The 65476-nt window shown below is 33.1% G+C and overlaps 1 protein-coding gene and 1 pseudogene across 1 annotated transcript; both read right to left on the reverse strand.

The window, feature by feature from the left end:
• Nucleotides 1-34877: 34877 nt before the first annotated feature.
• Nucleotides 34878-37642, reverse strand: LOC128241312 (uncharacterized; annotated as a pseudogene).
• An 18038-nt stretch (nt 37643-55680) lies between these two features.
• LOC128240212 (uncharacterized) lies at nt 55681-59369 on the reverse strand. Its single transcript, XM_052956730.1, has 6 exons — nt 58842-59369; nt 58325-58410; nt 57915-57983; nt 57399-57510; nt 57045-57163; nt 55681-56583 (listed from the first exon to the last, which is right to left on the reverse strand). The coding sequence occupies exons 1-6, from the start codon at nt 58876-58878 to the stop codon at nt 56155-56157; spliced, it is 852 nt and encodes a 283-aa protein (XP_052812690.1). The 5' UTR covers nt 58879-59369; the 3' UTR covers nt 55681-56154.
• Nucleotides 59370-65476: the final 6107 nt, after the last annotated feature.

Genomic DNA, 65476 nt, shown 5'->3' on the forward strand with positions numbered 1-65476 from the left:
GTCTAATTCCACTGAATCGTCCGAGTAAATTATCTTATCTTTATTTCTAAGGAATCATCGATTCATTATAAGTAATTAAGTTGCATATCCAGTTCGTGACTAACAAAAATATGTCATTGTCCCGTCTATGGAGCTATCAGTTTCCAAAAACAAAAACATTCCTCATTTTATCGTCATATCTGACTTTTCGACAAGTGTCACCTCAAACAACATCGCAATAAGGCTGCACAATATAATTTGGAATCTTACTGCGAAAATGATGTTGACATTACTCTTTTTGGTAATAACAGAAATCTCGAAAAATGGAATACCGAACAGACTAGATTTCAGTTTATGCCATATTTTGCCATAGTCCGTGGTAATGCTGACTAATGATGTTACCTTTTCAGAATTGTCCAATCCATGTTTCACTTGCAGTAGCTCTTGTTCGACCCCCTTCCTAATCTGAAGGCGTATAGAATAAAATCCAAAATAAGATTTACCACAATAAACAATATTGTTTTAATATTCCAAAACAGATGAATACATGTCGAAAACAACGGTTCTTATGAAGGAGACCGGGTTTAATTTAAAAGAAATATCATAAAACACGACGATATTTCAACATTATAAGAATATAGTAGACCACAGTAAATCTGTAAGCATTCACCAAGCATTTAATATTTTTGCGCTTTCCGCTATTAAATACAAGGTTACAATCATTTTATCAGTTATTAATATTTTCCATGAATGCATTATTTAGAAAGTAATTAAAGGTTTATCACTGAAAATTGATATTTGTTGTACACAAGTATGTACAGTATAGATTTTGGATAAGAGTGTCATTTTAAAGTTGTTGTTTTAATGTACTTATTGATACATTTTGGAGTATATACAAGGTTATTCGATTATAGACTAGTTTAACCCCCCAGTAAAATCGTGTTTCAGTGAACCCGTGTAACACGGACCGTTCCAAGGCAGTCGACACATCATTCATTGACACAACTATGTTGATGCGTGTGTGGTCTCTTTGTGATGTTTATGTATCTCATTCAGTTTTGTTTGGACCCTTACATTGTTCCTCTAACTATGTCATATATATTTGAGTCTTTTCATAATGGGTCTGTCTCCATTCATTGTGTAAATGTATTTTATGTAATTTTCTTTGTAATCAGCAAACACACTTTCAAACTATACCAAAAATCCAAGTTCTAAAACCATAGGTAACCAGTTGTGTGTTATTAACTTATGTCATAATGGATGATATGTTTTATGTATTGTGTAGATTAATAACGATGCTAATTAAGAGAATGGACCTTGGGGAAAGATGTTGAAAAGAAAAATACGGAAGTTGACTTTATTTGCTTGCTTAAATTCCTTTTAAATATCAGTAAACTGTTTATTACCAGACCTCACAGGGGAATGGGTCATGTGCGAAATGATTAAAATATTGCAATATTAAGATTTGTATTGGAAAATACTACTGTTTGGAAGCGAACATACTTGCTATGATAGGATGTGCCCGTATAAATAAGGACATTTGTTTAATGAAATGTAAAACTAGGAATCGTTTTTTGAAAACAAAAAAGCTCTTGTCTCCCCAAATGTGAGATTTTAGTTGACAAATAATCAATAATGCACATGGCATTTGTATATTATGACTAGAGATGAGCAATCAGTGACCAAATGCATTATTTGAATATCTGGATTAAATAAATACTTCTCTTTCTACATTCTAGTTAGGAATTTAGTGTCGCTTTTACAAGCGTCTAGGAATGTTAAGGTATTTTATGTACAATTTGGGATGGATGAAATCATTTCATGTTTTCAAATATAAACAAAAACTATATAATAACTATTTCTCAAATAATATTTAGTTCCGAATGAAATACTATCGACAATGGCTTTATGAAATATCATTATATCAATGTATTGAAGACCTTGATGGGACAGTGCATCTTGTCAACACAAGGGAACACTTGCTTTACTCGATATCATGAATTTAAAACATTTATACAACATCATTAAGAACAGGTTTTTCATTATTACTTTTTTTAATCTTATTTTCTTTTGCTAACTTAAATTTTCAATTCAAAATATACACCATCTGAATACGATTATCATTACTTACATTTCTTTTTGAACTCATCACACGCAATGAAACCGCTGCCATTTGTTAAGCAAATAATAAACAAGCGTCTCGGCGATACGGATTAACTCAAGCAATCCGTAAAACCCTTCTTAGCATGGTACTACCATACTCATACCATACTTATATATACAAATGAATTTAACAAGATTTCTAAAATAAAATAAAAATAGTATTTTTTAACAATTTTAGAATGAAATGCTGAACTATTGGTGTAAATATAAGTAATGAAATGCATAAGTGATGCTATTACCGGGGATAAGAACGCACATACCTTATCCAGCCTAACTGTGTCCATACCCCGATAATGACATCAATCTCTTAATTCATTCCTTAATTGAAATGCATTTCATCTCTTACCTTTTCAGATTTCTCCATGGTCTGTTTAGTATTCTGTAACTCTTGTTTAAACCCCCTCAGTGTCTGAAAGCACACATGCGAAACATAAAGCTTGCAGGTGCTATACATTTCATCATAATACACATGTTACTATATATTGTATCGTTTTACTATAGAAATTCGTCCCCGCAATAAAAAGGATAATCGTTTCCACCCGTGAGATTATCACGGAACGTCAGGGCGATTATAGCATATTACCCGTTGAAGACGAACACTTGCACGGGACATAGAAAAAAATAGAAAGTTGTCACAATCAATTACTTTCTGCGTAATTCCACTAATTCATCACAGCTCTTATCTTTACTTCTAAGGAAACATTGATTCATTCTAGTGGAGTTGCAGATCCATTTCGTGATAAAAATGTACGATATCATTGCCCCGTATATGGAGCTGTCAGTGACCCAAAACCAAAACATTCCTCATTTTATCGTCAGATCTGGCTTTTCGACAAGTGTGACATCAAACAACATCGCCGTATGGCTGCCAACTATAATTGGGAATCTTACTGCGATAATAAGTTGGATTAATCTTCTTGTAATAACAGATTCCTCGACAAATTATATACTATATGGATTGAGTTTATTCGCCCCGTTCAAATGAAGTATCTTAAGCGTCATAATCAACGCAAATAACGAAACTATTGAGGAATGTAAATCACAATTATGTTAATTCTGGATGCGTCGATACATAATATATAAATATGATTCAAACAGAGAAATAATATGTAAATATTGTTCCGGAATAATTATTTACAGTAAGAGTGTTGTACTGTGAAAGATTGCACATGATGGCTGTATACAGTCGTTGAGTAATTGAACTCACTTAATCAGTATATAACTTTTTATTATGTTAGTTTTACTTTATTTTTATTTGTTTGCAGGTTGATACTCCATGCGTGAGGCTTATAAAGTTGTTGATTTTATTGTACTTATTGATACATGTTGGAATATGTGTGAAGTTATTCGCATATAGATTAGGTTCAACCACTAGTACATTCGTGTTTAAGTGAACTTGTGTTTCTTATATCTGTTATTTCTTGAGCTTTGATATTTTTTAAATATTGTCTTGTCCTTGAAGTTTTCATTTTGGAAATGTATTTTAGGTCATGTTATTAGTAATTAGCCCTTATAAACTACACCAAAATTGTATCGGATTAAAAGGCAGCAAAATGTTACATTATCGCCAATATATGAAAAGTATGACAAATATATTTGTACGCCCAATAAAATGTAGTATGCACTCCCTTTTCATATATTATGTAAAAATCTTATTTAACTATAAATGATGCGTTTAAATGGTTGAGAACTGTTTTCTTTATTTAGGTTTTTCTTTTTCAAAGTATAATTATTCAGGTGTTATACCTTACCATTTCAGATTTCTCTATGTCCTGTTTCGCTTTCTGTAGATCTTGTTGGAATCCTTTTCTTGTCTGAAAGCACACAGGCGAATAATATTATAATTTCAAATTACCAAATGGCAATGTGTATAATGAAAAGCCCTATTAATTGACTCACAACTATGTTGCCCTTTACATTTGTTGTACAATAATGACAACTGTTAGAGTTTTACCAAAAGTGTTATGCATGTTTATCTGTACATTTAGTTACATAAACATGTTTTGAAAGGTGTCACATTTTCTGAATTGTCACGGTTTTGTTTAACTTCTTTTAACTCATCACACAGTTCCTGCCTTGTCTGCAAATGCAAGATTATTGATAATTGTGCATCATATGTTAACAGTAGTATTGTATAAACTTAAGACTATACACCAACCGGCTTAACCAAGCTGAGCGAAATCAGACAAAGTCTGCATAACATGATTCTGCAAGTTTGCCCTGTGTTACTGAATGCGATAATGGTACTCTTAGAGTGGTGGAATTTACCGATGAAACAGGTACTGAAACTATGTGAAAATGGATCACAATTGTTCTTACTTTTGAACCACTTTTGCCTCTTAGTGATCAGGTCAAATCAATTATTATCTTTTTGATGGTCTGATCATGATTCACGTATTGTAAGTACAATTGCAGGTTTTTTGAGCAAGTTCTCCAAACAAATGAGCTTAAGGTGAGTTTTTTTTTCTGTCACAATCAATTCATTTCTTCCTAATTCCACTAATGCATCCGAGTACATTATTGCTCTTATCTTCATTTCTAAAGAAACATTGACTCATTCTAGTGGAGTTGCAGATCCATTTCGTGACCAAAATGTAAGATATCATTGTCCCGTCTATGGAGCTATCAATTTCCAAAAAAACAATACATTCCTCATTTTATCGTCATATCTGGCTTTTCGACAAGGGTTACCTCAAACAACATCGCCGTATGTGTTTATAATTGTAATTGGGAATCTATCTGCGAAAATGATGATGATACTAATCTTCTTGTAATTACAGTTTCCTCGAAAAGTGTTATACCGAACAGACAAGTTTTCAGTTTAGATAAGGAGATCCCTGGATTGAAAACATAATGAAACGAAATTCACAATTATGTGCATTCTGGATGCATCGACACACACACTAATATTTACGTATAGTGTCTCACAGACTAGAAGAAGAGTACGAACATATTATACCGGAATACTCATTAAATGCAAGTAATTTGTTTACCGTGAAAGTTAGAACGTGATGTATGTATCCAGTCGTAAGGTACTTGAAATTATTTATCAGTTTATGTGTTCGATTTACTTTATTTGTTTATTGTTTTAAGTCGACAGTGGCTACGCGAGGTTTAAAGGAGTTGTACTATTGTACTAATTGATACATGTTTGAATATGTGTGAGGTTATTTGCATATAGACTAGTTTCAACTCACAGTACATACGTGTTGCAGTGAACCCGTGTTTCACGGACAGGTCCAAAGCAGTCAATAAATCATTCATTAAAAAAAAACGTTGATGCTTGTTTGGTCATTTGTGTGTAATCAGCACGCAACAACCTTTCAAACTATTCCAAAATTGTATGGGATCAGTAGGCATCAAAATGTAACATTATCGCCAATTTATGAAAGGAATGACACTTGTTTTTCTACACCCGGTACATAAAATGAAGTATGTTCATGTTTATAGAACTTAATTACTAAAGTGATCAGTTAAAATGCTCGTCAACTTTTTCTTTAATGAAATTATTATTTTTAAAGAGCATAAATACAGGTATTGTACAACATCGTTAACCTTTTTAGATTTCGCTATGTCCTGTTTCGCTAGTCAGAACTTATATTACAATTTCAAATGAACAAATGACAATGCGTATATTGAAAAGCCATATTAATTGACTCAGTGCCATGTTGCCCTATACATGTGTTGTATAGTTATAACTTATGTTTGGCTTAAAGTGTTATACATGTATATTTGTATTATAAATTTCAGAACATGTTTTTGAAAGGTGTCACCTTTTCTGAATTATCACGATCTTATTTAACTTCTTTCAACTCATCACACAGTACCTGCCTGGTCTGAAAACGTAAAATGATTGGTTATTGTGGTTTATATGTTAAATGTTCTATTGTATAAAATAAAAACTATAAAACAAATGGACTAACCAAGCTGAGTGAGATCAGACAAAATCTGAATACAATAATGATGATAGTTTTCCCTGTGAAATTACACACGTAAATGGTACCCCTTAATTAATGGAAGTTATCGATAAAAAAGGTACTGTATCTATGTGAAAATAGGTCACAATCGTTCTTACTTTTGTACTACTTTTGCCTCTTGATCAACAGCTCAAGACAATCATGATTTATTTTATGATCAGATAAGTATTCGCTTATTGTAAATACAAATGTAGGAATTTTGCAGCCGTTCCGCAAAAATATGAACTATATGTGAACAATTTTCCATGTCATTAATAAATGATTTTCCTACATATTCCTCTGACAAATCCGAGTCCATTAGTGCTCTTATCTTTACATTTAAGGAACAATTAATTCATTTGTCTAAAGTTGCAGGTCCTGTTTGTGACCAAAATGTAAAATATCATAGTCCCGTCTATGGATCTATAAGTTTCCTAAAACCGAAACATTCCACATTTTAGAGTCACGCGGCATATAATAGCATTTAGTTTAGTTATTCATTTTGGATAACAGCTCATTGAGCAAATCATTTTTGTTATCATTTACCCGACTTTAAATCAAGAATATTCTTTATCATAAATATATCTTAACAAATACGTATTGACTTAACATTATTCAAAGGATAATTGTAAGCGATTCACTGCATGTGCCATCCCTGTAAATATGTTAAATAAGATGCATTACCATATTGTTTTAAATGTCTCACCTTTTCTGAATGATCAAGTTTCTGTTTTACTTGTTGCAGCTCATCACAAAGTTTCTCCCTTTTCTGAAAACATAGAACATTATTACGAAGAATTATCTGTATAAATGACGATGACGGTAGCAATTAAAACTAGACAACTGAATATTTGCTCTCACTTATATAAAGAAAGCCAGAAGTGTTTGACAAAGGTAGTACACATAATTTTTATTTCGATAAGTGCATCCACAGCCTTTCGTTATTGACCTTAACCTAACCTTCACATAATAAAAATGAGAAAATGAGTTTTTTTTTATATTCTTGTAAAGACTATACTTGAAGGCAACGATGGAAAACAAACTGTTCCATGAGCATAATTAACATGAACGAATTAGGTTTGACATGCAATATTTTGTTCTATGTTTCTTGTTTGTTTGTTTTTGTTTTTGTGTTCTATGTCATCGGCGTCTACCCTGTGCAATTAAGCGGGGTTAATGTTTAAACATTTGGCTACTGAGCTTGTTTCTGTAGTTTTTTACATAAATATTACTTTGTTCTTGCCACTTAGTTTGTTCCAATCTTTAGAGTTAATCCTGTAACATACGAACACGCACATGCGCGCGCTCACGCAGACACACAAACATACACACACGCACGCACGCACGCATGCATGCACACACACATGCGCGCGCTCGCGCACATGAACGAATAAATACTATATGAACAGAGTCAAGCGGCATGATTTAGCATTTTATTTAGTTATCCATTTCGGCAAATAGATCATTGAGCAAATCTTTTCTCGTTATCATATACCCAACTTTAAATTAAGATTATTCTTTATCATGAGAATATAATATAAATATATATACAATTACGTATTGATTAAACAGTATGCACCCCAATATTGTATAATCGTGCACTTGCTTAACAAGGATTAATGTAAGCTTTTACGACACGTGCCATCCCTGAACAGATGTATAACAAGATTCATTTACACAACTTTTAAATATCTCACCTTTTCTGAATGATCAAGTTTCATTTTCACTTGTTGCAGCTCATCACAAAGTGTTTCCCTTGTCTGAAAACGTAGAACATTTTGATGCATAAATATATGCATGAATAACGATGACTGTAACATTTTACACAATTAAAACTAAGCAACAGAATGTCAGGAGCGGTAAAATCAGGTATGCTCTCATTTATATAAAGAAGTCCAGAAGTGTTATGTTTGACAAAGGTAGTGTTCAACAATGTTAACAAGATTACGTGTACCACAGCCTCTCATTATTATTATCTGAAGATTGGGGCAAACTGAACTAGGCACTAGGTGATAGGTACATATCAAACAGAACATACATTTTTCATATCTTTTATCGAAATTCATTGTTTTGTCTTTGTTAAGGCATTAGTCAATCTTTAACTAACGTTGATATTTTTCACACAATAGGTTTAAACAAAAGAATGCCTCCTACCAGGAGTAAGAAGGCATTAATGTTCCATTGCATAGGAAATATGATAAGAACAATGCTAATAACTGTGTTACAATCTCTCGGATTCCATTATGCTTGGTTGAATCAGTATTGTGATGAAAATATATGTAGGTCTGTGTTGACGTCTAGACTAAATGATCTTGTATCCAAAACTGGAGGTCAGAACTTAAAAACGTGCAAGAACTTATATAATGTATTGGAAAATGAATTTCATTTTATTCTTGAATGTCCTCAGTATAAGGAATTAAGAAAGTCATATATTACTAATTATTATCGAAATAGACCAACCTACCAAAATTTGTTGAATCAATGCAATCCGAAAAGGTTAAAGTTAAAGTAATTTAGCCCTGTATGTTAATTGTTCATTAAGTTTAAGAAACAAGTATCATTATTATTATGTCTAGTGATAGCTTTTATAAACGTTGTTTCATACATATCTCTTGCTTTCATATACTTTCATGTATTGATTGTATTCTAACACTAACGAAACACTATAAAAACAGATCGTTTCTTGTCTAAGACTCACTGAGGAAAATGGTTGAATATACGGGAAAGAACGGTCCCGTACATCTTGAATATACGGGCGTGTTCGGACCCGTATATTCACATGTACGGACCCCGTATCTTTGGATATATGGAGATATTTTAATTTCGAGAAAAAAAAATGTGCACTATTTTTATGTTATTTAGCGTGTTTTTGAAGAAATACACATTTTATCCATATAATTTTTTGACAAAATATATATGGATATACGGACTCCGTACATGCAACGTATACGGGATGGACATCCGGACCCCGTACATGCAACGTATACGGGATGGATATACGGACCCCGTACATGCAACGTATACGGGATGGATATACGGACCCCGTACATGCAACGTGTACGGGATGGATATACGGACCCCGTACATCCAACGTGTACGGGATGAATATACGGACCCCGTACATACAACGTATACGGGATGAATATACGGACCCCATACAAGCAACGTGTACGGGATGGATATAGGACTCCGTACACGCAACGTGTACGGGATGAATATACGGACCCCGTACACGCAACGTGTACGGAATGGATATAGGTCTCCGTACACGCAACGTGTACGGGATGGATATACGGACCCGTACACGCAATATGTACGGGATTGGAATAAGGACCCCGTACACGGATGAATGTACGGATCTTATACGGGATGGACAAAGAAAGGGTTTGACCGTGTTAGACACGAATGATAAGAAATAACAAATACATGCTGTTTTTTATAAAACATTATTTATATACATAGGAAAAACTACCATTTATATCAATTCATAAGATTTAAAAATATCATGTTTGAGTAATCAATGTTCAATGTCATTCTAGATCTGCCTTAACATAATCATTTCATTGTGGCATTTGCTCAAACAAAATGTTGTATGATTAAAATTCCACTGCCTTGTCAAACAACAATTTATACAGTCTGTTAAAACAAACGTCCAGAAAAAATAACACAACTAATATGAGTTCCATTCCGCGATTTCTTGGCTTCAGGCATTAGGTCAAATTGCGCACGGACATCAGGTCACTGAAAAATGAAATTATACAGACACAACAAGCTTGTGGCGTACAGACATTTGAAATGCAGATTTGATATAATACAGCAATATGGCAAATTCATCACCATGAAGTTCGAAAACCCCGTGATAGAAAAACCATTAGAAAATGTGACACAACCTATATATGTCTAAGTCTAGACTTGTTAAAAATGCACTCTCAAAACATTAAAAACTGTAATCTTTGGCAGTTTTTTAGCAATTGACTGTGATCTTTGTGCTTGAATTGAAGGAATTTATACAAAAGCTAAATCTGAGACAAAATATTTTATGTCAAACGGTCAATCTGAGAGAGTGAAGCTCTAAAAAATTCAACCAGTCCATTCCCTGATGTGATGATAATACATAAACATGAATCTGTGTTGTACATGACATTTCTTTGAAAAATTGTCAATGCATGCCAACTAATATTTAATCAAAGTAAATTCAACACATAGCTTGTATTAATTTATAAATGCATACATATTTATTATTTTGTTTCCCCTCAAAATTGAACCAGCAAGCCAAAAATTGTCTAATGTCAAAATGTCAAACCTTTTAGATTGCCATCTTTATTCTGATGTGCATTTATTCTAATTAAAATATATTTTAAGCTCACAATGCTGTTCCTTAATTAAAATACCAAACCCACATTTCATCAGAATTAAAGTATATCCGGTTGTTCAATGGTTCGCGTTCGAATTATAAATACCTATGCACGGTTCACAGACATAATAACTAACTAATAATCGGTGTCACATCAAAAAATAAATAAAAATTATATCTTATAATATGCTAGCTCGTAGTCTTACCTCATTATTGTTGGGTATTCTTCCTTGTTGCTATTTGGCACATGTAATGACACAGATGATATCGATTCTCGCGCTTTCTGCATCTCGCTGTTACGATTGGCTATTGATTATACGCTCTTTATTGGTTTAATAACCAGCAGCTAAATATTGGCTGATACTTACGCATTTCTTGAAAATTTAAACTAAATATTAAAATTAAGATTATTATAGTCGCATAAATATGCATAGCAAAAAAGAAAAATTGATGTTGTATGGCTAAGAGCCAAATTAAGCTGATTCTGAGACAAAACGTAAATAAGTAAAAATTGTCAAACTTAAGAGAGTGCAAGATAGGGCATCTTTATTGCAACTCCCTCATACCAATGGATGGGTCAGAGTCAACCGCTATCAACGAAAACCATGCAAACTTGAAATTTATAATTATTGTTCTTGATCTATTCAGTCTAATTTCTTCAAAAACAGATGCCTCTTATTTTATATATGACATCAGAGCGGATTTTATCAGCATTCTTCAAGTCAGTTGTCACAATTGTTTAAATACAATAATTAGTAATATAAGGATGCTGGCTATTTATATATGTATTTATTTTTCATATGTATTTATTTTTCATTATTTATATTTATATTTTATTCGGTTATTAAATTTCCCGCAGTCTGTCGAATTAATTAATAAGATTTAGAATTTGTGTGTTTTAGTTGTATTTCGTATAGTTTTATGACCCACTGGCCATGTGGTTTTTCAAAGCAAATGATCATGTCACTAATTGACATAACGCGCGCTGTCAGTCAAACTAGCCGGCCAATACCCGACCGACCAATCAGCGTCCAAATAAGGCGTGGCTTATCAGTCGCCCTTTGTTATCCGCCATGACCTCCGACAATCTGCACTTCAGTAGTACAATACTTTTTTTCCACAATTGTTCATATTTAAGTTTGAAAATTGATGTTTTATGGCTAAAAGCGTTACAATAATACTAACGTTTCAAAAAAAAAACTAAATATTTCGGCAGTTTTCAAAACAGTTGAGATCTGTTATACTGTGAGGTGTCTTATATGACTGAAATGAAGGCATTGATGCCAAATTCATCAGATGAGACCAAAAAAATGTTAAAATTGTCAATCTTTAAAGAGCATCTTTATTTCAACTCCATCATACTCCCTCATACCAATGAGAGGATTAGGGTAAACTGCTTTTAATGAAAAGGAAGTTCATAATAGGAATCAAACTATGAAGAAATTAAGCTAACAATTAGAGCCATTTTCAATAAAATTAAGATCAAAACAAATCTGGTTTCTTCAAAATTATAACTTAATGCAATTTTAAGAAAATGCAATTAGAAAACTTGAAATTGATGAATATTTTTGTTGATTTTAATAAGTAATCGGTCTCTTTTGACGCCTTATCTTAGATATGATCTTCCTTTATCAGCATTCATCAAAGCAGATGTCACAGATAATATAAAATCGTTTGAATACAATTTTAAGTGAAATAAACCTGCTGGATATTTATTTACTTATTTTATTCATTTATTTATTTACCATTATTCAATTCATGCATAATATGATAATAATATTTTCCGCAACTTGTCGATAAAATTAATTAATAATTTTAATAATTCGTGTTTCGTAGATTTATGACCCACTGGCCATGTGGTTATGAAAACAAATGATCTCCGCGCGACATGCACTAATTGAAAAGGCCATAAAAGTACCTTAGAAAAAGACAGTGTTGACACTTCTTAATTATATTAGGTGCCACCTTTCAATATAAAAACAACATATATTAGTTATGCACCCAATTTCTTCGGTCACCCATAAATTGAAATAGTCGTCTGTGGACTTTTCTGAAAAATGTATTAGTTAATTCCTACGATTTACCAGAAGTGATATAGCCTTATGTGTTTATATATACGAGGGAACCGATGTTTCGAACGACCCGGTTTTCAATTCTTCAGTCTGTTATGAAATATATTTCAGTGTATTTTAAGTTTGAAGTCGTCTGTTTACTAAGACACCGATTATGTGTTGCGTTGTAGAAATCCCTTATATGTTCAAAGCCTGTCGTATACTATATGTATACTAAATATAAATTTTAAAAGAAATATCAATAAATTATTAAATATAAATTTTATTTTTACAAATTTGCCATATTGCAAAGCAAAGTGACGGTTAGGAATTATTTTCATAGATTCCGATGTTGGATCGACATGGTAGTGTTTATTCATAATCTTATTACTCATTTACATTTCTCACAATTAACTTCTCGTCATTAACTTCTCATAATTATCATCTCAAATGCCCATATCAACTAATATCGGTCATGCGTTAACAGTAATAAACGGTTATTAACACCTTATCAAATTGAGTTTCAACTGTCATTGCAATTTTTACAACTTGCGAAAATGTTAACACCTAGCAAATGTGTGTTTATTTTGGAACACGCGTTCGGGAAAAAGTGTGAAATTAAGACCTCGAGGGAGCCATATGGTTATGTGCACGATTTGTATACTTGGGACCGAGGATATTGCTCGACTGCTCGACATAATTAGGTTTCGATTACCTAACAAATCTTGATAAACATACAAATTATTTTATATATATATAGTATTTATGCACTGTGCTGTTTGTAGAGTTTTGTGCTGTTCTATGTTTCTTGTTTGTAATTTTGTGTTCTATGTCTTTGGCGTTTGCCCATTGCCACTAAACCGGGTTTATGTTTAAACTTTTTGCTACTGAGCATGTTTCTGTAGCTTTTTGCATAAATTTCGATGCAGCGTCGGTGTATTCTATATGAAAATAGAAGGAAAAAGTTCGGGACTAGGCTCCGACCTCGAGGGAACGCCGGTTCTCGAACGACCAGTTGTTCGAGGGAATGCAGTTTCACTGTCAGTCCTAACATTTAGGAGTGAACCCCTCCACTCATAACCTATATGCCCCATTGGTATATTCAGCATATACGGGGAAACTAAACACTAAGCATGTACGGGAAACACAACATGTCCGTGTATCCGTTTTGTACGGGTAATGTTACTTGTATATTTTCGAACATCCATAATATACGGGATTTGTACACGCCAGTATATTCATCATGTACGGGGAACTAAACATTTCCGGGCCCTAGCCGTGAATTTATCCACCCAGCATTTTCGAATTCAATTATTTTGCATTATATAGATGTCATTGTAATTTCTTCAACGGCTGTTAAAACACACAAACAACGTTAATATTTCTACAAAACGCGACTCCTGTTACTCTCAAACACGTCAAAACGAATAAGTCAATGGTATATGTAATACATGTTGATCGTATCATATAGCTGTCAAATGTAACACCACTCAGCATTGTCAAATCTTGTTCTTCTGTATCATAAAGATATTCTTGTTTCTCAAAGTAACACGGAAAAATGTATACACGTCAATGGTATAAATGTTGTTCGTAAATATATAATATATGCTGTCAAATAATAACAAATTTCCAAACTTTTTTGCAGCATGGGTGTACGGAAAAAAGTACATTTCCGTATATCAATAGTGTACGGGAATTGTTACTTTTCCGTACACTCACCGTGTACGGGAACTTGTATATTTCCGTACATCCATAATATACGGGAATTGTACACGCCCGTATATTCATCGTGTACGGGAATTGTTACTATTCCGTACACTCACCGTGTACGGGAACTTGTATATTTCCGTACATCCATAATATACGGAAGTTGTACACGCCCGTATATTCATCGTGTACGGGAATGGTATAATCCCGTATTTTCAAAGTGTACGAATACCGTACATGCCCGTACACTCAAGGTATACGGAGATGTACGGTACCGTACATCCATCAAAATAGTAAAAGTACCAGTCGTTAGTCAAATCACTCAGCATTGTCGTATTTAATTATTTTTTAGTATTCAGACCTCTTTCTCATTCCACAAAAAGCAGTCAACACCGATTAAAGCATTAAATTTTCTACAACTGTGATTTTTACTAACACCTTCCAATTTTCCTAAATACAGTGATTTTTTTAAGTCAATGGTATAAATGTTGTGTATATAATACATGTTGTCAAAGTAAACACGAAGAGACCTAATTTTATTACAGAATTCATGTTTTTATTATAACATTGATGTACGGGTTAGTACACGCCCGTACATCAAATCCCGTATACTCAAGATGTAGGAGTTTTGTGAATATACGGGTCCGAACACTCCCGTATATTCAACATCCCGTACACTTACCGTACACGATGGATATACGGGTTTCAGTATATTCCCGTATATTTACCCATTTTCCACAGTGACTTGTTCTTCTTAAGATATGTGATTTATAAAAGATTATATAATAGTCTATACAATTAACACTAGACTTTCAGAATGGCTTGGATGGGGATAATGCTAACCGTTCTACTAAAGTATCTTAAGAGTCATAAACGGCGGAAAATAACGAAACTATTAAACAATACATTTCACAATTATGTGCATTCTGGATGCATCGAGACACAATAATTTATAAGTATAATGTTATTAGGGAAATAATATATATCTTTTTACCGCACTATTCATTTACAGTTAAAATGTTGTAGCGTGAAAAATTGCACGTGTTGTCTGTATCCAGTCGTTAAGCGCTTGAAATTAGTTTATCAGTATATATGTTAGTTTTACTTTATTCTTCATTGTTTTCTGATTGATACTGGCTACGGCGAGGCTTAAAGTTGAGTTTTATTGCACATATTGATACATGCTGGAATTTATATGAGATTATTCGTATATAGACTAGTTTCAACCCCAGTGCATTCGTGTTTTAATGAACCCGTGTTTCACTGACTGTTCAAAGGCAGTCAACATAACATTAAATCTATAGGGGTCATCTATTGGCCAGGCTCAGCCTGCATGTCAAGTTTGATGACCATTGGTTTACGCAGTGTTGAGTTATCACTCGGAAAAGCTTTAAAATCCTTTTAACATTAAAGGTCACTGTGACCTTGACCCTTGACCCGATGACCCCTATAATAAATAGGGATCATCTACTCCAAGCTTCATGTCAAGTTTGGTGACCATACATCCAGGGATTTTTAAGTTATTTCCCGTACACGCTTTGATCTACCGACGGGCCGACCGACCGACCGACCGACATGTGCAAAGCAATATACGCCCATTCTTCCAAGGGGGTCATAATAAATTATGTTGATGCGTGTGTGATCTGTTGTGATGTTATTGTATCTCATTCAGATTCGTTTTGACTATTAATATGTGCCTCTAACTAGGTCTTATATTCGATTTTGTTTAATAATGGGTGTCTTTAAATAGATTGTGTAAATGTATTTTAGGTCATTTTGTTTGTAATCAGCACGCAACACCCTTTCAAACTATACCAAAATAGAATGGCATCAGACGGCATCAAAATATAACATTATCGCCAATATATAAAAGGAATGACAGATGTATTACTACACCTGATACATCAAATGAAGTGTCTATTACATGTTCATTTTTCTAGAACTTAAATTACTATAATGATCAGTTCAAATATTTGGCTACTTTTTTCTTTATTGAAGTTATTTTTTTTTCATTTAGCATGTATACAGGTATTGTACAACATTGTATACCTTACCTTTTCAGATTTATCTATGTCCTGTTTCGCTTTCCGTAAATCGTGTTCGAATCCTTTCCTAGTCTGAAAGAAAACAGGCGAAAGATCAAGTCACAACTTGAAATTATATTATTTTTTATAATAACTTGAAATAAACAAATGGCAATGCATACATTGAAAAACTCATATTTAATGACTCCATACGATGTTGCCCTTTTACATTTGTCTAGTTATGACTACTACAATTGTTCTCCTCTGTTTAACCGTACTAAAAAAATCAGATGCAGGTTTGTGAAAGATGTCACCTTTTCAGAATTATCACGGTCTTTTTTAACCTCTTTCAGCTCATCAAACAGTTCCTGCCTGGTCTAAAAACGTAAAAAGATTTGTTATTGTATGTCATATGTTAACTGTAATATTCTATAAAATTCAAACTGTACACCAAATGGCCAAGCTGAGCGAGATTAAAAAAAATCATCAGGTCAAATCAATCATGATCTTTTTATTGATCAGATCATAATTCGCGTATTTTAAGTACATATACAGGATTTTTGCAGCTATTTCACCAAACAAATGAATTATATGTGAGCTGTTTTTCCCGTCATAGACAATTGATTTTCCGACTTATTCTACTTCAAAGGAAAGAATGATTCATTCTGGTTGAGCTGCAGATCCATTGTGTGACCAAAATGTGAGATATCATTTTCTCCTACTTCAGATAAGTAGATACAAATATTTGACCATGCTAGAAATTCTTATCTTGCTCACGGGCAAAGATAAAACAAGTACCAGTATGGGACTCTTTTTTTATTGTCATCACACAGTTACCTCCCTTGTTGAAAACTGTCTGTAGCATCATGGAAACGTTGTATTGTGGCAATATTTGAATCCTAATTAATTATTTATCGCTTTAAATGGCACCATAAAAAGGTTTTCACGCACCATTCAAGAAATATTGCTGCACTCTCCTCAGAAATATTTAAAGACCGATTTAACTATGAACATAATCTGAATCACTGCGCGGATCACGATTTATCACATATCCATACGCATTTATTTTCACCACGCACAAAAGAGTTCCGGCAAAAAAAAAATGTTTACTTTATTTTGTTTAACTGAGGTGGGAGAAGTAGCATCCACAATAGCCGCTCGTGTAAGATAGGTTCATCCCAACCCTTGCGTAGGGTGTTTAGCGGAAACACTCTACGCTCGGGTCAGAAAGAACCTATCTTACACTCTCGGCCATGCAAGATACTTATAATCCAGTCTATGGGGCTATCAGTTTTCAAAAAAAAATAAAAAAAACATTTCTGATTGTATCATCATATCTTGCTTTTTGACAAGTATCACCTCAAACAACATCGCCATATGGCTGCCAATTATCATTGGGAACCTTACTGCAATAATGATGTTGCCATTTATTTTTTGGTAATAACAGATACCTCAAAATGTTGCATACCGAAGAGACTAGTTTTTATTTCAGATCATATTTTGCCATAGTCCGTGCTAATGTTTACTTTTGCTTTTACCTTTTCAGAATAATCTTATCCCTATTGCACTTGCAGTAGCCTGTGCTCCAACCCCTTCTTAATCTGACGGCGTATAGAAAAAACATGAAGCTTGAAGACGTCCCAAAGGCAATGACAATATAATTTTAATTTATTTAGTTATGCAGTAAATAAATACAAACAAAATAACTATTCCATTGGTGTTTAACCAAGCTCAGTTTATAACACGGTTGTGTGGTGAAGAGATGAAGAAATGAGACAAAATTGAGGCTAAAGTATTTAAAAAAAATATACTAATAAAGGTGATTTCTAGGACTTTTTTCCAAAACATGGCTAGTGGTGGTGATGATTGTTATTGTGCGAGTAGTGATGATGATGAAGAATCAGAATAAAGTGAGAAAATACCAGTGAGAAAACACTTCACGCTTTTGGGAATTGCAGGAAATTCATCCAGGTGAAAAGATAAGAAAAACGCAATTAAAACAGCAGCATTGTTAGGTTACACATTTGTCTACTGATGAGAAATTAAATAGCATAGTTGGACAATTGAACTGGAACTTTGCAGTGAGCTCGAATCGCGTGTTGAATACCTAGCAGATGTGCGATAAGCAAATGCTATTAAGAAAACCCCTCAGTATTTTTTTTTATTTACAGTGAAGCCAGAAACATAAGAAAAAGGGTGATTTTCTACGGCATTACAGGAAAAACTATTTTATCAGTATGACGATAAAAGCCTTTTACTCGGTTTCTTGGAGAAAGAATTGGACTTAGATTGTGAAAATGTAAATATAGATAGAGCATACAGACTGGGCAGGACGTCAGCGAACAGAAATCGGGAAGGTTGTGATATGAAAATACCCCTGATAGCACGGTTTAGAGACTATTAGTACACCGAAATCATTATCAGAAGAACAGTAGTTTTGGTTTAAATAGACAATATCCGAAGGAGATAGCAAACGCACGATCGGCATTGTATAAGTCAGCAGAAGCAGTAGAAGCAAGATATAACCGGAGAAAAGATCACTATCAAGCAAGACTATAGACGGTTCGAAGTATTGGGCACACATAGCATGGAAGAGTTTAACAGGAAAGTATCAAGTTTAGAGCGAAGATCAAGGATTTATTCCAATGAAACAGTTGTGGACGGTGAAGAAACTGTCGTCAAAACAGACACGCCAGATCAGATGTCAACAACGGAAGTGCGTTAAGTAATGTACATGTAAAAAAACGTAGCGAACGATGGACAAAATATAAACATGGATTTATCTTACAGTAATCTATTTAAATTTATCACGAAAAATCCATTCAATAGCCTCCAAAATCATCAGTTGCCGATAAAAAGAACAGCACAACACATATACCCCGAACGCCATCAACTAGAACGACGAAACCCCAAACGAGTGGGAAACCAATTGTAGCCAGCGATTGAAAAAAAAAGAAGTGTAAGCGGTGACAAATATATTGTGGGAATCGATAAAATGTCCAGGGGATCCCAAAATAAGACTGCGCTTAACACAGCGAGGAACGAGAAACAGTGCAAGAGTACAGATTAGAAGCCAGCGAGTGAGAAGTTGGATAGCGGGATTTCAATGACAGAGTAGGCGAAAGGCCTGATTTTGTCGTATGTGGCAATGCTCACTTTTGTTTAGAAGATAATTACTAGATGATTATGTCCACGATGATTTTTTACCAAGAAGCAATTTAGATAAGACTGTAAATGGAAATATGTTATAAGATTTTCGTACGATGTCTGGATTTATAATTTTGAACGGCAGGGTAGATTAGATGCGGGTATAGGCAAATATACATTTGTTTATTATCTTGGATATAGCACCATTGATTAAATTTTATGTCAAAATAATATGTTTTCATATGTGAATAACTTCAAGGTTTAAGGTCCCAATATACTATCTGATCATTGCATTATGAGTTTTACATTTAGTTGTACAACAATGTTTTATACGAGTGAATACGATGTACTTTGTAATGAGGCAGTGATATTTAGCATAATATTTTTAGCTTACATTTAGATACAAATGGAGTGATGAGAGAAAAAAAAACAGATTATGTTAATGCATTACATAATGAATATGTTTCAAATAATAGTAGTTCCCGGAATATTAATGATATTGATAAAGCATTAAATAATTTTGCAATATTATATAAGATGTTTGTTCACCATTGTTTAAAAAAGTTTTTCTACAAATTATATCTCCAGTTATTATAAAACTGATGATCCTATATATTTTGATAATAAGTGAATGTACTAAAAACATTGTTATTACAAAAAAATGAATGTATTCACAAATTAATGTGATAAAAATAGAAAACCTATGGTAGAAGCTAGAAATATCTATAAAAGTACTGTTAGAAAAATAAATAAATGCATGATAGACAACACACATATAACCTAGAGAATGCTTGATTATCAAATGGTAAACTTAATTGGAAATTGTTAAAAGTGTCAAATTGAATGTGTCAAATTAAGATTTCCTGGAGAATTTGAAAGCTTTCAATAACCCAGACTCAACTTCTTATCGACCTGGTGAAGATATTATACATTTTCATGAAGGATATGTACTTGGAGATTTGAATACTATGTTTGAGGAACTGAATGAATCGTTCAATAATGCTGAAATTGTTTAGGCATGCAGGCATGAATTTTCGTTAAATGAGTTTTTATAAAATATGTTTTTGTAGTGATTGTTTTGATGCTGTTTGAACTTTGTTTAATGAGTTGTTGTAGAGGGGATATTTTTCAGAGGCATGGTCAAAAATAATTTTCATTTCATTACATAAGAAAGGTGATAAGAATAATGCTAATAACTTAAGGGGAATTACATTATTAAGCACTTTTGTTGAATTATTTACTAAAGTGATAAATTATGGGTTGAATTTTTGGGCTGAAAAGTATCATGTGTAAATTGAGGCTCTGCATATATGTAAGTTATACTTTATATAAAAAAATCTGGTTGATACTGGCTATGACAAGGCTTAAAGTTGTTGTTAAATAGTACTTATTAATAAGTGTCGGGATATGTTTGAGGTTTATCGCTTATGGACTAGTTTCAACCCCAAGTACATTCGTGTCTCGGTGAACCCGAGTTTCACGGACCGTTCCATGGCAGTTAACACATCACTCATTAACAAAACTATGTCGATGCGTGTGTGGACTGTTTGTGATGTGTGTGTATCTCATTCAGTTTCGTTTGGACACTTACATTGTTCCGCTAACTGGGTCTTATAATTGAATTTGGCCAGTTGGGCCTGTCTCTTAAGTGACATTGTGTCAATGTTATTTAGGTCATTTTGATTGTAATTAGTAGGCAACACTCTTTTAAACTATACCAAAATGTATGAAATCAGAAGGCATCAAAATTTAACATTATCGCCATTATATTAAAGGAATGACAAATGGATTTTAACATCCGGTACATAAAAAATCAATCCATGGATCTCCTTATCTTAAATGAAAACTTGTCTGTTCGGTGTAACACTTTTCGAGGAAAGTGTTATAACAAGAAGATTAATATCATCATCATTTTTCCAATAGATTCCCAATTACAATTATAAACCCATACGGCGATGTTGTTTGAGGTAACCCTTGTCGAAAAGCCAGATATGACGATAAAATGAGTAATATTTTGGTTTTTTTGAAATTGATAGCTCCATAGACGGGACAATGATTTCTTACATTTTGGTCACGAAATGAATCTGCAACTCAACTAGAATGAATCAATGTTTCCATAGAAATAAAGATAAGAGCAATAATGTACTCGGATGCATTAGTGGAATTAGGCAGAAATGAATGAAATGAAAAAAACAACTACTTACCTAAAGCTCATTTGTTTGGATAACTGGCTTCAAAAATCGTGCATTTGTACTTACAATACGCGAATCATGATCGGATCATCAAAAAATAATGATTGATTTGACCTGTTTACTAAGAGGCAAAAGTGGTTCAAAAGTAAGAACAATTGTGACCCATTTTCACATAGTTATAGTACCTTTGTCATTGGTAAGTTCCATCACTCTAAGAGTACCATTAACGTGTTCAATAACACAGGGTAAACTAGCAAAATCATTGTATGCAGACTTTGTCTGATTTCACTCAGCTTGGTTAAGCCATTTGGTGTATAGTCTTAAGTTTATACAATATTACAGTTAGCATATGATGCACAATCATCAATCATTTTACGTTTTCAGACCAGGCAGGAATTGTGTGATGAGTTAAAAGAAATTAAACAAGACCGTGACAATTCAGAAAAGGTGACACCTTTTAAAAACATGTTTCTGAAACTAAATGTACAGATAAACATGCATAACACTTTTGGTAAAACTCTAACAGTTGTCATTATTATACAACAAATGTAAAAGGCAACATAGTTTTGAGTCACTTAATAGGGCTTTTCAATATACACATTGCCATTTGTTAATTTGAAATTACCATATAATTTCAAGTTCTGACTTGATATTTCGCCTGTTTGCTTTCAGACCAGAAAAGGATTTCAACATGATCTACAGAAAGCGAAACAGGACATAGAGAATTCTGAAATGGTATGGTATAAAATGATGTAGAACACCTGTATAATTATACTTTTGAAAAGAATAACCTAAAAAAGAATACAGTTCTCAACCATTTAAACGCATCATTTATAGTTATATAAGATTTTACTAGTGAAAAGGGAGTGCATACTACATTCTATTGGGTGTAAAAAATTCATTTTTTAACAATTCTTGAATGCAATACTGACTTGTTGGTGTTAATATAAATAATGAATTGCGTAATTGATGTCATTATCGGGAATATGAACACATATACTTTAACCAGCCAAACTGCGTCCACACCCTGATACTGACACCAATCCCTTAATTCATTTCTTCATTAGAAAGCATTTCTGCTCTTACTTTTTAGATTTCTCCATGTTCTGTTTCGTATTATGTAACTCTTGTTTAAGCCCTTTCAGTGTATAAAAACACACATGCAAAACATAAAGCACACAGTTGCCATACTATCATCATAACACATAACGTAAAATGCCTTACGCAAATGCAATTGTTTATATTTCAAAGGCATGTTAATTTATATTGTTCCCTTGCGCGTTTAATTTTATAAAAAGAACTACTGTAAGTGGTGTTTTCCTTACTTTTTCATAAAATCCGAAATCCCGTTTGCTTGCAACAATTGTTCTTTGAACTCATTTCTTGCCTGAAAAAGAGGATGACAGTTTTGCATAAATTTTGAAGTTTGAAAACAGAGTTCAATGGCAACGACGCTTTAATAGCATTATTGCAAATGGAAATATTGAAACCAATGTCTGCAAACCCACATACGTGTGGGCTATACCAGGAATTTATCATAGATATGCAGGATAAACAATTAAACAAATATGTAAAGAGTCTCACCTCATCTAGGTCTCGTTTAACTTGATTTATCTCGTCATATAACTCCTGATTCGTCTAAAAACGTGAAAAATATATTTAACAGAAGTTATCTGCACGGAAGAAAACTAATATTAATCAGTTACTGCATGATTATTTGGGTACCAATCAACTATCGACCTCGGGCAACAGCTCAAAATGTCATTCCCGACAAGGGACAACAGTTTTAATTTCTACCAAACTTGATATGATAAAACTGTTCCATAACTTGATAAAAAATTCATCTAATCGAAAAACCTATCGGCTTAATTACCCCACCAATAGTTTATTTCAACATTTTTTAAACCATAAAAAACTTTAAAGATATGTCGTTCAATAGTAAAACTTGGAAATTCCGATGACGGCATTTACCGAGGAATGGTTCAATTAAAGTATGAATATGTTAATCAACAATGCGGCCTGAAACGGCACAATAACGGCTTCCTTTAAACACATATTCCTGTCTTTCAGGTCTGTTCTTGCAATGTTGATGAACCCTTTTAAGCGGCTTAAAGAAATATTTTGTTTACAATATTTAGTATTCGATTTTGCGATTTTTTCCTTATCGCTTAGTATAAATATAAAGGAAGTGTCTACATTGTGGTATGTGCAAGATGGTAAATGTCCTTTTTATATTAATGATCGAACAAGATTTTACCGCTTAGCAATAACACGCGTGCAATTAAAATAACGCCTAAGTATACTATTATTTACAAACTAAAATGATTACCGTTTCTGCTTTATCTTTGTCCAGTCTTGCTTGAATCAATTCTTCAATAAGCTCCTTACGCGTCTGGAAATAATTCATTTTGTGATAACCAATGCAAAAGTTCAAATATAAGAAAAATGTATATGATATATGTACTAAATAGCATTAAAATGCAATCTGATCCTTATTTATGGCCAGTAGTTTGTCCTCTTTTTGGATAACCTTTTTGATTTGGTAGACGCCTAAATGTATTAATTCATAGAAGGAACTGCTTGGGTTAATCAAGACTAAATGACGTTGTTTTGTGGTGTGACAATGATATTTCGCCACAAAGTTACCTGATGAAACACAACTCATATTTGTTCAAATATGTGATTTCGTTATGCCTCCTACCCCGATAGCATTTGGGTATCCTTTGAAAATGTCAGAACAATAAGACTAATTCCGAAGCAAAATATTAGAAACATACTCCTTTGGGCTTGACAGATTGCAAATTAAGCCAGCTAACGACCAGTTTGTATTGGAATAGATAGCAAACATACTATATTAAATAACTGCAGCTATAATGTTTTCCTTTTTTGCACTCTTTTAACCTTTAATCATTACAGAAATTGTATTGGCTAAAGCACACACATAAACAAAATAGCAAATGGCCATATGAAATGACAAGCTTAATTGTTCATAGGAAACCTGAGTTTGATTCTTACAAATAAAAGTGCAGTTTTCAAATAAATCTGTATACGGGTACAATTAATCGAGTTAATGGTACATGTATTTTTGTTAGCCTTTTTGTTGTATAGAGTTGTATATACAGTTATAGCTTTTATTCGCTTATTAATACACTACTGAAGTAATTCATCTTAATAGATATTCCTACATGCTTTATTATTGAGAACCGACCAGTAAAAGGATGCATTTGTTTGCTAGCATTGAATATTATACCTTATACATGTCGTCATTGTCGGACGCATTGGGATTACATAAAACAAATAAATCTCATAAAACATACTTTTCGATTTTCGACAGTTGCATATACGATTGAGAACGTGGTTCCTTCGTCGCTTCCATCAACTTCCTCCTGAAGTTCGCAAACATCAGTCAAGTCTTCAATCAAACACTTTAAGGCAGCCCTATTTTCCTTTAAACAAACATTTTTAAAGGTATTCTTATATTCAGCTTCTTTCATCTGCTTTTTGGCTTTCGAAATTCCCTTGTCAAAATTCCGACTCATTAGGTAAAGGCGACCCGTTAACGAGTTGTTCACAAACTCATTGAGTTGACTTTCCTCTTGAATAGCCCAAGACACGTTCTCTTCACAAATGGAAGAAATGCATGAAAAGGTGGCTATGTTTTCCTCGTGAAATTTGTGCACGTCTTCTTTGAAACTACTGATCGAATCTTCCACTTTCCGTTTTAGTTTATTTTCCAAATCATCCAATTCTTTATTGCATTTAACCGCATGGGTATCAACTTTTTCTTTTTTTATATCAACTTTTTCCTTCAGGCGCTTACTTTCATCTTTAATATCAACTAAAACTGCAGACATAGCATTAAACTGGTCGTAATCAATATGGTTTGCCTCAAGACACAGATCAACAACCTCATGACCACATGATATATGATCCGAACGAAAGCATCGACCACAGATCATTAATTCATGAATTTTACAAAATAATAACGCTCTTTCAGTCGGATGATTTTTACATATCTCCTCTGTGATATCGTACAAAATGTGTCTTGGATTGTATCCATCCTTTCCGTACATCTTTAGAATGTGGGTTTTAAATGCCCTTCCTGTCTTGTGAATTCCGACACACGTTTCACCAATCTTTCCACATGTATTGCAGTATCCAACTGCCTTTTCCTTACAACACATTTCACACGGAACTTGGTTGTCTGCCATTTTAATTGTTGATTTTAAAGATCTCTTTATAATCCGAATTCAAAATGTATATTTAAATTCACTATCATAAAATAAATAGTGTGAATTCAAAGAAATCTGTAGTAAAATGTTATCATTAAACACCGGGGACAATCGACCTAAATTGTTTTGAGAAGCAATTAACTTTCTTGTTTAAATAAGATCTTTTTATAGGTAAAATCATACATAACCATAGTCTTTACCCAAACACTTTATTTATCATCGTTCAAAAACACATTAATCCATATAAAAAGCACATAAAGAAATAATCTTTATTTAACTTCTTAAATTCAAAACTCGACAGTAAAAACTATTGGAAAGCACACGCAATGTTTTCAATGTAAACAATCTATGTACATTTAGTTTTGATAAGAGAAGATATAAAGTGTCAACTTCGCATGTGAAGCGGTTCTTATCAGTCATTTATCGTATGTTTACGTGCAGTTGACACTGGTTTCAGTTTGTCAACATAATAAGCTTAAAAACGTCTGGCAACCTTTTTTACCCATGTTTAAGAAACTTACTATTCTTTTCTTCTTTAATACTTCTTAAAAACAGCGTTATTGTAATGAAGAACAACCAACTGTATGTATAGCCCCCTTTCTCTATTTATTAGTAAACATACTGTATATGCATAAATATTGATACATTATAATGTATCTCCAAAGTATTTCTAACCAAGACATCGACGTATTACCATATGCTGTATTTTACCTGTTTTGTACACCACTTTGTACATTAGCCATTCATAAATACGTAGACTTTCTTAAAAAGTCAAAACGTTTTATAGGTCGTCTTACAATTTTAGTGAAAATTTTTACTAATGTATTATTGTCAGTATACTGGAGTAAATCAGTGGGTTTCATTTTGTATTTTGATCATTGTTTCAACACTTAAGACGGAACACAAGTTTACCTTTTTCTCATTACGCAAAAAGTCTCTTAAGATGATCTCTTTAATTATCTCTACTGGTGCAGTCATAACTCTTTTGAGTTCGCTTATTTTTAAGGGTTGATGAAATAAAAAACTGCTTTTTAAGGCATTAACAAAATGACCATCCCAAACTGTAAATCGAAAAACAACAACAACACAATTAATAACGACGTTATTTCAGAGTACCTAATATGCACACTTAGTACATTTTCAATAAAAGTGTTATATAATGGACGTTATTTTGCAATGTTATATTGTTTAGGCATATGTCAATGGCACAAACCTTTCATATAACTATGTAATTACCATATTAATTTCGAGGCTAAAAAGTGGGCTTTTTGGACAACTGAAATCTTCGTCACTCGGATTGAATTGCAACGTCGTGCTCTGTCTCACCTACTTTAAAATAAAACTTCTTTACGCATATTCAATATACCTAAATCACATTTGGATCATTCAGATATCAGATTTTGTTGAGTTTTTTTACAATGATTCCCAAGTGCATAATCGCAGTGTTAGCAAAGACAAATCTGCATTATACAGCACGGTAATCAATGCTCGTATGAACTATGCAGAAATGCCACAACCGCTGTGTTGTGTGCAAAGGGAAAGGCAAGAAATGGTTGGTGTGTCTGAAATGGGCATACATGTTTCTAAAAATATATGTGCTCTTAGATCGCCCATGCGCCGATGACATTGAGTTTTCCCCGTTTTCTTTAGTTTGTAATTAACACCATTTACTGTCAAATGCTTGTAAATTCGCGGAATCGAGTAGGACAGAAGAAACGTTTCTGTTTTGAGGATCCACCAAACAATCAAAGCTACAGTTTGACCCCTTTCCAGATTATGATTACTTTAGGTACGGTCACTTCGAATTTGTCTTATAGCTTAACTTGTGAAAAATTCGAATAGGACTTATGAGAATCGGTATTTCTTCAAACGTTTTCTTTATTAATATAGCGTTGATAGATTCAGACGATTTCAACAAAATAGATCAATAAAGATTATATCTCCACCAAGGCTTATCTGTTAAACTAATGTCAGTTAAAAGGTAGCATGTACTTAGGTATTTGCATTTCTGTGAGGGCAAAATTTTAACCAAGGATTGTTCACACTTTTTGCTCATCTTTTTTAAGTTCATTGATTCTGGTAAATACACCGACAAACGTCAAGTATGTAATATCGACGATCTACAGAAAAAAGAGCGGGCTTCCTCGGCCTAAGTGCCTCTGCTCTTCTTTCTGCAGATCGGAAAACGTGAACTCTAACATATACCTAACAACGCCACCATAAGAACGTTTTTCTGTATGAACTATTTTCAGGTAAACTTTAAAATTTGGTGTACAAAAAATAATGGCCACCTTTACATGTTTTATTTCTTTTAAAATCACATGTCAAACGACCGTATCAAATAAACATCTTTTCTTTTTGCTCACAGTTTATCAATGTTTTGTTTTTGCTTATGCACATATGATAAGAAATACAACATTTATCTGTTAATCCTTTTATAAAAATGCATTTAATAAAAAAATCTCATAAACATTGCAACCATACTCTTTCATATCTGCAGTTCTGGCATTAAAATATCCAAAGATACAAATTTTATCACATTAACTGTAAACTGTTCAATATCCTTTGGTAATATCTTAAAATGGTCAGCGTTTGCATAATCCGAAAGTGGCAAGTATACGACACCATACACAATATTATCGCTATATTACAAAATGACATTTAACAGGTTACAGTTAAGTCTGATAAAATTATGTCAGCGTTTTCATAATCCGAAATTTAAGTGGTTAGTATACGACACCATACAAAATATAATCGCTATATTACAAAAGGACATTTAACAGTTTACAGTTAAGTCTGGTAAAATCATGTCAGCGTTTTCATAATCCGAATTTTAAGTGGTAAGTATACGCCACCATACAAAATATTATCGCTTCCAGTTTTTGTGAGATAAAAAAATCACTCCCTGAATCAATTACTTTAATCAACTACGGTTGGAGAGAAGTTTTTATTTCGACACATAGTCGACCTGTTGTTTTTTTAACAACATTTTGCCTATTGTTATAACAAAAAGTATCATTCGGGATTCCTACGGTATCTAAAGAGTCGGTCTTTGTTTACTTTATACCTATTATGTCAAAATCATTAATATATAGAATTTCGTATGTATGCTCATGTGTTGTCTGTCGTGTTCGTTCTGTGCGTTATTTGTATCAGTGTTACAGTGCTCAAGGATGCCAACATTTTCGAGGCTTTTCATTATAGATCCATCGTCATTTGAAATCAATGAGCAGCGTCAACTTGTAGGCCTCATTTTCGGTTTGGATTTCTGTTCGGACATACCTGTACATTGAATGTGAAGATCGTTAACTGAGTTTGAACACATATGTGTGGATGATTTCAATCGTCTATAAAGTCACATATCAACTGTCGAAACGACCCCATCTCAGTCTCTTTGGATGTTGTGTTGGATAGTTTTTCACAAACCTTAGTAAATTCGACTTTTGGGGCAATATGTCATTTTGAATACGATATATGTTTGATACATGCAATATCGGCTGTTCTACTTTACAACCAATCTAATCAAAGCTGAATATTTTAAATCGGTATGAGATCGTTGTTCAGGTGTTGGTGGTAGCTCGGGCGATTGAACCCTGGAGTTGGAGTGTTGTACGCCTAGGTTTGGGTTCCTTTGTAAAACGACGATCCTAAACTAGTTCCTGATAGATAAATTATTTAATGCCCATTTATATTACTGGCGTTGGGCAGGTATTCGGAGGGGCTATGGTATTGAATACCTGTGATGCCTTTGTCGATAAAAACACACCCGGTGGGTAAATATATTGTAGTCCGTTCCAGCTAATTGCTTCATCATATGTTCGTAGGGTTTTTCAACATTTAGTGAGGTTTTGTGTACCTGTTCGCTTACCCTTTCCAACTCATGCTTATCTTGTTATTTGTCCCTTTCTTCGAGCCAGATATAACTTTACTCTCCTCCACCATTGTTTTGTTTTCCCTGCTTAGTGTTGCCGACAAATTACATGATTTATATGTTATTTACAAACACATTTTGCACTAATTATAAAAAAGCCGATTTGAAAAAGAGTTTAAATCGTTTATCTGACCAAAATATTCTCTGCCGACAATTAGGTGCTTTAAAATGTTCCGAGCAAGAGTAAGATGTAACATGATATAATTACTGTCAAGTGTTGTTATTATCAAATCTTTAGCCGGGAAGCCTGTAGCCTGTGTTCAGCTACAACACAGCTACATAGACTTTTAGTCAGAATAAAACATCCAAATAATTACATAATTAGTTTATTTATTATACATCTGATTACAATGCACATGTCAATGTATTTGTATAACTGTACACTTTTCTGTACTGAAATAGTGTATTTGCTACAGTAGTTTATACCAGCCTCATTTGATATGGGAACAAGCAGAAGTTTTTTGTTAGAATAGAGTTGTATTAGTACTCGTGCAATGTAAAATATCATCAATACATTCAGATTATGTACCATTTCCAAAAATTAAATAACACCTTTACCATCTTCATACTATATATTCGTGCAATGTAATATAATAAATTACCTTCAATATATTCAGATTATGTTCCATATTCAATGATAAAATATCACAATTACCATTTTCATGCTACAAATAATCAATGATTTATCACGTGCAGCTTGCCAAATTAAAGTTAAAAAATACTGTTTGAAAATAGATTACATCTGATATTTATGATAATTATTAAACCATAAAAGGTCTTCACAACATTGTCACTGATTAACCCATTTAGCTTTTACAAAATGCTTATGCGTATTTCCACAATATATAATATCAACATCAGGTGATTAATTAATGATACAGTGATAATACAAGTTTTTAAGTATGATGAACTTCTTAAAAATATACTTGTTACTTTTATGTTATAACCGAACATTTTCTCTAAAAACACACTTATATTGATGATTTTTCTGTAACAATTATAAATAAGAATATACAAACACAGATTTTTCAGACTAGTTAACCTATGTTGATTTAGCTTTTTTATACATTTTGAAAACATATAAAATTGCAATTAAAGGAAGACGTAAGAAAGTCATACATATGTTGAACATAAACATTAAAAATATATATTGCAATTTGACTGAATTTCACTACATTTTGTTGATTGTTTCTTGAATGTATTAAACTTGGAATTTCTCATAAAAATGACATGGACATGATCAAGTCTATATCTCTGATAGATATTTACAAAAACCAAAATTAGTAAATCATGTCACTGAGAGCGGGGTTCTACAGTGGACATTGTTAATAAGTCGAATTTTATATGTGCCATTTTTGAGATTGTCTTTACCTAATTGTGATGACAAAGTACCAAAACGAGGAAGCGAATTTAAGAGAGATTGTATTTATGCGTAACTTACACTATTATTGATTTATTCCGGAAATGGACTCCGTTAGTTACAACAAAAAGCAACCGTTCCATAGCCGGTTACACTCGACCATTTAAAACGATACTGATCGTCTGTCGAAACTAGTATTCCTAACAATGTGATAAAATCATAAAAATATAACCCAAATTGATTTATTGATTTTAAAAAGTTATTAATAACAGTAGAAAATAAGACATATAAAAAACCTCCTTGTTAAAATAATTAATACTTAATATCTCATAAAGCCGCACCCATTGTACATTTTATATTATGTATGTTAATGCTGTCCATATGTGGGGACCTTATGCTTTTGTGAAATAAAGGTTGAAAAGTTGAAATTTGTTTAAAAGTTACTTTGTCTACATACAAAATTAAAAAGCGCAACTATTATTATATTAATTAAAATTAAAGAATCTTATCATATGCTGGTTGATAACATGTTCTGTAAATAGAATAATATAATCTTACATAATGCATTGTCATAATAAACAACACATTATGTGACCCAATACTGATAAGTGATACAGGTTAAGAATCTAAATAACCGGGAAACATACAATTTCACGACAAAATTCACAGATCAACACACGTATGGACAAACTCAATTGTATCTACGGTATTGTGTATTACACTAAGTGCTTTACTTATGCTTAAAATATTTATAAACATATACATTAAATTTCATTTTAATACAAAAAGGGATTTTCCCAATCTTTTATTACACTACCTTAAGAGTCACTTAAGCCAAACTATATCTATCCCGACGATCCCTATAATCCAACGAAATACAATTAAAATCGGATGAACATTTAAACTTATGTGTAGCCAGGTACAGTTTAAGTAAGAAAGACAACTTCGATTGGAAGAATCATTTGGATGATCACTCTTAAATTTTCTTTGATTATGACTGTTATTCAGCAATAATATTGTGGGAAATAATTATTTGATTATCGGTTTCGTTGAGTTCAATTAGTCTGTCATGATTTACCTTTTATAATTCATTCGCATGGTCAGTCAATGTTTGGATATGTTGTCTGTTTTATTTGCAACGTGTCGAAATGATCTTTAGAATAATCAGCTATATTAAATTTAGTTTGTTGTTATGCATTACCGTGACAAGTGCACACTTTGTATTTGAATTGAAATGGCAGTTTTGTGGTGGTCCTACGAAATGTTAAAAATAGCTGAGCCCTACTTCATGATATTTCCATTATTGAATACACGGTTAAAATATTTGTCATGATGGTTGACTATATCTTTTGCATCTTTTAGGCGAACAAAGCTAACGTAAGATGACATCATTAATATGAAAACTCTTTTTGGTAATGTCATGGCGGAGGTAGCGTTCACGCTGACCGCGCGATAAACAAATTGCGTACATAAAGGTTGAAACTAACTTTACCAGGAAAAAGCGCTTCTGAAATTTTAAAAGCACTTGAGGAAGTCAGAGTCTACTCGAATATTTTATTATCGTGCGATGGGAGCGAGAATCGTATCTTGGCCCCTACTTCATAATTGTCTTTCAACCCAGTATTGCTCACGAAATTCATAGTTTCTAAACTACTATCAATCATTGTTACTCAATGAGTTTGTATTTTCCTTAAAAATAAAGGAATTTTGTCTGTGTCCCTGCGCCGAGGGTAAAACAACAGCCGGTTTCAAAAGCCCGTCTACGGCTGATAATATTTGGTTACGATACGGAAGACTCACTTATCTGCAATAAGAAACTCTCCATCAATGCAGTTAACAGAACATATTACCCACTGTGAAGGAGCAAGAAATGTGACTTCACCACAAATGTGTACGACAAAAGCGACCTTGACACAACCAAAAGGTATGTTTTTTTTAATTTTCTTTAGTATATTGAATCAAATTAAAACAAGACCCAATCCATGGTACGCCACATGATTTCAGCTTTCACGTGGTATACTGTATGTCATTCTTGATGTTGTAGTTTTTGAGAACATTAAAAAACAAAGTTGGAATCGGCGATGGGAGTGCGAATAAAGCTTTAAATACTTTATTTGTTAAAATGTATGGTATATCTTTTAGATGGAGAGTCGACAATCTCAGGTCTGCACATATTGTGACAAGTTCCTTGCGAACATTTCCAACCTGCGGCAGCACGAAACAACACATATCGGAACGGGCAAGGGTTATATATGTGCTGTGAAAAGATCAGGGCAAACTTGAATAGACACAGGTTAGTTTATTCAGAAAAGTTTATATTAGAAACCTTAAAGAAGTATCGCGTTATATAACTCAAATCTGCAAAACCTTTATTTTGTTTATTAGTATGACAAAACTGTTATTATTTATCGAATAGGTAAGGCCGTAATATTTTCAAAATCAAGTTTTCGTCGTCGGCTTCTGTTGTCGTAACGTCATAACCGTGTCTTTAACTTGATTATATTTTACAAAAAGCGTTGTAAATGTGTAACACGTGTAAATGAACCATTGTAAAGCGCGGCATCGGAGCACCCTTTCCAGGCAAAAGAAAATGCACAAAAGCAACATGGATTAATTATAATATTGCTTTATTTTACGTTTGATTTTTTACTGTTGTTCCATGGATATTAGAATAACATATTGTATTTTCTCACAATATTTTTTTAAAGTAATCGCCGTAAGTACATAACCAGGAAAGTATTTTTAGAACTGTTTTAATAAATTCTTGCTTTTGTTTGAGGCGATGAGTTTTTAGCTCGTCTATTCGAAGACTAAGGAGAGCTATACTACTTAGCCTAGCGTCGGCGTCAAACCATGTTTAAAGTTTTGCATGAAAGCACCTTTAAGTCATTATCACAGCAACTACTTAATGTAATGCATTGAAACTTGCATATAATGCAAATTATTGCCTTTTATTATTCGATTCGAATTTTAGAGAGGTGATTCCAACTATCCAACCGACTAAATAAATCAAGTAAGATAAGTCTATTTTGCACATAATGTAAATAATGATCCTTTGTTATTCGACTAAAAGATTCTGGTTAAGGTTTTGCATGTATTACCAAAACTTTGCAATCTAAACTTAAAAGCGACGGAATAGTTGAGCGCGCTGTCTCTGTGACACCTCTTGATATAAACGATCATTGTACTGTGATTAATTTCATTTGTTTTTAAACTTTATTAGTTAATTCTTGTTTTAGTTTGAGTCGATGTGTTTGAATACATGATAATTGTAATGTGATTCATTTCACTCTTTTTCTGATTTGTTATTACATTTTTATGTTTAAGTTTTGCATGTAAACAGCCTTATCAGTATTACATGCTATATCAATCCAATCGTTATTCATAACTGTGATTCGTTTGTATTTTTGAAATAAACACTATACACGTTTTTAAATATCAGTTTTATTTGATTTATCTTAACAATTATTCCCATACAATAACAATTATTGCCATATAAGTGACATATCAATAAAGAATAATGGCAAATCATATCGATCAGTCAACATTGAATGTCCCTGAAATTGTGTGGATGAAGTAAATGAAATGTATGTTTTTTCATCTTATGATACACAAAGCGGTGTTTAAACAAAATGAACGATTGTTACAGACTAAGAGATATATGTGTCATGGGATTTGGTTGGGTTTTAGCTTTAGTTGTACGTTTAATCTTGGCATCTGAAAACTGCCTTAGTTCTTCTTTTCATTCTACACACACCCTGAAGTGACTTCTACCAGTATCTTACTTGACAATAATATCCTTTACAATGGTCGAATGCCTCGAAACGCATGCCGCACAATCTCGGTCACATTCTGGTGTTGACATATCGGATTTGTCGAGAAGATTATACACGTGTGTGCGTCCTGTGCGGTATACAAATGTCCTGCCAATAAAGTAAAAAATGAAGTATTGTTAATAAAAGTAAAAGAGTAATTAACTTAATCCGTCTAATTAGTCTTCAACATATTGATATTATTAAGATTTCAAGATGATAATCTTAGTATTCAAATCTATGAGGTTATCAAACAAATGTATAACTATATTGATAAATATAGAAAGTAATAACTAGTCTTGTAATTATAATCAGGGAATACAAAACAAGGAAACTATTTATTTATACCGTTTTCTGTTTTTTTCGTATTACAAAGTGTAAACTGAAAAACAAAAAAACAAGCTATCCTGTATATACCGTTTTTCATTTTTAATGATTAAATGTAAAAATCGAAAAAGGAACATTCATATCAATTTTCGTTCTTCTTATGACTGAATAGAAAATCAAAATCGATAGGCCTTTTCTTAAAATGAATTCAATTTTACTAACGGAAATCAAGACAAGAAATTGATTCATTAATACCGTTTTAAGATTTTTGTTTGAAAAAGCGCAAAACGAAAAATGAAAAACGAGTAGCGCTTCGATTTCCTGTTTTCACATGTACTTGATGACGTCACCATATATGGTTACGTCTACTAAACGACATAAACGCCGAGATTTCTAGATGCCTATCAAGAATCCAACGTAAAGTTAACAAAGATTTATTTCTGAGGTGAGAATTTTTTATCAAATGTATTGGTATATTTTGTACCTGCAGCATGATTTTATAATTTACCGAGCTGAGGCGGATGTCAATACCATTGGCGAATCAAGGTTTTCATACCTGAGGCCGGGAGAAGGGGGGCACTTTACTTGACTTGGCGGCCAACTGGAGAGGCGGGGCGGCAAGTCAAGTAACGTTGTGTACGTTTTTTTTCAAACTATTGTGAAATAAATGGTACTAAATACTCAACAATGCACCGTTTTTGACTGAAAATAGATATCTCTCACCTCGCTCCCCACCCTCACTGCTTACATTTTATGCCATATAAATATTGATACATTTGGAGGAACGCGAGTTTATAAAATATATAATTTAATGAAAGTTTGTAAAGTACATGCTGTTAAGAATGTGTCATTGCAATAAATCAGCGAAACAAAATTCCCAAGTTGGTGGGATGACAACCTTCAAACCCAATCGTGCCCCCCCCCCCAACCCCGCCTTATTTATTAATTCCTGGTCCGCCACTGATATTGACATCAATATGTTATGCTACACATAATATTATGCAGTAAACTAAAACAACACTCTGAAGTGTAGTCTCAAAGAAACATTATTGAAAGATGCATCCTACTTAACATGTCAGCAACTACATAAGGTCGCTGTCTAACCTATTAAACTCCAGAACTACTTTCACTTTTATTTAGGCATTCTGACAGGATTACATTTAAGCCGAATTGTAACAATGCATGTACTCCAATGCTCGGTAAATTATTAAATCATGCTGCGGGTACAAAATATTACAATACATTTGATAAAAATAGAAATAAATCTGTGTTAACATCACGTTGAATTCTTGAAGGGCATCTGTAAATATACCCCTTATGTCTTTTAGTTGGCGTTAACATATATGGTGACGTCATCAAGTTCGTGTAAAACAGGACATTGCAGCGCCACTCGTTTTTCGTTTTGGTTTTGTGCGCTGTAAAACAAAGCAAAGGTATTAATGAATCAATTACTTGTCTTGATGTTCGTGAGTAAAAACGAAATCATAGAAAAGTAAAAGCGTATCAATTTTGATTTTCTATTAAGTCATTAGGAAAACGAAAAATGATTTGAATGTTCCTTTTTCGTTTTTACTTTCAATCATAAAAAAACGAAAAACGAAAAAAACGGTATATACAGGATAGCTTGTTTTTCGTGTTTCGTTTTACACTTTGTTAAACGAAAAAAACAAAAATAAACGGTATAAATAGTTTCCTTGTTTTGTATTCCGTGGTAATAATTAAAAAAAGGAAAAGGAAAAATACTATCAATTTTGGTTTTCTCTTCGATCTTTAGAAAAACGAAAAAAGGATTTAAATACTCCTTTTTCGTTTTTTACTTTCAATTGTATAAAACGAAAAACGAACAGACGGTATATACACGGACCTAACTAGTAGAAGTTCTTGCCGCCGTATTACTAGAAAGTATTACATATCAGGATCAAGCTGCGCCTGCATTTGTTCGATGGAATTGCCAACAAACTGTCCAAATTCCTCTGTGGTCAATGTTCCCTGCCCTCGTTTATCGTTTAAAGTCAACTCGGAGAAAGATGTTTCACCGGCTAAGCTACTGAATGCTCTCACATCATACGTGCTTCCATGACAAAGCTAATACAGAAGCGCATTGGCGTCTTTATGAGCTATTAGAGCCTCCCAAAGCTGAAGTGGCCAGCCATTCACATGCATTTTTACTGGTGGAAATTTGCCAAAATGGAATTCTTTGAAAAGACGATTTCTGAGCAAGCACCTGTTGCGGACTCGTTCCATGGCGGGAATTGGCCTTGTCCTCAGACTCCCACCATAGTCGGATGTCATGGCAAAGATCAGCAGTCTTTTCGTACTCCAACAGTCCCAATTCACGTCCAACTTCTTCTGAAAAATGTGTCGCAGCCATTGAGGAAGACATCGAATCAGTTATTTCCTCGACCATTAGAGTTGTCAGGGTGATCATTTTACCTGTCTTAGCAACATTTAACCAACTTATCATGCTTTAATTGTCAAGCTCTCATCGGCAGCTCTTTCTTCGAGTTCTCGTCAGTAAATGGGTTGCGTCAATACAGCGTACTTCAAACCGTTCGCTTCTATCGCTGTATTCAGGCTGACAAAACCAATTTTGAATAAGACATTCTGCATTTGAAGTAAGATGTGTTTGTGATGGTCCATGTTTTTTCCATTGCTTGTATATCTCTGGCCATGTTAACTTCGCATAAATTATGTTCAATGCATGTTTTGTTGCGTTAGATGTAACCACTGCTTATTCATAAAATGGTTTCATAACATGGTACGTGAATGTTTGCCTCGTGACACATGTTATGCATCTGCTCTGTTAGTTTTCGCATAGTTGGTGTTCTCAGGCTGTAGCCTTTTGGAAACCAGTCTACCGGTGCACATTTCAACTGTTCTTTCTTCCAACTCCTGTTTAATTCTGTGCATAAGAAAACAACAGCCTTGGGTGCTTTTTCCCGGGAAAGCTCATAAAAAATCACTTTTTGTAGATTTTACATGATCAATTGTCGCTCTTAATTGATCAATGGATACAAATGTTTTTTTGCTCATTATGTCCGCATTTCCCGACTGTGCTGATGGAAAAAAAGACCTAACAATTCAACCAATTTACATTGTTGTGCAATGTCATCCTTAAGCGCATTCACTTCTGGTACAAGTTTTGTGGGCTTCTTTGCGTCATTACTTTGGTACAGAACCATAGCCATTTTCATAGCCCTTTAAAAGATATTGAAGTCATGTTTCACTTTAAATACTGAAGTGAATTTGTCCGTCCAACATAAAGCTAATCAACCTGACATTGCAGATAATATCTCGGAGGAAATTCGGTGTGTACGCGTACAACGGACATTTAATTTCAACAGCTACTTTTGTCGATTCAAAGGATTCACTTTACTGAAGGCTTCCATCAGGGGAAACAACTAAAAAGGGTAGAGTGTCTTCGTCGAACACTTGAACACAACCTTCCACGATGAATACTACTTCAAGGGTGAATATGGGCATAATTTTGGAAACTATTGTTGCAACTGCATTTTCTTCATTGAAAGTTCCATCTTTACACTTATAGCATACGCAAATTTGCTTTTCTTCCAGGTAAGTTTTTCCTTTGTATGGTCCTTCTTCTTTATCAGCGCATTGGCTTGCAAAATACCGGCCGGGTTATCGCGCAGTGATTTCAGAAGTATTTCCTGCAACTTTTGACGAAATTCTTGCGACAAACTTTCAAGTTTTTCCCTTTCCTTGCAGTTATCAATATAACAAAGGAATATTTCGTATTCAGTTATAGCCAACTGTAAGGCAAAAAGACGTTCTTGCAAAGAAGGTCAATTCTAATATCCCAGTAGGTCCACATCTCCCGATGATCGAGTTAGGACTTGTTGAATTTTCTTGCCGTCAAATGTCAGACAAGCAGATTATTGCTGCATATATGAACCATAATGTCACCATAAAATCCTGGTTTTCTAGCAATGACTTCAGTGTAAGGCATACATTGTCGCAATACCTTAACATCAGGTATAACAATTTTTTTTACGCGGAACGGGATCATAACGTTTGCCCAATGTCTCAGAATGGACATCTTTTTCCTCTTGTTGAATTTTATAACCACACATAAAGTTTATGAACCGTCCACCAAACATCCTCAATCCTAGTTTCAAGAAAAGTTTCTGAATACCGCATCCGTGTTGTATTTTTGCATGTATACCATTTGACGACTTCCAGCCAGAGCATAAGTGCAATATTGTCGAGTACAAAGCATCAGCAGCTGGAATCAAATACAACATTTCTTGAATTACTTTATCCATTTGTTAATTTTGGTCACTTGACATTTCTGCGTCTGTTTTAATCGTATTCACAAGCAAAGCAATGTTCAGTGAACGTTCACAATTTTCCGTTGCCGGTATTGTACGATTACAATTGTCAATAAATTCCTGTTCATCGTAGTTTTCGATTGTGAGTGTAGATTGTTCATATGGAATATCATCGAAAATAGTGCCAATGACGTCCTTATTTTCAACCGAGGGTCCAAACAGAGACCGAGACGACGACTGTTTATTCCTTATTTTATAGGCTTTGTAAAGCGTTAAATTGCGTTTTCAATGGTGATTTCTATGGCGACAGTTCCGTTTGTTGCTTTTCGATGGCGTCCATTTCGGTGCATTATGTGCATTAATGACCACGTTTAGAGCTACATCAACATGGACAGGATCAGACCGTCTGTTCTTTCTCCGGTGAATGGTCGGCCCAGATTTCTTCCGCATCTTACTTTATAACTGTAAAAACGGTATGAATTTGTTTACGGTAAATCACAATATTTTATTTAAACATGCTGCAATATCCATTGACAACATTTTGTCTTATTCTCAGTTATCAATATATCTAATTAAACAATTTGAACCACAAGTAAACACGAGGTCTGAACACATTTGATTAAATTGCATTCTGGATGGCATTGCAAGCTTGCGGGTCTAAAATTTGCAACGCCAATTTATTTCGTTAATCAGTGAAAAATTATAATTTGGGATTTCTTTTCGCATGTAAGGTTATATAACAAATACTATTTTTTCACGGAATGCCGTTAGGGCCATCGCCTGTGAATTTGTAAATCTGAAACGCGATACTCGATATTACGTGTGAAAAGGGTAATCAAGAAACTACGATGGTGAAAACGCAACAGTACGATGGCGAAAACGCGAAAATACAACATTACGATGATGATAATGCGATAAACTTTCGCGTTTTCACCAACGTACTATCGCGTTTTCACCATCGTACTGTCGTGTTATCATCATCGTACTATCGCCTTCCGGTGCACATGCACATAGAATAATTGACCCTCCATGTGACAAAAGTCGGATTCAGTGGTGCTTGTAAACAGTTATTGAATCATGTCTTCCATTGAAGCTTTTCTAACGCATTTTGAATTGAACTGAAATACTGTTCATTAAAAGTTTAAACAACGATTGACACAATAAAGGTTAAATTATGAATTGTCTTTATCCAATAAAACAGACCAGTGAAAACAGTTAACAGAACAGTTTTCCAAATGCAATACCTCTGAGGTCAAATCATCATCATCATCATCATCATCATCATCATCATCATCATCATCATCATCATCATCATCATCATCACCACCACCATCATCATCTTCATCATCATCATTATCATAATCACATCATCATTATCATTTCCAGCAGCAGCACCACCACCACCACCACAGAAACTTCTAATTCATCATTCAATTTGTGTCAAGTGCCTGTGGATTTTAGACGCTTTTTTAAGAATACAACGTATAAGACTGATATATAACAGATACAATAGCAGCATAAGCAACATATAGACAATCAGAAATGAGACCGCGAGTAATAGTTATGAAAGAAGTAATAGTAGTAGTGGTGGTTTTAGTAGAAGTAGTAGTAATAGCAACAGCAGCAAAAGCAGCAGGAGGAGAAGGAGGTTGAGGTGGTTGAGGCGGTAGTAGTAGTAGTAGTAGTAGTAGTAGTAGTAGTAGTAGTAGTAGTAGTAGTAGTAGTAGTAGTGGTAGTGGTAGTGGTAGTGGTAGTAGTAATAGTAGTAGTAGTAGTAGTAGTAGTAGTAGTAGTAGTAGTAGTAGTAGTAGTGGTAGTGGTAGTGGTAGTGGTAGTGGTAGTGGTAGTGGTAGTGGTAGTAGTAATAGTAGTAGTAGAAGTTGTGGTGGTGTAAGATAGTAGTAGTAGAATTAGTAGTAGTGGTGAATGGTAGTAGTGGTAGTGGTATTCATAGTAGTAGAAGTAGTAGTAGTAGTAGTAGTAGTAGTAGTAGTAGTAGTAGTAGTAGTAGTAGTAGTAGTAATAGTAGTAGTAGTAGTAGTAGTAGTAGTACTTCTAATAGTAGTAGTAGTCGTGAATGGTAGTAGGGGTAGTTGTGATACTGGTAGTGGTAGTGGCAGTGGCAGTAGCAGAATCAGTAGTAGTCGTAGTAGAAATATCATTCATAAAAAACAGGTGATGTTACTAGGTGTATATGACGTGGTGTCATCTTATCTCAAGATGTGTCATTCGCTGGAACGCTTCTCTATTGTCAGTGTTATCGTTCTATACGACTGGAGAGTTTACGAGACGTTTCATAAACGCCTTTGTCATTAAGTTGGTCGTTATTATGATCGTACATTTACGATACTAGCAAATCGTAAAAATGCTATGATGAAACCGCGACAGTACGATGATGAAAGCGTGACAGTACGATACTTCGATGTTGAAAACGTGAACTCATGAAACTACGATGGTGAAAATGCGACAGTACGATGGTGAAAACATGATAGTTTATCGCGTTACCTTCATCGTCCTGTCGTATTATCGCGTTTTCGTTATCGTACTGTCGCGTTTTCATCATCGTACTGTCGCGTTTTCACTATCGTAGTTTCGTGATTTCGCGTTTTCATCATCGCACTTTTGAGTATCGCGTTTCAGATCAACATATTCACAGGCGACGGCCCTAACGGCATTCCGTATATGTTTGCCCAGTTGTGCTTAGAGCACATACTCAGTGTTATTTGAAACAATCCTTAGTGTATTCAATCGTGACTGGCCTTTCTCAGCATTTAGCTAATATACAACGGCATATGATGCTCCATGTTGTTGTGGCCACAGTACTCAAACAGAACTAGCCTGGGGTTGTGAATGTTCCACCTAAAAAGTATTACTCAAAAGTAAAATGTTAATTGATGGTATCTGTCTAGACTTAAACAAGGTAAGTAGGTTATTAAGTTTAGATGCAATCGTTCAAACGGTTCCATTTGATATTATTATCAATAGAAACAAAAACAAACATTGACCTCACGGAGGCTTCATCGCACCCCCTACAAATTTATTTTAAAAAGTGTAGTCGTTCGCCTAAAATTATCGAGTGTGGTCGTTCGCATAATTTGATATTTTATTATTGGCTTCAAAAACATCAAAACGCCTGGCAACGGTAAACTGTATGGTATATATTTGCTGTAATATGTGTTTCATTTTAAAGAACCAGATGAAACTAGCCATCTTATCATTGTTTATGCAAGATATACAGAATGTGTGGTCGTCTGCATCGCCAATTCCAAATTTATTATAGAATGTTCTCAAAAACTACGACACCAAAAATATCAGACATTATACAACATGCAATCGGACATTAAGTGGCATACCGTGGGCTAGGTTTTGTTTTAATTCGATTCAAGATAATAAAGGAAACATAAAATTCATACGTTTCGTTGTCTGAATTTCTCCGTGGTCGTTCGCATTTGTGGTCACGTGATATTTTTGCTCCCTCACTGTGGTACCTTTTGCTTGGCAACATTAGCTTCACAAAAAACCTTTTTAGCGGTTATTCTCCTTTAAGGTGCTTCTATCAGCATTATGCATGTGAACGATTTTCTCCTTACATGCACCGGTAAAAATTATCAAATTTGTATTCTCTATCACTGTCAAATGCGCCAAATAAAAAAAAGTTTTAAACGATTTGCTGTAGTCTTAATGACGTCACTTCGATATCATTGCATTATGATGGGCATCTGAACATTTTACTTCCATATGCATTTCACTTCCATATGCTATCAATGTTCTTTTCCTGCATAAATCATCTTTCCAAATGTGAACATAAACTCCATCTGAATACATTGTATTGACTAATCTACTGCAGTATGATAAACAAGTAACTGAAATAATTTTACCCAAAATGATTAATGTGCCCCACTGGAGCATTATACAGGGAGTATTCATCCATGATGACCATCCCGTCAATCCCAATAATGAACATCTTTCCTTTTCTAAACGCCGCCTTTAACATCCTACACGCCAGCCTACCCTCACTGTCGTCTCCCAAACGGACAGTGAACGTGTCGCCTTTATACGGTTTTCCAGGGCACGGATGGGTTGTCTGTGAGTAAGTTAAGAGAAAATACACTCTGTATCACATGTAAATATATATTAAAAGTTTAAAGCTGCACTCTCACAGATTTACCATTTTCACAACTTTTTTTTTATTTTTTTGTCATGGAAAGAGCAAATGTTTGCGTAAATATCTGCAAACCAATGATATAAGATTGCTAATAAAAAATCATAAAATAGATAATCTTATTTCCGTTCGAAAATTAATGTTTTATGACCTTTTAAAAAAAATGCATAAAACATAAATTTTTGAACTTTAATATATAAATCTGCGATCTAATTTTTGTCAGCTGTCTTATTTAACTGTGTTCATCACGCAAAAATTGGCTCGTTCCAAGACAAAGAATTAAAAAAAGTTGTCAAAACGTTCAATTTTCGAGAGTGCAGCTTTAACGGTTGTATGCTTAAAATCGTAAATTTAAACTTAAATAAGCGCAAACAACTCTACCGGAAAGAAATTACGCGAGACATGCAAAAACAGGGCAAACTTTGGGTTAGGTCTTGACCCTAAACACACATAATCTGTACGCCTATGGAATATTCAAATTAATTTACAATGCGTGTTAGCTTAGAATCCGTCATATAAAAATATACATTAACACAAACCCCATTACCGTCTGAACGCCACTCTGGAATCTATAATCCAAATTGATGATAGGAACGGAGGTATCATAGCTGATCTTTACCTCTAATCCTCCAGTTGGTTGTGTCCCTTAAAACAAACTAACTGGTATATTGATTACAACATGCACACGCAAGTACGCACGCACACATTCCATAAACGCACATGCGTACGCATGCATAGACCCACACATGTACACTGACGTAAACGTACACACACGTACACACTAACAAACACACGTATACGTATACAGGCATACATGTGCACACGCACACACACGCACACACACACACACACACACACACACACACAAACACACACGCACACACACAAACACACAAACACACACACACACACCTTATGTAATGCGAACAGATTAATTACAAGTATCATAATCAAATCAAAGCAGCCGACTCGATAAACTTGACGCTTTGTCTTATATTTTAAATATTGATATCATTATTCAATAAAAAGCAAGAATATAATATTATTTCGTGACATTCTGTTTCGAGGCTTGACAATATCAATGTCACAAATGCTGCCATATAATAATTATTTTCTTATACCGCATTAATTTAATTAAATAAAAAGTTTTAAAATGTTTTCAACTCATTTAAAAAAAGAAGTTTAACAAGGAAAAAAATATAACATAATAAAACAATTTTATCTAGAAAAATTCAACCGTAAATTTCCTGTCTTGTGATGTTTTTGTGTACACTTTTAATAGTGACGTCACTACTGTATGTGTTTAAGGGAGGCAATCACGTCATAATTTAGCTAAAATATTGAAGGAGTTATTTGCCCTTATATGACATTCAAAATGTCACTGCGGTCACATGACCTGACAGTGAATTTTCGCTTGGTCAAGTGTCAAAAAAGTTGCAAATTTTTCCTACAGTCAAAATATCTCTTTTTCGGGTAATGGGATTTTACCATTGTAGACTAAAGTGAGGTATAATTAAAGTTAATATTACATTTTGAAAGAATCAACGGAAACACCATAATGCGTTCCCAATACACTGTTGTATTGGTACATGTTTTAAATAACTTAAAGATGAACTTACAGTTCAAGTGATCTTTGAGGTGTGCTTGGAGCATCGCCATTTCCTTTAAACATGCAATGAATCAATAGCGATAAATATTCATGATTGGTATATGAAATGCATTTAATGAATAAACACACAATATAGTATACAGACTATAAACATAGTTTTTAGATGTTGCACCTACCGCTGTTTCGTTTATATGTATATATACTTTAGCCAATTAGTCAAATATCGTTATTTTTAGCTCGTGCAATGGCTTTAGTATTGAACACAGCTAATTAAGCCTACCTTTTGATACAGATCAAGTTCTTTTTTCGTTCGTTCTAGTTCGTCCTTGACATTTTGTCGTGCCTAAAAACAGAACAACAGTTTTTAATAAACTATATATTTACCAAACTGTTATGATCGTACGCCTCTCTTGTATAGTATAAGTATTGAGTCGGTCTAAAACATTTCTTTTAAAAACAAACCCGTGCCTGAATGTTTGTAATTAATTGTCTTGTAGCAAACGAGTGTAATTATACTCCAAGGATCGCAGTATGGGTGTTTTCGACAAGTTATGCTTAGTGTTCCGCAAAATGAATGGTGGCTTTCTGATTTTCTATGATTTTTTATCTACTTATATGGACACTTTTAATAAAAAAAGAATCTACAGTTGTGTTTTTAAATCCAGTTTGCTGAACACTTTCAGAATTATACACCATGACCAGGAGACATCCACACACTTCACTGATATATTATCCTGGTAAGAGGGGTGGGTGGGATAAACCAATGATTGCTTACCCAAGGAAAGGCTTTTAAACATTTTGGTGACATTGCAGTGTTTGTTATAACGTGTTAGCAAACGCCACAGGCTACTCAAATGTCAAATGTGTCAAATATGGACCTATTAAAAGTGTTCGTACACTTCACTGAAAGAAAACATAAAATTTAAAGACTGTCAATCTAATACTTTACCTATTTTCAAATGTTAAACCTGTATTCTAGAAAAAAATAGAACAATCTCGAACACACAAAATAATCAGAATATATACCAACTTTTCCCATAAGCAGACTCATTGTTTGATGTAAAACAACTAAACAAAGAGGCGTAAAATTGAATTTCTGACTACAGAAATTTGAATGATTGCTTCACAACTCAACCCAAACCTAGAGGAAGATTGTCTCAAGAAAGCAATAGCATTTTCTCAGAAAAGACAATGATAAACTAAACACTTTTAAACACACCCACTTCAAACAACAAAAAGTATCATGTTTAAACTTAAACACGATGCGCTAATGATCTGAAAGAAATCCTTTTTTATTAAATGAAAGACAAGTTTTTTTATGTAGAAACTTAGCTAGACAAATATGTTAATAGCAGCATTTTCCACTAAGATGGATAACTTTTAAAACGAAGACAGAAACGATAAGGGAAATGTTTTATGGTTTCTTCCACGATGATCTCCCTTTCAATGGTCATGCAAACCCTAAAAATAAGGAACAAAATGTGAATCGCACTTGACATGTACGAACTTAAAGAAAGTGGGTTATTTCATGTGGTTGTTAAAGAACACTTTCATTTCACATAATCCATCATAACCATGATTACACGAAACCACATACCAAACACAAGTGGCCAACAATCTAAACTCATTTTACATAAACGTTGCTTAAAATTTGTTAAACCAGTAATGCTTAGATTACCGATAAGCAATCAAGTTTTTTACCATTATTTATATATAAAACAATAACCAAAACTGAGTTCAACCCGTCAATAAAACAATCACCGTCAAAAAGATAATCCAAAATTATTCTTAAACGTTGAAAACATTTTTTTCATTAAAAAACAAAATATAACAAAATGTTAAATACAATATCTATATGGACGGTAAAAAATGCCAGTTAATGTTGTCTTCACCTTTTCAGCAAGTTCACATCCCTGTTTCCATTGCAGAATGTCTATTGCGATCACATTCTTTACCTGAGAGAGCAGATTTAACATAATAAAATTTGTAGTTTTAAACCAAACGCAAATGTCCTCATATGAAAAATTAAAGCTAAAAATTCATTGATCACACTCATACAATTGCTTTTATTTTTACGATGTTTTTGTCCGTGTAGTTGATTTACAAGCCATTTTAAACAAAAATTGGGGCAGAACATCCGTTTGCATGATCTTAATTCCTCTGAATTATTTTCGTTGACAATTTGTAAGCTCAATAAAACAACCAGTTTGATTGGTTTTTGTTTAAAAATTAAATTAGATGACTATGACACAATCTATTTCTAGACTAGCAATGATTAGTAGTGAACAAAAATAAATCAAGACTTTACTACCAAAGTTATATTAAGTATTGCATTGAATCATATTCATAATCTGTGAGACATTCATTTCTATTCAACGGGAACTAACTACCAATAACTTTAAATGTGGTTCGTTAATGTTATTGTGTTCACTCCTTACTTTTATAATATTTTTGCACTCTTGTTAAATGATGAAACTAAATAGTTCACGGAAAAGCATAACAGAAGCCATTGCATCGATCACAAAAAGAAGTTAGTGTGGACGGAGCTGGAACACAAAATAAGTTGACGTCGTTGACTGCTTATGAGAAGGACATTATCCAGGAAATAAAGCAATTTAAATGACTATTTTTGACGCGGATTTAAGCTTCGTCATCAGTAAGTATGGCTTAAGGTTTATGTACTACCCTTCTCATATATTAAATCTGCTGTTCAGTAGGATGGGCCTTGGTCGATAGGACTCTGTTTCAGTGAATATTGATAAACTTATCTACTTATTAGCTGAAAAACATGCTGCCATACGGACCAAAATATCAGTATTGACCGAAAAATTAGCTTAGTCAACAACTTATGTTTTATATGAGAAGAGAAGTTCTACGAGTATACCAAAGTCCATCGTAACAATTAAAAATAAAAATGTTTTTGCTGTCTATTTAAAACAATATATGCTACTGCCTTTAAGTAAAATGCTTGTTCTTCACATGATAGTTATTATTTTCATTTCGGTATTTGTTTCCGAGTGAAAATCTGACAAGTCCAGTCAAACGAAAGTTGTTTTTATAGCGATATGCAACCTTATATCAAACACTTTGTTTGGGTTCAAAGCGTGTTCTTGAATGTAAGTTGAAGCTGTCAACTTAACTTAAACCGATTTTCAATACTGTTTAGAGATAATACTGTAGGAAGACAGTGGTATTTTATTGATATTTCGATAATTTAAACTCAAGTAAAAAATCTGATTTTGCATGCATCACAGAAACATTACATTACGAAAGTATTAAATGAGATATACAGTTACACTCATGCAACTTCCTTAAGGCATGAAACATCATCGTTGAATTTACAGAATACGTTATGAATAAAGATCATGCTTGAGTTATCCTATCATTTATCATGCCTTTTACAAAGAACAATATTAATAATGAAAAACAAAACCTACTGCGTTAAATAAACATGTGGATTATAAACGTCGATGGGGTGAGTACCATTTTTTTTTAGATGAATAGGATGCAATGATATATGTCCTAAAATACATTTTAATTAAAGGATATATGTTTAGAATCAACAATTGTAACAATTGTAATGCTATTTATTTCAATAGATACAAACATGAAGTTTTTAAATCTTTAAAGTGCTTTTCGATTAAATTGTCGACTCTATTCACTCTGACCATCACTTTGTAAATAAATCACAATGGGAACGGTTTTTGAAAAAAAAACAGATTGCTCTCGCTTGGAAAAAGTATAAATTTTTTAAATCGAAAACAAATTGCATTGTCCTTTTTCCTTGTAATATAATAAGGCTTCCCAGTTCAGGCAAATTAATAAATATGTGATATGTAAGTGTTAAACAATGAAATATTGGAACGTTGATATTTACTACTCTGTCAAATGTATAAGTCCCACAATTAACACGTACATAAATGCAATATCTTTGTACATTGTATTTAAACATTCGATATGGAAAAATCTACAGTTTTAAGATGAAGCGAAGCATTTCCTATTTTCTTATTGATTTTTATTATTTTTATTATTGGATGTGTCATTTGAGATAAAGTAAACCCAGCATGTTGATAATTATTGATAACTTTATGAAAAGCATACATCAGAATATAAAAAGTATGCCTTAGGTTTACTTTGGTTGTGCCAATTTTCATCATAAGACATAAAGAGATAAACTTACCTGTTCAGATTTGTCTAGGTCAATTTTGGCATTCAGTAACTCATGCTGCAACCCATCTTTCGTCTAAAAGCATAGAGAGAAGCATAAAAATAGCAGTATTAGTAAACATGTACCAATTATGTATGGAGTTAACATAAACAAATAGCAAAGAGTTGACTAGGTTACCAATGGCAAAGATGTGATAAGTAAACATATGATGACGTTAAATGAACATAAATCAATGACAATGCTAAGTTTAGTTAGCATTGACCACTGGCAATGGTAAATGAGAAAACAGATCAATGGCATGGTGAGTGTCGTACAATGACGATAATGAGTTAAGTAAACATAGACTTATGGCAATGATGCATTTGTTAAGCATAGGCCAATGGTGATGATAAGTTTAACAAACAATGGAAATACTGAGTTTAGTAAACATATATATCAATGGCAATGATGAATTTAGTATTAATAGGCCAATAACAATGATGAATAAATCAAACGTAGCCAAATTTGCAATGCTAGAAAGTTAACGCACAAATGACAATGCATGGGTTTGTAAACAGGTCAATTGCAAAGATAAATTGAGTGAACATAAACCGGTGGCAATTATAATGACTTTAGTAAACATATACCATTGACAATGAGGAGTTTATAAAATAATGGTCATTGGCAATGAGGAGTTTCTTGTTCATAGACAAATTTCAACAATAAGAAAAAATGATTAATCAAACGCGATGATGCGTAAAACAAATCGACTACTACCAATGATTACAAATATATTTAACGTTGTGATACAGCATAAACTTAAGAATGTTTTTATCAAGTTCTATCCCTGTATATATGCACGATAAGACTTATAATCATAGTGCTCATTGATATGCTCTTCATATTGCTACTTCCTTGTATAATAACAAATACAGATTGTGCAACACATACATAACTTTACATCATAATAAGTTTGACTTAGTATCAGTATACAAAGTTTTTGTTAAACACGAAGTATAACCAAATGCTAGTAAAATCTGTATAACGACAATGAAAATTGTATAAATCAAATGTCACATTATCATCTCTCAAGCAATATTATTATTTCGACACATTTGTGTGTACATTTAATTGTTGATTCTTTCCGTTTTTTTAAAGTACAGCCCAATGAATAAAAATCAGAATTATCTATTATAGTGCATAAGCTTTTCTTTCAAAAATATATTCCATTATAACCATTTCGTAACGACGATATATGCTCCAACATTATATTTAAATATACACGTATCAGATATTTTGAAAATATTTGGTTTTGAAATTAATGTATTTCACATTTTCACCTTACTGTTTTGTTGCGTTCTATACATTTCCGGTGTTATTTGGAATTGTAAATAATTTTCCCTTACCTTTTCAGAATTTTCCCATCTCTGTTTGCTTGCAGTAACTCTTTTTCGATCTCATTCCTTACCTGGAAGAGCAGATGAAAAGTCATCTTGTTTGAATATATATGCAAAAAGCTAAAGAAACATGCTCAGTAGCAAAAAGTTTAAACATAAACCCGGTTTAGTGGCAATGGGTAAACGCCAAAGACATAGAACACAAAATCACAAACAAGAAACATAGAACAGCACAAAACTCTACAAACAGCACAGTGCATAAATACTATATATATATATATATATATAAATAATTGGTATGTTTATATATATATATATATATATATATATATATATATATATATATATATATATATATATAAATAATTGGTATGTTTATATATATATATATATATATATATATATATATATATATATATATATATATATATATATATAAATAATTGGTATGTTTATCAAGAATTGTTAGGTACCGCCTTGGAACGGTCAGTAAAATGTAAATTTACTGGGGGTTTAAACCAGTTTATGTGCACAAACCTCACTCTTATCCCAACAATTCTTTATAAAGATAAAACGCAAAATCTTATCAAAGTATGCATTAACTTGAGGAAACTTTACAATAAAACAAATAATAATACAAAACGAAAAGGTAAACCCCAAGTACTTCAATGATTAGAGATCCCAACTCTGCACACGGAGGGAAACAATTCAGAGCAACTAATGCAAATACTTTTCAAAGATACGATACAGTCATCGTTTGAAACCAAAAACATCTCACACAGTCTGCCTTATAAAATAAAAGGTTTAAAACTGTGTGATCATAGAGTTTCATAATAAAAAGCATCAATGTACTAAAACTGGGAACAAATAAAGAAAAAAACATTATTAAAAATAAAAGCGACTAGTATATGCTATTCTCTCCTTCCAAATGATTTGAAAACGATAAGTAATTTCAAGAAAATTAAGTCACAGCCAAAACACTCGGAGTCAGTCAACACGTGCCTGCCAAAAAAGGTTTTAAAGATAACATGAATTAGCAAATTCTTCAAAGCACTGAAAGTTTAGTTATGAAAGGATGCTATATTCGACCCAACATTTAGTTTCAGGTATTCATCTTCAAAAACCAGAAGGCAAGTGCTCTTCAAAATATTGCCTTTATATCCACGGTTTAAATAAAATCCAAATAATTCATTAAGTCTATCTGCCCAACCACCTGCTGGACACATTCTAATTTTACGAATTTTCTTTAAAACATCACCATAAAAATCGGGATGAGCAATTCTATCAGCAATGAGCGATTTAAGACTACTATTGTACTTTGATATGAGATTATAATGACCATTAACAAATTTTGAGAAAGTTTTCCTTAATTTAAAATATCGGAAACCCTGTTTTAGAAGTTTTTGCGTCATAAGTTTACTGCGAGAGCTGAATTTTATTAGATCTGTACATATTCTAGCAAATCGTATCAACTGTGCAATAAAAACACCATATGATGGTGAAATAGGAACATCACCATCTAAAGAAGGGTAATTAATTATTTTAAAATTAAAATCATCTCGTTTATCATAAAGATTGATGCTCAATATATCTTCCTTTACTTCTAGTTGCAAATCTAAATAGGATGCTTTTAAAACGGATGTATTAGATTTATTAAGTTGCAATTGTGAAGGGTATATCGAATTAATGTTATCTGTAAACACAAGATTATCTAAACTTAGAATATCATCAATATATCTAAACGTGCTATTGAATTTTTCAACAAGAGCTAGATCTCCAGACTTAAATAATTTTAACATATATTCACTTTCATAGCAGTATAAAAAGAGGTCTGCAAGTAAAGGTGCATAATTGGCACCCATTGGAATTCCAATAGTTTGCTTATATAAACATTTACCAAATTTAAGAAAATAATGATTGAGTACAAAATTTAAAACTTCAATGACATCTGTGCATGTCCAATAGATATATTTATCTGAGCGATCATTAGTAAAAAAAGCCTTTTTAACAGTAACTGCCATGTAAGTAGTTTTCTCCCTCGCAAAAGTTTTTTCGATAAGAGGAGTCAATTTGTTCGTAACTAAAGATTGTGGAATAGATGTATAGAGCGTTGAAAAGTCATAAGTATTAAGTACTGAGACTTTAAACCGTCTATTTTCAAAATCATAAACTAAATCTAAGGAATTATTGATAGACCCAAAGAGATTAACTCCAGAATTCTCATAAACTATACTACAGTATTTTTTCACATGAAACTTTATAGCAGTTAAGCAGGATGTAAGTAAAATTGAAACTTGTTTAGTAGAGCAAGAAATAGAATTAACAATAAATCGTGAGTTTTACGGATTTTTATGCATCTTAGGCAACCAGTGTATTGTAGGAATGTTTTTATGATCATCATTCAAAAGAACTTGAAATTTAGCATTATAATCAATATGATTTTTAATAACACTTTCTTCATCGAGTTGGCTAGAATTGTAAGTTCTGGAAGATTGTAACTCTTTAATAACAGTTTTTATTTAATATAAACGTCAAACTATGATTACATTATTTGCTGCTCTATCAGCTGGTACAAATACAAGTTTTTTATGTAGGGATTTGATATACATTATCAACTTTGGAGTTATCGAAATAGACTTTGGGGGAAGTGCCAACGGATTATTGTTGAAAAACTCTATTTTCTTATCTATTATGTACAATATTTTATTCATCCACGCTAATAAGGCATTTGGTTCAACCCCTTCTCTTTTGCACCAGCTTTTACTATATTTGGATAAAGTGTCTGTCAATTCTAATTTACATGTATGGAAATTAAATTCAGATGCAATCCGGTATTTAGGACCTTTATTAAGCAGTTTTCTAAGAAGATTAATTTTAATAAAAGAAATATCTCCTGTAACAATATGCCCAACAGGGTCGTAGCGGTACATGGAGTCAATACAATCGCATGAAGAAGGTGTATTTGCGGAAATATTATCTTCTGATACTACTTTATTATAATTAAATATGAAATTTCTAATAGGCTTTTTATATTTGTAACATATCATTGGCATTTCTTTATTCTTAAAGTATTGTGGAATACATTTTTCTACTTTTTTATTCTTAAATAAATTATTCAGATTAAGAACATCTATACCCTTGTTGCTAAAAGAAAGTTTAATGCGATATCTTTTGCTAGTATCAACATTTTCAATAGTGGGATGAAGGTAATGTTTAGTATATCAATTAACGATGCAAGCGCATTCATACTTTGGATCAGTTCTTAAAATAATATTATCAGCTTCCATATCAAGTGACCGTAAAGAAGTTAATGAAAGGGAACATAAAGTAGAAAGAAGCCGATGTTTGCCATTTTGCAACAAGATACTATTACATTGCTCCATATCAATTGTTCTACGTTGTTTTCTTTTAATGTTTCCATTAATTCGCTGCAACTGGTTGAATAGTTAATTTATCTAAGCTATGTCCCGTCTTGTAAAAATGTTGATATAAAAAAATTAAGGAGTTATTATTCTTTTTGATTTTATAAACATGTTCACGTAATCGGGCTTTCAATGGCCTCCCTGTCTGTCCTACGTACTTGTATTCCACAAGTATCTACATTTCAAGTTAGAACATAAATAATATTAGATGATTTTCAAGAGACATTCTCCTTAAGTAAACAATTAAACGTCCTTTTATTTATGGACGAGGTAATATTAGAGCTATTTCGAAGAAAAGAACAACAGATACATTTCCCAGAATTGCACGAAGAAATTTTAGGAAACAAGCCCCATCGTAACTTTCGAACTATTGGAAGTTTTAATGGGGAGACTACCACTCTTAAATTATTTGCGAAAAATTTATTATTTGAATCTGTGTTATAACTTACTTGACAAGTATTAGCTAGATGTAAATTCAATCTACGAATATTTGCTATAGGTGTCTTCTTAAACAGTTCAGGGAAATGAAGTAATACACCAATCTCAATTGTGGATAAAAACAACAAATATGAACACATGTAATTGCTTTTACTTTTTGCAATGTCTTTTATCTCTGTTTTTTTTCAATTATATCACTTATGTATATGTGACCAAGTCTGCGAAAATGGGTCCTAATGAGGAAAAATGACATTTTCAGGTTTTTACATTTTCTGAATGTGCTATGTTTCAGAAATAAAGTCCTGAAGTTTAAAGCTGATATCTTTAAAATTGACGGATTGAGGACAAATTTCGCAATACCACTATTTGTTATAAAATGGCGAAAAAAAATGAAGGAAATGGAAACATAAGTAAATACAACGTCCTTGATTTTAAGAGTCTGTATTCCATTAAAATTGAATACAGCATTTTTTATTTCTGTGGAAACATTATCATGACATCAATAACATCATTTATGGAAAATATAACACTACATGTACATTTCATAGAAACGGTTGCCATGACTACAATTTTTTCACGAGAAATTTATCCAAATAAACGCAAAAGCAGCTCAAATAGATAAAATCACATTTGAATTTGATAGATTATGTTTGCAGGAAATATTTAAGTACAGCATTAAAATTTCAGCCAGCTATGTAGTAAAATAGAATGTTAACAGCAATTTTCCATAGACCCTGTAAAGAAAATCTGCCACTTTTCTAAAACAAGGTTAATTGTTCAAAAGTAGTGCAGCTTATCCTTGTATTAATCAAAACAAAAAACATATTATTTTAAAACAAGCAATTATTTAAAAGATGTAACTTGTCTGGTGAAATCAATTATTTTAAAAATCAATAAGAATGTTAAACTTGGTTGCCATAGCAACTGACTTATACCTAGAATAATTCTTTTTTTGCTCATTTCATTCTTTTTGAGTTGTAAGATGACACAGAATGAAATGTATTTACAAGGAAAGCATTGACACATGCCTTATTTGACAAAATTGACAACAAACATATGCATGCAAGGATTATTGAAACTATATTAATGTATAACTATTAACATATAGACTTATAAATGTACACTTTCACATTATACTGCAGTCGTGTATGGAAAATATAAATGCCATCATACTTTACTTATAGATGGCCGACTGTTCAATGATATTCCCATAATTGAAATACATGTTTATACATAAGTATTTAATGATCAATCAAGTGTGTTACTTTTGGTTGCCAAGGAAACCATACATTCCTAAGATCATGAATATTTTATCAATGTAACACAAAGAAATATATTCTTTGAATGTAAATGAAAACATAAAACTTCCACTTACACATGCCAATATATTTATAGCAAGAAACAAACTATATCTTTTGCTGAAACACACACAGAAAGTGTTCTCAATAAAGTTGCCTATTTCAACTTTTGTTTTTTGGCCTTTGAATAGCCTTCTTTTGCAACTAATGGCAATGGGCATGTTGTGTTTTTAGCATTATCTGATCTGCAAAAGTCTCTTTTTACATCATGCAAGTACCATTGCCTTTCTGCACTTATTCCCTCACCAAAGATCTGCTCTGGCAGAACACCAATATCCACTTGGCAGTTTTTCAGTATGTTAATTTTCTCCCCAGGGGCATCAACAAACTTCCTTACTCTTAAAACCCCAGGCTCGTTAGAAGACACCTCAAATGAATGGTATTTCGAAATGTTCTTCAATGGTTTGAAAACGCCTTTGAAGAAGGTGCTCCAGTCATAGAACGACACTTGTTTGCTGTTGCCATCAACAATATGTGGAATGTTGTGGCCATTACGGGATGACATGGCTTCTGTGGAAGCCACCTCCTGTATTGAAGAAAAGCATTACATGATGAATGAATTTCAGACAGAAACGATCCAATATGACATATTATATTGTCACCTTAGTGCAAGAACTCAATATCTGCTTCAATTTCTATATGCAGTTATCGTCTTATTTCACTATTGTGATTATACTGAGCAGTACCCTTGCACTATGTAATGCCTACATGAAGTATATAACATCAGTGAATTTATTAATTACCTATTATATCTAAACATACATGATAATAAATGAACTTATTTTATATAATAATCAATTTAATATAACATATATGATTATTTTCAATCTTAACTATAAAAAATCCCATTTTCTTCATGCCACTTCTTATTAGTTTATAACTGTATTAAAAAGAAGGAAATTAATCAATCTTGAAACATGTGTAAGTAATTTATGTCTATAATTGTTTTAAAATATTTGTGTGGTAAAAATCTAACTCCCTGAATACCTCAACTGTCTCTGCATCCATGTGTCTCATTCTGTTTTTCCAAACTCCAAAATGCCAGTCGCATGAAAATTTGGTGTGGCCGGCTAGCATCAGTGAGTATTGGATTGTCTTATGCCCTCCTGGAATAGAATAGTTAATTGTTAATAAGATCTCTTTATTTCAAATTAAACTCTGAAATATATATGTTGTTTATTTTTTAAGTACAACAAATCAAAAGCTTTTAAAGCTACACATCTGTTTCACTCATCTAAAGAGTTACTGAAAACCTTGTGAGATATCTAAAAAGCAATAACATAATTTAGTTTACATCATGAAACATATTTTTTTTTTCCACTAAAACACAACAACTCTCACCTGTCAATGTTCTCCACACAGCATAACCAAGAACGGCATTATTTTTGTTGTCCTTGGCAATTGTCAAAGTGGAACTGAGCATGTGCCTCACCCAGGCAAAACACCTGTTTCTCTGAAAAATATTTATCCTTCTTATCACTATTCTTAGTCATCACCATCATCAGCAACAGAAGCAAAAATTTAACAGCACCAGTATTTAACATTAATACAACAAAACATTTAAAACATTTCTCATAACTAACATATACCAAATAAATGTTCAGATACACATCCAATTCCAGATTGTGAGATGTGCATGATGGCTATTGACCAATGGAAATGTTACATTCTTAATCAGTTTGTTTTAATGAAGTAAAACATTTATTGCTAAGAAGTGCCCCTTCAATTCTCAATTATTAACATTTGACATCAGGACATCTTATAATGACACAGAACAGATTGCAATTTAAAACTGTAAAAAAGTGAATTCAGATTTATATATGAGTAGTGAGTCTCAGTCAAAATGAATAAGCTTACCAGATCCTTCACAGCAAACTCCAAATACCTCACATCTCCTCCGGCAGTTTTGAAATACAGGGGTCCAACCTGTAGTAGATAAAAGCTTGCATTAAATTTGACAACAGTATCTGGTAATTAAAACCAGCATTTTATTCTAAATATTGAAAGATTCAATTTCTAAATCATGTAAAAAGAATTCTAACATAAACACTTTACATTCAATGAATACACTACCAGGTATGTAACCATTTAAGTAGAAGCATACATTTACTGCAGTAAACCTTAGGCACTCACAAGTATGATACACATGCAAATTACTGCACAATAAATCCTTTAAAAAAATAATCTCTTGCAATAAGTTGATAAATTCAGTAAAAAAAAACCCATTTGATTATTTGCTTGTACTTGATAGAAAAAAATCAACTAACCTGTTGGCTATGGTGTGGAATATGAACCTGCTGTGCAAAGTCCCAGCTGTAGTGGACGGTTGCATCTAAGGAACATGACTCTGAACCTAAAATATCAATAGAATTTAACATATATTTTAATTTTTAGACTAGAAAATATTGAAGCATGACATAAGACAGCTAAAACTATAGCGCATAGAAATTTATTAACCAAAGCACACCTTCAACTGTAATGTTTTCACTACATGTAACTTTAGAGTAATCACACTGCATTCTATATTGCTCCCTCTGATGTCTAGCACTTTCAACATGACTTTCATATTCATCAAGAAGTGTCATTTTATCATCTTCAGAAAGGGCACCACTTTGTGAAATATTAAAAGAAAAGGTTTGGCATCTAAAACACAAGTCTGTTTTTGGTTTAGCTAAGACTATATGTGGGCACAACTCACGCCATAGCTTCTAGCACCCTCTATTTTTTCATATTCAACATGAATGTCTGCTTGTGATTTATCAGATGGCAACAACAACACTTTACTATTGCGGTGGTTTGGAAGTCTTCCGGGAACGGGCATTGCATTGTCAGATGCATAGCAGATGAGGAATTTTCTTATGTGTTCTCTTTCCTCAAATGTGATTGCATTATGAGGTAGTCTTTTGGTATTACCATGAGTCCTAGCAATCAATCCATCATTGTCAAGAGAGCGACCAATTCTTTTTAGTTTCTCCTTTCCGATGTTGTATGCGAAACAGAATACCTCACGCCAAACTTCAACTCCCTTAAACTAAAAACTACTGACTGGGCCTAACCATCTCCTGTCGTTTATGTTTACAACTGTCAGTTTGTTGGCCTTTTTTTCTGTGGCACAACATGGCTGATTTAATAACAAGATCAAGTTCATCTATCTGCATACCGGCTGAATACATACGTAAGTCAGTAATATCATTACCATCGACAACTTGACTGCATGGTTTGCCTAAAGTTTTTCACACTTGCAGGTCTGAGCAAAGAAATCATCAGTTTTCTTTCTCTGTCTTAAATCCTCTGCAGAAGGTTCTAAATCATGGTCAAAACTTTCACACTGAACAGTCTCTGCATTACATATATCATCATCTGATTCATCATTGACAGCATTAATTTCATGGCTAGAATCATTTTCTGAATCAGACTGACTAAATTCTATCTCACTTGCACCAGAACTCTCTGGACACAAAACATGAAAATAAAGTCTATCAACTTCTAATAACTCTTCACGAAATAAATGGTCTTGGCTTAATTCGTAGGGGGTGGTGCTTGCTTGACTCAACTGGGACATTTTCATAAAATGTTCAAGTGTTTTTCAAATTTTCCGCCATAATATCTGTTGCTATTAGTAAACCGTATTTTGTTACGGAAAAATACTTCCGGGTCAAACTGTCAAAAGGTTATTTAAAATAAACATCAAATGACAATTTAAATAAAGGATGACAACATAGATAACTGCATACATTACCTTCCAAATAATTGTTTCCGTGTAATTAATCCGAAAAGCATTCTAATGCCGTGTGGATAAACCGGCAAAACCGTCACATCTTCAGTACGGATTTCGACATGTTTCCATCAAAATGGCGGAGAGCGACACCTTCAGATCAAGGGCGATTAATCATGATTTAAGGTCAGGCAGCATGAATATTATCGACAATAATCAACTGATAGCAGAGTGATGTGCCTTTATATTGTTTATACACTTCGATTATGTAAATACTTTGCAAAATAATGCCAAATTAGTTAATTGACAAAAAGATAATTGCTCAGAAAACGTGTTGTGTTTTTTAATCTCGCTTTATCTCGGTAACGTGATTACCTCAACAGGACTCATTTTCGCTGACGACGTCACATATCTTAAGTATTACTATTAGTGTAAGCCTGTAAATATAAAATATATCATCATGTTTGTTTCACTCTTTCTGAATAATAAGATTTTGTTTATCACAAATTTCAGTTCCGTTATCGTTTGACAACGTGTTAGTATGTTTTATGTGATCTGTATGGTAAACTGAAACTTGACACCTCAAAAGTTTGAATTGACTATATTTTAGCCATTAAATAGAAATATGAAATTTACCCAATTTTATAAAATAATATTTTATCAGAGTTTGGTTTAAAAAACATTTGCACTTTCAGCGTAATCGCCAGTCGATAATTTAAGTATGTTTTTGTGTCTTCTGGTTATATATTTTTAAATTAATAGGTGGATTTTATTCATTTCAATCTTAAAAATAAAGACATCTTCCTCTTTCTTGAAATTGCTGCAATTACCACAAGCCTACACTATATAGCTGATAGGGTAGTGGTGACAATTTTGACACAAAAACCTATTTATTTGGTATAAAGACATTTCAGAAAAAAATACCAATGCTTTTAATTGAAAATAGGCGTCACAAAATCATATTGAATTGATCATTCTCTATAAAGATCAATACTTTATTTAGACTTGCTGTTGAATAACATATTTATAAAAATGCAGTTGACTTCCGGTAATGGCGTCTCAAAATCGTGATGTGTTGCTTAAATATTCATAAAATGTTTCTTTATTAAGAAAAACTCTGACTTACTATTTAAAAGTACATTGATATAAAATTAACTGTATTTATGATATTGCCTGCCTGTTATACACTATGTTTAACTGTAAGTGTATCTGCTGCTTAAGGCAGTATTTTATGGTGTTGTTCACTACAATGTGAAGAGCTTACTTCTAAAACTTGACAAAAAGAATAAAAACTGTTGATAATTTTGCATTTTCACAGACATGACTTAACAAAGATCTAACATTATCAGAGATTCTTCTTCATACAAGAACCAGGAAGGAATGACAGATACGGTACTCGTGGCAATGTCTCTTTATATGGTAAGTCCCATTTTTTACGCTCTCAGTATAAAAAAAACACTCCTTATTTCATCGTCGTATTGGCATTTACTCTTTTAAGACCAATTCAACTGTAACATATCTCTAAAAAGGCTAAATAACAAACAAACAAACAAGTCATTCGAAATCACGAACCTCACTCATTTGATAACAACATTCGACTTAATATTTGCTGACGAAAGAAGCTTCCCGCAAAGCGCGAGGTTCCAACAACTCTGGGACCTGTTCAAAACCCTCCGGAATAAGACAACTAATCTAATTAAATCAGCAAAGTAGAAATGCAATATATTCCAAGCCGATAGAATAAAACCTAAATTAATTACTCCAAAAGCTGATTGTCCGGACCTAAGAGCTTTATCAAGTTTATTTCTGATCAGGCGATATCCAATTAAGATCCGGCACATAATACCATTGACGATTCCCAATGGGACGCGGATCTCTTTAACAACCTTTTTCGAGACACAACATAAAATGCACGAATTGTTCCTACCCGTTTTAACTGACCCGCAGTCCTCAGATGTCCGAGTTATCAGCTCCTTTATATGTTCACCTTTATGTTCTAACGGGTTTACCAATAGGCGACGCATATGGTTCGGACTTCATACATAGTAGGGTTTTTTGTGAACACTCACATGCAATTTCTATCCAATGTCTTCATTATTACCCTTTCGTTAGCAAAATATGTCTTCCCGGCGTCTTGGAAAGAAACTCTTATTTTACCTATATTCAAATCCGGCGACCTACCCCTAGTTCGTCAAAATATTCCAATAATTTCTGTAAGTAGTCTAATTGAAGGAGTAATCATACACACAACTATATTCATCACAATCTTCTTTCTACTTGAGTCAGGAATTACTCGTGGATACTCGACCATTAATGAACTTAAATATCTTCTCACGATGTTCAGTGAAGCGATTGATCGTGGCAAGGATATAAGGGATGTTTTCTGGTACATAAGCAAGGCCTTCGATAGTGTGTGGTAAACACGATTCATATCTATCGTGTCGTAGGAAAGAGTTTACGGACAGGTTCGCAATGATAGTTGAACAATATAAGGTGTACCTCAAGATTCAATTCCATGTCCCTTGTTCTTTCTTATTTATATGAATTCGGCTCTTCGCCGACGATACCAGTCTGATGATTATTGTTGATGATACATGTGAGGTGGTAACTATCATCATAGTTGATATAAATAAGACACTTTCTTCGGCATCGAATTCTCTTTTAAAATTTATTCCTGAGAAAACAAAGACATTAACAAAGAGAAAGAAACAGCAAGTACACCATCCACCTATACATATATTTTCAGAATGTTTCTTCGAGTTGACATATAATTTTGTGTTTTTATCTTTTAAAGAATCTATATGGTGTATTTATGTTAAGAATTTAGTTCCAGTAGTCATTTTTTTTAAAAGCATGTAATGATATTCGTTTCAATGCGTACGAAAATTGACGTATTAAAAACTTGAGTACATCTCGATGAAAGTGATGACATTTTAAAATATCGACTCCACTCTGACCTTCACTTTGTAATAATACTAAATGGGAATAACTTATGAAAAAAAACACATTGCTCTCGTTTGGTCTAAATCATTATGAAATATTGAAACGTCGATATTTTTTAATGTTTGTAAAATGTTACGGTCAAACATTTACGATATTTAATTTGCAGTATCTTTTAAACATTGTAAAAACAGATATGCTATAGAACATTCAACAGTTTGGAAAAAATGAGAAGCATAGCCAATTATACTATTGATATATTTGTCTAAAATTGGTTGTGTCATTTCAAATAAAACACCTGTTTATAACATTTAAAGCTGCATTCTCACAGATTGAACGTTTTGACAACTTTTTTTATTTTCTGTCTTGGAACGAGCCAATTCTTGCGAAAATCCCTGGAAACCAGTTATTTGAGACTGCTGCCAGAAACTCAGATCTCAGATTTTTATATTTATGTTCAAAAATTGATGTTTTATGCGTTTTTTCTTAAACCGTTAGTAACAGTTTAAGCCATAGAACATTAATTTTCGAACAGAAATATGATAATCTACGATCTGATTTTTGTCAGCAATCTTATATTATTGGTTTGCAGATATTTCACAAAATTTTGCTCTTTCCAAGACAAAAAATAAAAAAGTTGTAAAAATGGTATATCTGTGAGAGTGCAGCTTTAAAATCATTTTATGATAAACATAAAGCAGACAGTAAAAGGAAACAATATGTCTTAGGTTTAAGAACTATCGTTTTAACATTTGTTGTGCCAATGTACATCATAGGACATATATATTATCTTACCTTTTCAGATTTGTCTAGGCCCGTTTTGGCATGCAGTAACTCTTGCTGCAACCCATCTTTAATCTTACAACAAAGAGATGAAGTATAATAATAGCAGAATAAGTACTCATATAACAATGATGTGAAGATTTCACATAAATTGATTTCAATGAGATGTTTAATGTACAAAGACCAACGACATTGGTGAGTAAATCTCGACAAATGGCAAAGATAGCTAGGTAAACACAAACAAATGGCAAAGATGAGTTTAGTAAATAATGGAAATTATGCGCTTAGGGAAATCAATGGCAATAATAGGTTTAGTAAACATATACTAATGGAAATAATGACTTTAGTAAATATAGACCAATGTTAATGAAAATTGTACAACACAATGCCAATGATGAGTTTAGTTAACAAAGACCAATGGCAATGGTGAGTTATGCAAACATAGATCAATGGCAAAGCCGAGTTTAGTAATGGATTAATTCTTATTTTTTGTGCGTACATGCAGTATGAACGCTCGGCCGCGATTTTGCATATCCATAAACCGCGCTTCCTTACTGGAAGTTTCAGTAAAATATGTGGAGGTTATAATGATTTCGTTGTAATATGTTGATTTTAATCAAGAGATAAATTTAAACTCCTGTTTTACATATGCATGACCCATGTGAGTGGCCATAAACATGTGGTCACGGTATTTTAACGGATAATTTCCAGTTCAAGGTAACTATAACGTCAAAATTTAAGTCTGTGTTGTCTTTTAACTTTTGAAAAAATATTTAAGTGTTGTGATGTGCTAGTCGTCTTGAATTGTCTATCTTAAGGCGTTTATTCGGACTCGCGAAAACACATGACACTATGACAGTCTCCAATCATTGCATGTAATTAAATGTAGATGCATATATTGCCTTACTCTATCATAGATAGATACTTATTGCCTGAATCCGATAATGGATCATATATTTGTTCTAGAAAGAAATCGCCGAACTCAGAATCATCAGCCATGTTTTGACAGTTGTTGCAGACGAACCGTAGTAAATCCGCATCAATTTTAATTTGTTTTTATTCACCAGTGCCCAATTAGAGCGTTGCATTCTTGCCAAACTCCGCCTACAAAGGTCACGAAAGGTCGACCGGTTCATGCAAAATGAACTCAATTTGTACAAGAATATCTTAATTTCATAAAACGTTCACCAAAAAAGTAAATTATTTAATTACAAACGATACTAAAAAAGGTTTCTAAAACAGAATTTATCGAGCCGGGATCCCCGGTTATTAAAGGTAAGACCGGACCAACTAAACCATAGAGACAGGTTATTGAAGGTTTTATGAAATATATATACAATTAAAAACAATTTGTAATTTTGGGAGAGTTCGTAAGCTTTTAAGCAAAATTGTTTACATTCACCGAAATTGTGTAAGAGAGTGACCTCCCTTGATAAAAAGGAGTTCAAAGAGAATCTAATGGAAAGAAAGATTGACATTTACTCGACTTTTAACGCAAAACAAAACAAATACGTAGTTACGCAAGTAACATTAGCGACATCGATTTTGGACAACCACACTCGATTGTCGCCGACATAGCACTGTCAGCGACGATTTATCGATTATACTCGATAATCGTTTCATCACTTCATAGAACTATGGCGATAATACGCTAACTAAACATAGACCACTAGCACTGAAGAGTTAAGTAAACACAGGTTGATGGCAATGATTAGTTGAATTTATAAAAAATGGCAATAGTAAACATCTATCAATGGCAATGATGATTTAAGTAAACAAAGATTAGCTTAGTATTCATATAAATATGCTGAAAATAAGTTTAGTAAGCATTCACCAATACAACTGACTGATAAGGTAAACATAGGGTAATGGCAATGATAAATTGAGTTAACATACTAGACCAGTGGAAATAATGAGTGGTGTTAACATATTCCAGTAACAAAAAAATTGTAAGAATTATATTTTAAGGAGGCTTAGACTA

The sequence above is a fragment of the Mya arenaria genome, chromosome 7, assembly GCF_026914265.1.
Source record: "Mya arenaria isolate MELC-2E11 chromosome 7, ASM2691426v1".
Taxonomy (NCBI): domain Eukaryota; kingdom Metazoa; phylum Mollusca; class Bivalvia; order Myida; family Myidae; genus Mya; species Mya arenaria.

What these genes read in the sequence shown, in the direction of transcription:
- LOC128240212 (XM_052956730.1), bottom strand. Translation starts at nt 58,878, where the DNA reads ATGCCCGTTCCCGGAAGACTTCCAAACCACCGCAATA. An exon ending in ACTTCCAAACCACCGCAATA is followed by an intron (nt 58,411 to 58,841) that starts GTAAAGTGTTGT and finishes TTGATATTTTAG; the next exon opens with GTTCAGAGTCATGTTCCTTA. An exon ending in AGTTTGCTGTGAAGGATCTG is followed by an intron (nt 57,511 to 57,914) that starts GTAAGCTTATTC and finishes AATATTTTTCAG; the next exon opens with AGAAACAGGTGTTTTGCCTG.